The sequence below is a fragment of the Helianthus annuus genome, chromosome 10, assembly GCF_002127325.2.
Source record: "Helianthus annuus cultivar XRQ/B chromosome 10, HanXRQr2.0-SUNRISE, whole genome shotgun sequence".
Taxonomy (NCBI): domain Eukaryota; kingdom Viridiplantae; phylum Streptophyta; class Magnoliopsida; order Asterales; family Asteraceae; genus Helianthus; species Helianthus annuus.
Window position 1 is genome coordinate 119,596,058 of NC_035442.2, and position 72,089 is coordinate 119,668,146.

The 72,089-nt window shown below is 38.3% G+C and overlaps 1 protein-coding gene and 2 long non-coding RNA genes across 11 annotated transcripts; all 3 read right to left on the bottom strand.

Annotated features, from left to right (window-relative positions):
- Positions 1-7,550: 7,550 nt before the first annotated feature.
- On the bottom strand, positions 7,551-10,143 carry LOC110884836. The gene is made up of 2 exons (XR_004870208.1): positions 10,000-10,143; positions 7,551-9,233 (listed from the first exon to the last, which is right to left on the bottom strand). It is a non-coding gene; the product is annotated as an uncharacterized LOC110884836 (long non-coding RNA).
- A 3,109-nt stretch (positions 10,144-13,252) lies between these two features.
- Positions 13,253-15,743, bottom strand: LOC110884837. Of its 2 annotated transcripts, none has more exons than XR_004870207.1 (2): positions 15,630-15,743; positions 13,253-14,848 (listed from the first exon to the last, which is right to left on the bottom strand). It is a non-coding gene; the product is annotated as an uncharacterized LOC110884837 (long non-coding RNA). The 2 variants fall into 2 exon arrangements; XR_004870206.1 differs by having other exon boundaries at positions 13,253-14,860.
- Positions 15,744-34,568: 18,825 nt separating this feature from the next.
- On the bottom strand, positions 34,569-37,337 carry LOC110884839. Of its 8 annotated transcripts, none has more exons than XR_002561604.2 (5): positions 37,183-37,337; positions 36,958-37,101; positions 36,792-36,894; positions 36,213-36,580; positions 34,569-36,021 (listed from the first exon to the last, which is right to left on the bottom strand). XR_002561604.2 is itself a non-coding variant. In XM_022132544.2 (4 exons), exons 1-4 carry the CDS (start codon positions 37,247-37,249, stop codon positions 35,840-35,842), a joined length of 501 nt encoding a protein of 166 aa, XP_021988236.1. In that variant the 5' UTR covers positions 37,250-37,337; the 3' UTR covers positions 34,610-35,839. The 8 variants fall into 8 exon arrangements, 1 of the variants encoding a protein (XP_021988236.1); XR_002561601.2 differs by having other exon boundaries at positions 36,681-36,894; XR_004870210.1 differs by having other exon boundaries at positions 36,213-36,361; positions 36,436-36,894.
- Between the last annotated feature and the right edge of the window lie 34,752 nt (positions 37,338-72,089).

The window sequence follows — 72,089 nt, forward strand, 5'->3', positions numbered from 1 at the left end:
GACCTTTTTGGTCCCATTCCCAAAATCAAACCAGTTGAAACCATTAACCATATTTCAGATTCTGTACCTAAGACTTATGAAACTTCAAATGAGAAGCCAACATCGAAGGAGTCCATACAAACAGTCCCTGAGGCTCCCACTCCAAAGATGATACCTATGGACCCAAACGATCCATATTTCTTACCTCCAAGTCTTGGAATCCCAAATTTGGAGTATACCAGTTCTAACCCCATTCGTGATCCATAATATTCATTAACCATGGAATCCTTGGATTCCACTTTTGCAAAGGCTCCTAATATGGAAGATTTCGACTACCCACCAAAACCTTCAGTACCCGTACCGCACACAATGAACCAAGAAGAAAACTTTCAGAAATAAAATGAAGAAGAAACTCCTTTTGTTGTGTTTCATTTCTTTAGTAGTCCCTATAAGGACATATTTATCTTTTTAGTCCCTGCGTGGACGAGTTTATTTGTTTAAAACCCGTTTAGGGCATTATTGTAATTTTTAGGGCTTGTTATGAAGTTTCCTTTTTTGAAATTTACTTTGGCATTAAACATATACATATATAATATGTCCTAAATCAAAAATATCATTTCAATTTATCATTGCTCTGCCATTAAATCTCGAAAGAAAATCTTAAAGGTACAACCTAGCCTGTGTGTCATTAAGACATGGCCATGATGGTATAACCTTTTTAAGATAATAAATCATTGTTAACACCTAAGAACGTGTTAGCACTCCTGACAAGTGTGGTTCGAGAAAATCACACCAGTCATCCTTATATTGGATTCTTCTAATTCCTGATTCAGCCTAATGATCTAGAAATCATGACTTATATCATCCAATAAGATGATTATAAAATAAACATCCATTAGTGATGAAGTGCCTACGGGCCATATTTATTGTCCTTTGATACAAATGATAGTTGTAGTCTACGACTCTCTGTCAAGAAGGGTAATGAACTATGTTCAAACCTTAATGCCTCGATCCTATAAGATCATGGCTCATAAATTCAAAACTGTCCTTATGACAAGGCCTTTTTGTGCCATTTTAATATCCTAAATAATTTTTAACTGGATTATCTATAATGAAAAGTTTAAAATAAATCTGATTATCAAATTAACCAAATATGGTCTATTTATACCATGGTTATTGAAGTATCGAAAATGATGGTTCCATAATAGACTTCTAAACAAAATTATTGTTAACTATTTTCAGCATGCCTGAATCAGACGAAGTTAACAGTCATTCCGATATGAGGAATGATAATACAAGGATGAATGTAACGGCTGCAGATTTACAAACAATGATAGATAATGCTGTCACTCGAGCCATGGACAGACAGTTCAAAAAATCAAGTGGTACTCGCAGCAGGACCCAATCCGCACCTCATACAAAACCACCTCCCAAGACACATCCATCTCATAAGGACGATTCTCATCATTCGTCGAATTAGAGAAGTGTTCCATCCAAACGAATTGTGCTCAATCAAGAGCCACATGCCAAGACCTGTTCGTATAAATACTTTGTCTCTTGCAAGCCAAGGGACTTTACAGGAGAAAAAGGAGCCATTGATTGTATGACATGGCTCGATGAGATGGATACTGTAGTTGATATTAGTAGTTGTGTGGAACAGGACATTGTGAAGTTTGTTTCACAATCGTTTAAAGGTGAAGCATTGGCTTGGTGGAGGTCTCTAATCCAAGCCACTGGGAAGATCCCATTGTATAACTTGTCTTGGGAACAATTTGTGGCATTGATCAAGCAAAACTTGTTGGTACACAATGTCTATCGCCTATGTCATCAGTGTAGGTCGTGTCAGTAGCTTGTAATAGGGTTTAAAGTGTAAATGTTTAAGTTTATTTATGTTTTGTACCATTTCGCACGAAATGGAGATTGTAATGCCATTTCGTATGAAATGGACTTTGCCTTTTCGTGCGAAATGGATTTGTCATCTCGTGCGAAATGGATTCCCTATATATAGGGGTGTTGGGTTTTCCATTTCATAAGGTTCGGTGAAATCTCTCACGAAGTGCTGTCAAATTCTCTGCATGTATTAACGTCTAATAACAATGGAAAACCAGTTTAAAGTATATTTCTCTACTTCTACTCACATTCTAACACCGATTCAAGGTTACTAGATTGTTTCCTCCTCTCTAGTGACTTAGATTTGACTCAGACCGACTCATTTAGGTCGTATATTGATCCTACAAGTGGTATCAGAGCTTAGGATGAGTCAAATCGGCTGAATCAGTGCTTTGAATGGTTTAGAACTCTCTACTTCTACCTTTTCTTGGATTTTTTTAAACGATTCCACCGACAAAATGGACTGATCTTTGGATATAACGTGTAAAACACCATTTTAATCAATCCTTCAAAGTTCCAGACCTTAATTCGGACTAAAATCGATCAAAAAGTTTCAAAAACATCATTTTGTGTGAAAATGTATCATTTCGTGTGAAAATTGCGTCCACTCCGCACGTAATGAACCATTTCGTGTGAATTTTTACCAATTCGTTTGAAACTTTTGTCCAAGTCGCACGAATTGGACCATTTCGCTTGAAAATCCAAATTGTCTGTTCATTTCGCACGAATTGGAAGCTTTTTACTCATTTCGCATGAATTGACATTCCAATTCGTTTGAAATTGTCATTTCACTTGAAACATCATTTCGTTTGTGATCAGTTCGCTTGAAAACAGTCCATTTCGTTTGAGATCCATTCCGTTTGAAAATCCAAATTGTGTGGAAGTCATTTCGCTTGAAAATTAATTTTTCAAAAACTTAGAAAATTTTCAGAAACTGTTTTCATCATTTAAAATGGAGAACCAAGAATTTTATAACATGTTTTTCGGAGGAGGAATGACAACATCTCAAACTCCAGTAAGTATTGTACAGAACGTAAACATGGAGAACGAGCTTGGTACAATGCAAAAGCCACTAAAATTAATGAACATTGACGAATATTCAGGGTGGTCAGAGAGGTTTAAAACCTGGGTACAGGAAAATCATTTTGAGTGTTGGATGAAAATTGAGTCAAAGTATGTACCTCCAACGAATGGAGCGGGTATTGAGAAAACAATAGGTAGCTTATGTAACACCCCAACCCAGAAGGGTTGACGTGTCACTCTTACAAATATCAAATCCAAAAGCTAGTCCATAACATTAAATCGAAAGGATCCTAATTACAGTTTATGATATAACAAAAATTAAATAATATTGCTTGTCCTTCAACTTGGGTTTAACGTTCCTCACTGATTTCCCAGGTCTCCCAAATTTCCTGTTATCAAATACGAAAAACACAAAAAGAAAACTACGGTTGAGCCAAAAATTGCTCAGTAACGGAGAAAGCAATAGTATAAAAAAAACTCAGTGGAAATCAAAACATAATGGAGCGGAGACTGAACTGAAACAGGTACTGAAACAGGAGGACAGATACGGACACATTAAAGATACTGAATTGACACGATACTGAACTAACAAATACACTGGTACGAATACAAAATACAATATCGAGTACAAGACCGGTGCGAAAACTAATACGAAAACTTGTTCAAAAACTAATACGGGACTGTATGAAAACTGATTCAGAACAAATACGGCGTTGGTTCCGAAATGATACGAAAACTAAAGTCATACTAAACCCAATTGAAACACCTATGAAGACCGATACATCGTTGATCATGAAGAATAAAACAATTTTCTTTTATAAACAATTTTTGTTTTAGACCTCGTTTAAAAACTTTATGATTTTCAAACATGGTATCTGGCAAAACTAATTACCTTTAGTAAACGTTCAGATTTAAATCGAATGCTAGTTCTTTATGAGATTTCATGACCGGATGTTGTTTGACGAAATACTATTTCCATAATATCTGAAAGATTTATATCTAAGTACCAAATAATTTAGATAATTGGATTTCAAAACAAAACAAAATAACTAAATCCTTAAATATTTAATGTTATAACACGATGCGTAAAACGATACGGAAACAAAAACGGATACGCAAGTCAAAACAGAAGCAATACAAGGTGCTAAGACAGACTGAAGCAAAAAACAAGGTCATCTAATACAGAAATAAACCCAAAATCAAGAATAGATCCATAATCAGATACTAACATAATCGGAAACTGAACATGTTAGAAACGTAATCTAATACACGATCAGAACCATAGTCAGAGCATAATCAGATACACACGTAACTTATCAGAACGTAATCAGAAACGGAACATATTCACATACGGAATCATATATTGACTTACACGATAGATTTATATCAACAAAATAAACCGTGTAACATAGAAGCACCCAGAGCCACAAACAGACTGGTACACAGGTAGCTACACTATGTACCTATGAGATGGTGAGTGTGGCGTACACCCATTATTCCATCTCTCACACACAAACAAACTCAAACTCAAACTCAGAGCTAAGATCGATCTATACGCCTCTAGGGGCCAAGTGCTACACAAGCACATGCTAGAGACGCCGTGAACTTTTATTACGCACTGTCACGAAAAGTGCCATGCCGTTTACGCCCAACGGCAAGCCAGACGCTCGGGTGACAGAGTACAAAAGCTAAGGCCATGTAAATAACTTACAGACAATTGAAATAATACTAACAGGAACATGCGACCATGAGTACAAGTCTGAGGTATGGCATGCTACAACACACTAATTTTCATATAAACAATACCAGACTGATTCTGATTCTAATAACGCATCACATATCAAACGGATAACATGAATAAACAAAAATCCGTACTACGAAGTGACGAATACGATTAAATAAAAATAATACAATGATGAGAACACCAAAGAATCCGTACTCGTAGGAGGAACCGAAATATATACTATGATGAAAAAGGAACATGATCCGTACTACAAAGTAACGGATACAGATTTATACTAAGATGGTAGGACCAATGAATCTGTACCAAAGAGTAACGAAGACAAATAGATAAATAAAGTTATACTGCGATAAAAAAATCACGGATCCATACCACAAGGTAATGGATACAAACAATAATACTACGATGTCAAGGACTAGGATCCGTACCGTAAGTTATACTATGATGTTATACTATGATGAAAAAGAAAAAGGATCCGTACCTTAGTTTAGCATGTAAGCAAAAATCAAGAATCGAGTCGTCCGCAAATCATATGCAAGCCTAAAACCCGTATTTACGAGATTAATTAATATTATATAACTTATTTAAAATAAAAGATCTTTCGTTGAATTTCTCCAACGACCCCTGATTAAACTTACCTAACATACATGCTTTGTTAACATATGCTTTCGGGTTACACTTACCATAATTTTTTTAGTCAGAAAAAAAAAATAATAAATACAAATATACTTTTTTTTAATCTTTCTTAACGTTATTTGCATATAGAATTTTAGAACAATAAACATATAAATTTACATCTTTACTTACTAAAATATATCTTTTTAAAGTTTGAGATAATTTAGGATATAACTGACACAAACTTAACATTAACTTTTATTTGTTTTAGTAGATACTAAATTAGATGTAGGTCAAATGATTTGTTTGATATCCCTTCTTTCATCGATAATCATACACACATATATAAAATTACACATAACACACAAACAACTCACACATACATAGCCATGCACATACAATCTGATCACACACACATCGCAACATACACACACATCACACACGCACACTCATCCAAATACACACGCACTCACAACACATATAACATGCACACACACACAACTCAAACACATGTAGACACACATAAGCTTACTCGACGGCAGAAGTTAACTTATCGGAACCCTCATGGGTCACCGGTGAACGAACCTAAACCGAAACCCAACCCAAATCGTAAGCGTTAGCCGAACAATCAAACAAACAAAGGTTATCTATTCGTGTACCTTCCAGGTTGGAATCACGAGGTGGGTACGACGGCGGTGGCGGTGTGTGTGGTGGCTGAAAGCACGGCGACGTTTGAACCCGGTGTGCCCACGGTGGTACAAGGTGGCGGAGTCAGTGGTTTGCGGTGGACTCGGAACAGGGGCGGCGGCTGAACGCGGTGGTTGTGCGGCGGTCCTTATGGTGGCTGGTGATTCAAGGTTATTGTTATTTGATTTTGGTTATGGGTATAGAACAGATCATAAGTTTGATTGTGTACCACTCTCTCTATATATATAGTTCAATTCTATAGTTAGTTTAATAGGTTGTACTGTCTTGGATAGTGAAGCAAGAAACAAAGCATGGTCATTGACTATTTTACTCTTTGAAATGAAGTGTAGAAAAAAAAAAAGAAATGATGGAGGTATAGTCTGATCCCTTGATGTGCACGATAGAGAAATAAGATGGCGACAAAGCATGTGATTGTATTTTTTTTTTTTTTTGGCATTGTACAAACATATCTAGTGTCATAATAATAGTTATAGGTTGGAAAAGATTACGTAAATGAAATGTTATATAAGTGGTATATATACTCTTAAGATTTTCAACACCATATTTAAATTTAGGCAATGTATACACATACTTGTTACGTATGTACGCATTAATTTACCTTTATAAAGAAATCACAATTAGTTGTTCAACTCCTATTAAATTATCAATTCAAAATATCGCAACTTTAATGATAATTATTATTAATATTATTACTATTATTACTATTATTACTATTATGGTTTAGAAATTTCGAGTATTACAATTCTTCCCCTCTAAAAAAAATTCGGCCTCGAAATTGTAAGATGCGGATAACCACTATGGACATAATTTAGATCACATATAAGCATAAGTGAAACATTACACATTAGCGGAAAAAAAACACTTAGTTACAAAAAGGGCGCGTAAACTGGGACTTAAACAATTCGAAGGTCGTACATGATTATAACACGTTGAAGCTCGGTATACTAAGACGAAAACAAATTTGGATAATGAGAGCGGATCGTGTCTTCTAATTCCCATGTAGCTTCACGATCAGAATAGATCTTCCAGAGAGTTGCAATAAAAAATAAAAAAAAAGAATAACTTTCTTACTCATAATATGCTCATGACGTTTTAGATGCGGATTCTTTTTCGGAAGAAAAGTCTTCCAAAATCGGATGAAGGGAATAGTTCATATGTAACAAGTAATGGTTATATGCCCTTAGAAAGGATGTGTGAAAGACGTTATGCATGAACGATAGCTGAGAAGAGACAGTGGCAAACGATAAGAAATATCATAGACTACGTTAGGGATCTCAATGGTCTAACGAATACACGACAAGTTCCTCTTTGATTTCAAAATGACGTAAGAATAACTTGGTCACCAATATTTAACTCCAACTTCTGATGCTTTTGGTCTGTTTCGCTTCTAAATTGACTATGATGTTTTGTTAACCACTCTTGGGCGGTAGAAACTTTCCCATTGTGGATCATTGTTACGCCCACCTTTATACCTTCCTAAATGAGATATTACCATACTATAATTTAACAAAAATCGGGCATGACCCGTTCGTATTATGAACAATTCCCTGTAAGACTAACTTGTAATAACTTAAAAATACAACACAGTGGAAAATATGAACCCAAAATTTCGTTCTTTAATAGACAAAGTACTTACAGGAAAGTTTGAATACCAAATGTCATACACTCATTAAAAAGGATTTACCATGTTCCATTACATTAATACTTCGGACCTACATTTGTTAAACTATGTGACCGATCCTTCCCGTACAATCCTTTGCTCTTGACTCGATCTTCAATCTTTCTATCCTTCATAATGATGCTAAATCCACGCAACCTGCATTCACCACATACATGTACATCGGTTAGATTTAATGACATCATTCCTAAACTAAACACACATGACCAATAACCAGTCCGCGTTCCTTCTTCCCATACTGATCCTTACGAATGTGCTTTCCATTTACATTCGTGCACTTCAATTCCTTAACCTTGGTAAAGACATTAATAGAGTACCTGCAATCACCTTTTCATACTCAAGTCAACGGTTTAGTAACTTAACGCTTCCACTTATTTAAGTTGTACGAACACATACCCAAGTTCCGTTCGCTCATAAGCAATGAATCCTACTTCAAACGCAAGCACAAACACGTATCTATTCATAGACGTGAACTTCCACGCGTGATTACATACCCACGTACAAACGTACAACCCTTATAAATCACTTAAATCATCCCAACGTTTACTAAGGTATGCTGATTACAAGCTTCCATACAAATAGACCACGTACATACATTATAAACTGCACAATTCTACACTATTTTAACAGCTCGATATGCATAAAAACTGCACTATTTTAATAGCAATACACAGCACAATTCTGCACTATTTTGGCAGCTCAAAATGCATAAAAACTGCACTACTTTAACAACAATAAACAGCACAATTCTGCACTATTTTGGCAGCTCAAAATGCATAAAAACTGCACTATTTTAACAACAATAAACATGACAATTCTGCACTATTTTGGCAGCTCAAAATGCATAAAAACTGCACTATTTTAACAACAATTAACATGAAAATTCTGCACTATTTTGGCAGCTCAAAATGCATAAAAACTGCACTCTTTTAACAACAATTAACATGAAAATTCTGCACTATTTTGGCAGCTCAAAGTGCATAAAAACTGCACTAACATGAAAATTCTGCACAATTTTGGCAGCTCAAAGTGCATAAAAACTGCACTATTTTAACAACAATTAACATGAAAATTCTGCATTGTTTTGGCAGCTCAAAGTGCATAAAAACTGCACTATTTTAACAACAATTAACATGAAAATTCTGCATTGTTTTGGCAGCTCAAAGTGCATAAAAACTGCACTATTTTAACAACAATTAACATGAAAATTCTGCATTGTTTTCACATCTTTATATGCATAAAAACTACACTAATATACTCTTATTTTAACCCGTTCGGTCTTCTTAGCGAATACCATCACCTCCAGTAACCGAATCCTAAATAAACTTAGATTACCATACTTAAGTGACTCGCATATAGCCTTCCTAAAATGGTGTAGGAAGTGATTCAGAAATCACGTCCTTAACGCTCCTTACTTGTTACCAATGTCAATAAAGCATCTTGCATAATTGCTAACATTTATCATACAAATAACCTCTTTTACTACTAAGGAAGGAGTCGAGGAGTTTACTTACCTCGTGCGTCCGAATTTACACATAGCTGCCGTGTTTACCTTCGACCCGTAGCGCTTCCATATTTGTGCCTCTATTTAAATGACTCCTATCCATACATGTCATCATAATTGTAACACGGTTAGCTTACAAACATTCATTCATTCGGCTTTCAAATCATGCAATATTTGACTTTCGTTAGCTTATTAACGCATATAAGGGATATGTATCATCATACTTTATTACTACCGAACATAACACATCAACTAGCAAGTTCATAATGCAATAGTTTCTCGCATACAACTTTTACCTTTTGAAACTCCAATCCTATACATAATCCACTCTCATTTAAACTATGCCATTCACTTACATAACTATTGCATCCACATATAGTTTGCATTCCATAACACTTTTTACAAAAGATCAATTCCATAATTTCCACATACAACACAAGACTTCCTAATTCATTCAAAATTTATAAAATTAACCATTCAAGCATTTAATCGAACACTTGGTGTGCATATAACAACCTTAGCACTAAGTACAAGTGTTTTATGCATAACTTCTCTAGTAGTCTTCACAACTTTTATCAATCAAAATCACATAATTCATTCATAGTAAAACCCTAGGAGTTCATCAATTTTACTAGTACTCATACATTCATCATCATAATATTCAATCTATGGAACTACAAGATCACCAAACTACTAGATTAAGTGGGTTTTGCCTAATCCATGCTCATATTCAAAATTTAACATCTATTGATGTTTTGACAACCCTAGCAACCATTATTCATACCAAATTTCTGCATTACATACCCGAATTATAATAGACCCACAAAATCAAACATCACAAAATTGCAAATTTCGACTTACTTGATGTTCGGTATGCTTAGATGATCGCCATTCTTAGTTCATGCATTCAACTAGGCTTCAATTCCCCTTTCTATTTGATAGATTTTGGTGTTCTAGGGTTTGACCCCTTTCTTTCTCTTCTTCTGATCGAACACACGCCCAGGTGTGTGGTTTAAGGGTTATCATTATTATTATTTTTTTTTTTGTTTATATTCTATCTTTTCCTTTTGTCCATATCAACCCCTCATGTTTACCATTGTTCATAATTTACCCAATTCCTATTCTTATTTGTTTAAACCAAACATTTAACTTGGTTTGATAACCTAGTTACTGCATCTCCTTCTTTTAAACGTGATAACATATTAACAACTAGATAATTTGAATTTTGGGGCGTTACAAATCTACCCCCCTAAAGAAGGTTTCGTCCCGAAACCTCTTTCTTTTCTTCTACAACCCGTCTAGTCTTATTCTTCGTTCGTCCACTTATTCAAGTTACATTGGACGACTTACATAACTATTTTGTGAGGAATTGGTTAATCACACATCCCATAGTCCATAATTTGAAACTAGCATCATGACATATTATTTATACTTATCAAGATTTTAAATTTCCTTGCGAAAACCAATCCCTAGTCATCATTAATTTATTCATTTCCGCATACAATCTCGTTCACTCATACACATTAAGCATATCGTACCTATTCATATGGAGGTACTTTTTCAGTGATAGCGTAAAATTTTCATAAACTCATCCAATCTTTCCTTACAAATATTCTAGATGTGTCACTTATTTCATTCGTTCGCATACATAACTTCCCACACATTCATCATTAAAACATGATAGTTGTCTTGAATTTCCTAGCTTCATAATCAGCTTGGGGTGTTCCTAGTGTTTAATGAATGCTAGAACTGAATTAAGGACCTTAGCCTAATAAACAAACAATTTCAGCATAAGCAGATAAGGGGGACCCGTCGCCGACAGCACATGGTGCACTGCCGACGGGCTCGGGAAGGTCCCGTCGCTGAACATTACCCGTAGACAGACAGTTAGCGCGTCGGGTGGAGGGGTGTCGTCGCCGACGGCATAAAGGCCGTCGCCGACGGGCTCTCTGGTGTACAGACGCTGTTTGACCAAAATTTTTGTTCCCGGGTCCTTTTTCCAACCTGAAATGGTCTCGGGCAGTCCCGAAACCTTCCATAACATCCCATAACGTCCCAACCCAGGTTATAATAGTAATTTATCCATAACCCATTTCCGTTTTCATCTAAAAGCATAGCTCGAAATCCTTAATTCACTTACTTGCGTGGCGCTTAGAAACGAACACACTTTCACGAGAGCGTAGGTTTGAGAGATTCGAGCATCGTACATTTATATATTAAATAATTTGCTAACCTTACTACCTTGGTGCAGTACTTGAACATGCAGCAACGAGTCGGTCCTCTTCGTCACCATCCATACCATGTTTCGTATTGACCTTGTTCATCCGTGTGACGAGCTTTCGCTTATGAACATTATTTCATTGACCTTGATAGGTTTATCACACTATGATATCTGCCATACTCATTATAAGATTGGGGATTATCACATTTCATTCAAATTCATTTAAACATGATTTTTATTACTTCTCCTTGTTTACATATTACTACTTTCAAGATTCTTTTTAAAGCACTAATGTGTTAAACCTATTCATAATGGGTCAATACATGACCATTTCTTAATATATCATTCTCATTGTTTGACCCGTTCTTGACGGGTAAATACATAATCATTATTTCGTAATTCTATAACTCATTTGGTGTACTACACTACACATTTCATTTCTTCTCTAGCACTCCCTTGGTTTGAAACTAAATTATTTCTCAGCTTTTGCAGTTTGACTTTTCAAGGTCAACTGCCACTTATTTCGTATTATATACATGCGTATCGAAGTACACGTTTGTACTCCTTTTCAATTCAAACATGCTTACGATCTCATAGCTTCACTGTTTCAGTGTTTTCTTGCAAACACTTACCCTTCCCGTTTTAAAGGTTAGTCATAATACTTATTTCGCTTAAAATACCAACATTTTAGTTCCATTCGCTTATATACTTTCATTTCTTCTACGCATTCGATTACCCAATTAAATGGGTAATGGCATATACTCTCGTAATGAGATTCTAGCATACCACTTACGACCCGGTAACATCGGGTTAATTGCTTTCAACATAAATCTTTCGTTCTATCCATATAACGGGTTGAACTTCATACATTTGTTATTGCATTCACGACCACCCGTTCTAAACGGATGGTACCTTATCCTTACTCGACTTGTTCAACTTGAACCGGTCGCCTTGCATAGCTTATCATAACCTTCTTTAGCATAACCAAATCCGCAAGGGATTTGCATCATTCACATCTTTCATTCCTTGAAGCCGTCTCGCGGATTCAAACTTTGCATTCATATCTTGTTGATCCGTACTCTTTTTTTTTACGGATTCAACATTCTTCATTCTCATCACTTATACTTTTTACTCTTACGTAGTATCCTCAGTTTCCCGAGAGTCTTATTACCCATTCCACCCGCACGCCCACCTGCTACCCAGTTCTACCAGACATACCTGCGATAATTACCATGGTCTCACGAACGTCATATGCTTCTTGCGTACTAGCCAGGTGCGCAATCCACGTACTAATTTCGTGCCTTCGTGTAATCATCGCCTTATGTCCTAGAAATGGGTTTCAGTTTCGTGCATATTTCTAAAACTTCCCCAAGACCACATCGTTGTCTTTCGTTTAATAATTACCCTCCCAAGGAGATCTCTTCCTTTTTCTTTTAACATCGGCACCCATACTATTAGTAGCGTGTACCTGGGGTTAATTTGCCTATTTGCATCTTTGCCCGCCTTAGCATTCATCCTATTCTGCATTCACGGACCCTCCCCTTCAATCACTTATGCCTACCTTGCACATACAAAACCGTTAGTTTCTTCATTCACATGCATAAATACATACTTACATTCGCTTCTGCCCTTAGATCTTGATCGAGTCCTAGATTGTACGGGTTCCTTGTCACACGAGCACACAGGTTTGAGTTCAAGTACTACCTTCTCATACTTGATTTCTCTCAAACCAGGGCTCTGATACCAACTTGTTACGCCCACCTTTATACCTTCCTAAATGAGATATTACCATACTATAATTTAACAAAAATCGGGCATGACCCGTTCGTATTATGAACAATTCCCTGTAAGACTAACTTGTAATAACTTAAAAATACAACACAGCGGAAAATATGAACCCAAAATTTCGTTCTTTAATAGACATAGTACTTACAGGAAAGTTTGAATACCAAATGTCATACACTCATTAAAAAGGATTTACCACGTTCCATTACATTAATACTTCGGACAGTGACCGATCCTTCCCGTACAATCCTTTGCTCTTGACTCGATCTTCAATCTTTCTATCCTTCATAATGATGCTAAATCCACGCAACCTGCATTCACCACATACATGTGCATCGGTTAGATTTAATGACATCATTCCTAAACTAAACACACATGATCAATAACCAGTCCGCGTTCCTTCTTCCCATACTGATCCTTACGAATGTGCTTTCCATTTACATTCGTGCACTTCAATTCCTTAACCTTGGTAAAGACATTAATAGAGTACCTGCAATCACCTTTTCATACTCAAGTCAACGGTTTAGTAACTTAACACTTCCACTTATTTAAGTTGTACGAACACATACCCAAGTTCCGTTCGCTCATAAGCAATGAATCCTACTTCAAACGCAGGCACAAACACACATGTATTCATAGACGTGAACTTCCACACGTGATTACATACCCACGTACACACGTACAACCCTTATAAATCACTTAAATCATCCCAAGGTTTACTAAGGTATGCTGATTACAAGCTTCCATACAAATAGACCACGTACATACATTATAAACTGCACAATTCTACACTATTTTAACAGCTCGATATGCATAAAAACTGCACTATTTTAATAGCAATACACAGCACAATTCTGCACTATTTTGGCAGCTCAAAATGCATAAAAACTGCACTATTTTAACAACAATAAACAGCACAATTCTGCACTATTTTGGCAGCTCAAAATGCATAAAAACTGCACTATTTTAACAACAATAAACATGACAATTCTACACTATTTTGGCAGCTCAAAATGCATAAAAACTGCACTATTTTAATAACAATTAACATGAAAATTCTGCACTATTTTGGTAGCTCAAAATGCATAAAAATTGCACTATTTTAACAACAATTAACATGAAAATTCTGCACTATTTTGGCAGCTCAAAGTGCATAAAAACTGCACTATTTTAACAACAATTAACATGAAAATTTTGCACTATTTTGGCAGCTCAAAGTGCATAAAAACTGCACTATTTTAACAACAATTAACATGAAAATTCTGCATTGTTTTGGCAGCTCAAAGTGCATAAAAACTGCACTATTTTAACAACAATTAACATGAAAATTCTGCATTGTTTTCACATCTTTATATGCATAAAAACTACCCTAATATACTCTTATTTTAACCCGTTCGGTCTTCTTAGCGAATACCATCACCTCCAATAACCGAATCAAAAATAAACTTAGATTACTATACTTAAGTGACTCGCATATAGCCTTCCTAAAATGGTGTAGGAAGTGATTCAGAAATCACGTCCTTAATGTTCCTTACTTGTTACCAATGTCAATAAAGCATCTTGCATAATTGCTAACATTTATCATACAAATAACCTCTTTTACTACTAAGGAAGGAGTCGAGGAGTTTACTTACCTCGTGCGTCCGAATTTACACATAGCTTCCGTGTTTACCTTCAACCCGTAGCGCTTCCATATTTGTGCCTCTATTGACATGACTCATATCCATACATGTCATCATAATTGTAACACGGTTAGCTTACAAACATTCGTTCATTCGGCTTTCAAATCATGTAATATTTGACTTTCGTTAGCTTATTAAAGCATATAAGGGATATGTATCGTCATACTTTATTACTACCGAACATAACACATCAACTAGCAAGTTCATAATGCAATAGTTTCTCGCATACAACTTTTACCTTTTTAAACTTCAATCCTATACATAATCCACTCTCTTTTAAACTATGCCATTCACTTACATAACTATTCCATTCACATATAGTTTGCATTCCATAACACTTTTTACAAAAGATCAATTCCATAATTTCCACATACAACACAAGACTTCCTAATTCATTCAAAATTTATAAAATTAACCATTCAAGCATTTAATCGAACACTTGGTGTGCATATAACAACCTTAGCACTAAGTACAAGTGTTTTATGCATAACTTCTCTAGTAGTCTTCACAACTTTTATCAATCAAAATCACATAATTCATTCATAGTAAAACCCTAGGAGTTCATCAATTTTACTAGTACTCATATATTCATCATCATAATATTCAATCTATGGAACTACAAGATCACCAAATTACTAGATTAAGTGGGTTTTGCCTAATCCATGCTCATATTCAAAATTTAACATCTATTGATGTTTTGACAACCCTAGCAACCATTATTCATACCAGATTTCTGCATTACATACCCGAATTATACTAGACCCACAAAATCAAACATCACAAAATTGCAAATTTCGACTTACTTGATGTTGGGTATGCTTAGATGATCGCCATTCTTAGTCATTCAACTAGGCTTCAATTCCCCTTTCAATTTGATAGATTTTGGTGTTCTAGGGTTTGACCCCTTTCTTTCTCTTCTTCTGATCGAACACACGCCCAGGTGTGTGGTTTAAGGGTTATCATTATTATTATTTTTTTTTTGTTTATATTCTATCTTTTCCTTTTGTCCATATCAACCCCTCATGTTTACCATTGTTCATAATTTACCCAATTCCTATTCTTATTTGTTTAAACCAAGCATTTAACTTGGTTTGATAACCTAGTTATTGCATCTCCTTCTTTTAAACGTGATAACATATTAACAACTAGATAATTTGAATTTTGGGGTGTTATAATCAGAATGGTATGTTTTGACAGACTGTCGATCTGAGGATGAAATGCGGTGCTGAGTTTCCATATGGTGCCTAAAACAGCTAACCTTTCCAAGAAATGAGAAGTGAACCATGGAACTTGATGCGAAACAATTGGGACTAGGGTACGATACGACATGGTGCAACATGAATCAAATCAGTACAAAGAATGACACAAATAGAAAAATCCACAAACTCTGAGTAATCATCGAATGCTCATCGAAAAACCCATAGTTTCTTAACATTAGACAGGTGAAGAGGGCATGGCCTTACGATAATAGGATACGCACATCATAAGTATGTAGACACCTAACATCGAAGAACGAGCTTTGAATTTTCAGAGAATGTTAAGAACCATGGAATTTTAGGAGTTAAAAAAACAACATTCACATAGACATCAACCTGCATAACAGGAATCCTAAAGCGCACATATGTACTTGTAACTCGATTACGTTCATGCTCGTAATTGTCGATTACCTTATGAAAGTGCCCTTAAAGTACTCTCATTCTGCACCTTAATGACTAACCCAGATTTATAGTGAAAGGAAAAGTGATAGGAGAAAATGAATCGTATTTAATTGCAGTAATCAGAAAAGATAACTAGACGATAACAAAAGCATGTGTCAATTTTGGTAGGAACTATAACATATGTAGTAAAACATGTCTTGAAGCGCGCAAGGTAGTACGGTCCTTGTGGCGCGTCGTCGAGTTCGCTCGATGTCGTACTCACCTCCGTCATATCATCCACCATGTCCTAGGTCATTTATGAATTCGGTAACGAAATCATAATGGAAAATAGAATAATTATTCGGCTTAGACGAAACGTAGAATATGTGAGTGGTAGTTCACAACAAAAAGCTCTGGCGGATTGATTAATAGTCAGAAACTGATGAGTACGGAGATTGATCAGAAGTCGAGATCCTAACCCAACGTCTACCCATTACCTCACAGGTTTAGTTTTTAAGATTTAAGTTTTCTACAGGAAAGAGCCTTGCTCTGATACCATAACTGTAACACCCCAACCCAGAAGGGTTGACGTGTCACTCTTACAGATATCAAATCCATAAGCTAGTCCATAACATTAAATCGAAAGGATCCTAATTACAGTTTATGATATAACAAAAATTAAATAATATTGCTTGTCCTTCAACTTGGGTTTAACGCTCCTCACTGATTTCCCAGGTCTCCCAAATTTCCTGTTATCAAATATGAAAAACACAAAAAGAAAACTATGGTTGAGCCAAAAATTGCTCAGTAACGGAGAAAGCAATAGTATAAAAAAAACTCAGCGGAAATCAAAACATAATGGAGCAGAGACTGAACCGAAACAGGTACTGAAACAGGAGGACAGATACGGACACATTAAAGATACTGAATTGACACGATACTGAACTAACAAACACACTGGTACAAATACAAAATACAATATCGGGTATAAGACCGGTGCGAAAACTAATACGAAAACTTGTTCAAAAACTGATACGGGACTGATATGAAAACTGATTCAGAACAAATACGGCGTTGGTTCAGAAGTCATATGAAAACTAAAGTCATACTGAACCCAGTTGAAACACCTATGAAGACCGATACATCGTTGATCATGAAGAATAAAACAATTTTCTTTTATAAACAATTTTTGTTTTAGACCTCGTTTAAAAACTTTATGATTTTCAAACAAGGTATCTGGCAAAACTAATTACCTTTAGTAAACGTTCAAATTTAAATCGAATGCTAGTGATTTATGAGATTTCATGACCGGACGTTGTTTGACGAAATACTATTTCCATAATATCTGAAAGATTTGTATCTAAGTACCAAATAATTTAGATAATTGGATTTCAAAACAAAACAAAATAACTAAATCCTTAAATATTTAATGTTGTAACACGATGTGTAAAACGATACGGAAACAAAAACGGATATGCAAGCGAAAACAGAAGCAATACAAGGTGCTAAGACAGACACCGGAACACATACTGAACAAATACTGATACGGATACTGAAGCGAAAAACAAGGTCATCTAATACAGAAATAGACCCAAATCAAGAATAGATCCATAATTAGATACTAACATAATCGGATACTGAACATGTTAGAAACGTAATCTAATACACGATCAGAACCATAGTCAGAGCATAATCAGATACACATGTAACTTATCAGAACGTAATCAGAAACGGAACATATTCACATAAGGAATCATATATTGACTTACACGATAGATTTATATCAACAAAATAAACCGTGTAACATAGAAGCACCCAGAGCCACAAACATACTGGTACACAGGTAGCTACACTATGTACCTATGAGATGGTGAGTGTAGCGTACACCCATTATTCCATCTCTCACACACAAACAAACTCAAACTCAGAGCTAAGATTGATCTATACGCCACTAGGGGCCAAGTGCTTCACAAGCACATGCTAGAGACGCCGTGAACTTTTATTACGCACTGTCACGATAAGTGCCATGCCGTTTACGCCCAACGGCAAGCCAGACGCTCGGGTGACAGAGTACAAAAGCTAAGGCCATGTAAATAACTTACAGACAACTAAAAATAACACTAACAGGAACATGCGACCATGAGTACAAGTCTGAGGTATGGCATGCTACAACACACTAATTATCATATAAACAATACCAGACTGATTCTGATTCTAATAACGCATCACATATCAAACGGATAACATGAATAAACAAAAATCCGTACTATGAAGTGACGAATATGATTAAATAAAAATAATACAATGATGAGAACACCAAAGAATCCGTACCCGTAGGAGGAACCGAAATATATACTATGATGAAAAAGGAACATGATCCGTACTACAAAGTAACGGATACAGATTTATACTAAGATGGTAGGACCAATGAATCTGTACCAAAGAGTAACGAAGACAAATAGATAAATAAAGTTATACTGCGATAAAAAAAATCACGGATCCATACCACAAGGTAATGGATACAAACAATAATACTACGATGTCAAGGACTAGGATCCGTACCATAAGTTATACTATGATGAAAAAGAAAAAGGATCCGTACCTTAGTTTAGCATGTAAGCAAAAATCAAGAATTGAGTCGTCCGCAAATCATATGCAAACCTAAAACCCGTATTTACGAGATTAATTAATATTATATAACTTATAAAATAAAAGATCTTTCGTTGAATTTCTCCAACGACCCCTGATTAAACTTACCTAACATACATACTTTGTTAACATATGCTTTCGGGTTACACTTACCATAATTTATTTAGTCACAAAAAAAATACAAATATACTTTTTTTTAATCTTTCTTAACGTTATTTGCATATAGAATTTTAGAACAATAAACATATAAATTTACATCTTTACTTACTAAAATATATCTTTTTAAAGTTTGAGATAATTTAGGATAGAGTTAATTACTATTTTCGTCCCCGTGGTTTGTCAAAAATCACTATTTCAGTCCACTAGTTTAAAAATTGCGATTTCAGTCCTTGTGGTTTCACTTTCGTAACCATTTCAGTCCACCTCCGTTAACCCCATCCATTTATTCTGTTAAGTACACGTGAATTGACCATAATGCCCTTATTAATAAAAAACAAAAAGATATCTAAATGAGTTAATTACTGTTTTCGTCCCTATGGTTTGTCAAAAATCACTATTTCAGTCCCTGTGATTTCACTTTCGTAACCATTTCAGTCCAGTCTCCAAACACTGTCTATTTTACCGTTAAGTTTTTAATAAAATACCTAAATTACCCTTGTGTTAATTAAATAAAAAACCATGGAAATTTAAAAGATTGTATTCTAGGACCCGTTGTTAAAACACAACCCCACGCTACCCCACCCCACTCCATCCTTGCTCTCATTTCCGGCAAAAGTTTCCAGTCATCATCTCCGGCATCACAACCCCACCCTCTTATGTCCAGCGACCCATTACCCCACCCCAATTAATATCTTCCTAGCAGCGTCAGTTAACATAATAACTTTGAAAAATAATGCTTACCTGGACATTTTCTCATTCTAAAATCCAAAATTAAAATTTTGGAAACATATATGTAAAAATAGCGCCAGACTTCTACTTCTACCGAAGCCATGGTGGGTCGAACCCTACAATCCAATTTAAGTCCATATGTCATACAACAATAAAATCATATAAATCCAATAATAAAATCATATAAGTCCATATTTAATTAACACAAGGGTAATTTAGGTATTTTATTAAAAACTTAACAGTAAAATATACGGTGTTAGGAGACTGGACTGAAATGGTTACGAAAGTGAAATCACAGGGACTGAAATCGCAAATTTTAAACTAATGGACTGAAATAGTGATTTTTGACAAACCCCAGGGACGAAAACAGTAATTAACTCATTTAGATATCCTTTTGTTTTTATTAATAAGGGCATTATGGTCAACATGTACTTAACAGAATAAATGGACGGGGTTAACGAAGGTGGACTGAAATGGTTACGAAAATGAAACCACAGGGACCGAAATCGCAATTTTTAAACTAATGGACTGAAATAGTGATTTTTCACAAACCACAGGGACGAAAATAGTAATTAACTCTTTAGGATATAACTGACACAAACTTAACATTAACTTTTATTTGTTTTAGTAGATACTAAATTAGATGTAGGTCAAAATGATCAAAATGATTTGTTTGATATCCCTTTTTTTCATCGATAATCATACACACATATATAAAATTACACATAACACACAAACAACTCACACATACATAGCCACGCACATACAATCTGATCACACACACACACACATCGCAACATACACACACGCACACTCATCCAAATACACACGCATTCACAACACATATATCATGCACACACAACTCAAACACACGTAGACACACATAAGCTTACTCGACGGCAGAAGTTAACTTATCGGAACCCTCATGGGTCACCGGTGAACGAACCTAAACCGAAACCCAACCCAAATCGTAAGCGTTAACCGAAAAATCAAACAAACAAAGGTTATCTATTCGTGTACCTTCCAGGTTGGAATCACGAGGTGGGTACGACGGCGGTGGCGGTGTGTGTGGTGGCTGAAAGCACGGTGGCGTTTGAACCCGGTGTGCCCATGGTGGTACAAGGTGGCGGAGTCAGTGGTTTGCGGTGGACTCGGAACAGGGGCGGCGGCTGAACGCGGTGGTTGTGCGGCGGTCCTTATGGTGGCTGGTGATTCAAGGTTATTGTTATTTGATTTTGGTTATGGGTATAGAACAGATCATAAGTTTGATTGTCACTACAAAAAAATGCCATCTAGTGGCGTGCAAAAAGGGCCACAGAAAAACAGGAAAGTGCCACTAAAGAATCTTGTAAGAATGGGCGGCACACAAAAAAAGTGCCACAAGAAGCGCTGACGCTAAAGCCTTTTAGTGGCACTTTTTCAATATGTCGCACAAAGTTTTTAGGCTTTTAGTGGCACTTTTTTATCTGCCAGTACAAACTTTTGAGCTTTTAGTGGCACATATTTTTTGCCACAAAAATCACATCAAATTAAATGTCATTGACGTTTATCATATTAATTTTAATTAATTACAATTATCATTTATTTACATTAAAAAATAAAAACAAAATTGTAAAATGTAGAAATCATAAAATAATCACTTCAATTAAAAGTTCAATCAATCTTCCAAAGATTCCAAATGTCTAATAAATGTCCATCTAAGTCTAATGATCAAGCATATAACCCAAATAAACTAACAAGTGTACGGATAAAAACTCAAAACTTCATTGTGTTCATGAATCTCTTTCACAATCTTCTTCGTGCGAGTTAAAAAATCATCGTGTTAACGTTTTCTTAGTAGTCATACTTCTACTTCATAGTTCCCAGCACTTACTACTTATTGTTGCCACATTAGCCAACTAATTATACTCAACCTGAAATTTCACAATTCATGTTAAATTGATTAGATCTGATAACGATAGCTATCAAAGATGTAAGAGTAGTTAATAAAAGGCAAACTTACTTCTTTTGACATCACTTTAAGCTCTCCAGCCAAAAGAATATGTGGTTTTTTCAATACCCCTGGTTGTCAGAATTGCCATCACCTAACAACAAGAGAGTTCATGATGAGAATGTTTACGCTTCAGTTTATAATGAGTCGAAATGAGTTATCTTCTGTCTTAGACAGGTCAATTGATGAACTAAAACATTGCTAAAAATATGGTGAATGGGTCAATAGGGTCAAAAGATGCCTAAAGTATATTCTTTAAACATGCAATCTCTATTTTTTGTACTGATGTAGTTTTTTAATCAATTAAAAGCCGCTAACTAGAAGTTACACCTCTAGATGGAGTAATAGAACACACGCATACCTGTAAACATGGTAGGCTCTTAATATCTTGTTTGGTAAAAAAGCCACCTAGAGAAAATGCATAAGTGAATTAAAGTTAATACAACACACCTTCAAATTTGTAGCACATAAGATGAGTAACTTTGGTTGCAATCAGCGGTTTCGAAACTTGTGCCCCCATCAATTCAACCAAATATAATTCAGTTATTATATAGAGAAAGTAGGATCTGATAGGAATTATGATTAATGAAGCAAATTCCATGCAGTCACTATCTATGTAGCAAACAAGTGGTGTAGGGAACAATGTTAAACAAACCTCTTTAATTTCTCGCCACATGTCTTAGCTATGAAGCCCTGTAAGTCTCCTGATGTCACAAAGGATGGGCACTCTGAAACTTGAACATGATTTGTTTCTTCTGCTGTAATCGCAAAGGTTACTGGGGTTTGACTATCCTCAGTCCTGTATTCACTTACATAGTGAGACGTATACCACAAATGAAATAATAAATAATATTCAAGAAAATATTACATGTGATGAAGTCTTACACCAAGAATTCCATCTTTCACCCTAATTAAAAGTAATGTAATAGTATAAGTCAGACTATCAACATTTCACAATTTCCAAAAAAAAAAAGATATTTAGATACACTATGGGGTTGAAATATATACATTCTTACTTCATTTTTGTATTGAAATGATGACCAGATAATCCAGAGAATCCACCAACATCTGAAACAATTAAGTAAGAAAGTCAACATTTATAAGAGACTGACGAAAATATTAGCAGAAGAAATATAAGTTAGATTTTATATTGGATTAGATAGTTAATATATATATTTTAATATGTATTGTATCTATAAGTTGTGACGGTTATGAAGTTCGGTTCATGACCCTCATATATATATCATGTATCATGATACAATTCAATTTACCAATTCAATACGAACATTATTTATCTTTACTCTGTATTCTCTCAACAACCAAAACCCTAGAGAAACTTCAATCAATTCCAACAAGTGGTATCAGAGCCATCATCGATCCACATCCCTCATTCACACAAAGTAATCTGATTTATATCCAGTCTCAAGAACACAGAAGATTCAAAACATGGCATCAAATGGTGGAATACAAACACAGATTCCAAAACTATATGGATCGAATTATTTTCACTAGCACATACAAATGAAAGTCTTACTAGAATCACAAGATCTATGGACCATAGTCGAAGAAGGATATAATCAACCGGCGTATGGGGCACCCGAAAGCGATCAAAACACATATAAAGAGAATATTAAGAAAGACAAGAAAGCACTGCATATCATTTTTCAGGCGGCAAGCGATATGGTGTTTGAAAGAATTGCAGTTTGTCAAACATCCAAAGAGGCATGGAACGTTCTGCATAAAACATACAGAGGTGAACAACGAGTAAAAATGGTAAAACTTCAAACCCTAAGATGTGAATTTGATGCCTTACGCATGAAAGAAAATGAATCTATAGAAGACTTCGTAAATCGAACAACGGTCATAGTAAATCAATTACGACAAAACGAAGAAAACATTAGTGAACAGCGAATAGTTGAAAAACTATTGAGGACCTTGACACGAAAATACGAATCAGTCGTTGTCGCTGTCGAAGAATCAAAAGACTTAAATAATATGACTGTTGAAGAATTACTTGGTATTCTTCAATCACACGAACTACGTTTAAAACAATATGATGAAGCGCCGATGGAACAAGCATTTCAAGTACAGAATTCTGAAAGATCTCGACAATTAAGATATGAAAATAATGGAAGAGGACGAGGCAGAGGGAGAGGAAGAACGAGTGGTCAAATTAGATGTTATAATTGTCAGAAACTTGGGCACACTGCATGTTTCTGCAATCAGAGAAGAGATGAAAACGAAAGAATGAATAATGCATTAATGCATGAAGAAGAAGGAGTGAATGACAAAAATGACGATACAATGTTCATGATATTCAATGTAGAGGAGATACCAAAGAACGACTGTTGGTATCTAGACAGTGGATGCAGCAATCACATGACAGGAGATAAAAGTCTCTTTATCACTCTAAATGAGTCCGAGAGAAGAGAAGTAAGAACTGGTGACGATAAAAAACTCGAGGTACTAGGAAGTGGAGATGTTGCCATATCAATAAAGGGAACTGAAAAAAGGGTTCCGAATGTGTTCTATGTGGAAGGACTTAAGCATAATTTGCTAAGTGTAGGACAATTAGTTCAGAAGGGATATGAGGTGAAATTTAGCAACCGAGAGTGTAGAATTAAAGACAAGACAGGGGAGACTATAGGAATAGTTAACATGACAGGAAACAAGATGTTTCCTCTGAATCTAAGTCAAGATTTGATACCTCGTGCATACAGTATGATAACACAGGATCTATCAGCACTATGGCATCAAAGATACGGACATATAAACTTTGATACATTGCATGACATGGGAATGAAAGAAGTAGTTAAAGGTTTACCGAAGATATCAAAGCAACAAAGTAAAGTATGTGAAAGTTGTATGCTAGGAAAACACGCGAGGAAATCATTCTCAAAAAATCCAACATGGCATGCAAGTAAACCGCTCCAACTTGTACATTCAGACATATGCGGCCCTATGCAAACTTCATCAATAAGAGGTTGTAAGTATTTTATAACCTTCATCGATGATTTTTCGAGAAAAATTTGGGTATATTTTTTAAAACTCAAGTCAGAAGCACTCTATCATTTCAAAACATTCAAAAGTCTAGTTGAAAATCAAATGGATCAAAAGATAAAATGCATAAGAACAGATAGGGGAGGAGAATACTGTGGCAGCGAATTTCAAGAGTTCCTGAGAGAAAAGGGAATCCAACATCAACTCACAACAAGCTACACCCCTCAACAGAATGGGGTAGCCGAGCGGAAAAATAGAACAATCATGGAACTAGGGCTAAGCATGATGAAAATGATGAATGTATCTAACAATCTATGGGCAGAAGCAGTAGCATGGGCAACTTACATTCTGAATCGAACAGTAACAAAAAGGATTCCAAACATAACCCCTGAAGAATCTTGGAGTGGAAGGAAGCCAAATATAAGTCATCTTAGAGTATTCGGATGCATTGCATATGCCCATGTTCCAAAACAGAGACGTACGAAGCTAGATGACAAGACAGAGAAAACAATCCTTGTTGGGTACAGTGAACAAAGTAAAGCTTATAAACTCTATAATCCAACAACAGGCAAGGTGATCATTAGCAGAGACGTTATATTTGATGAAGGTCAAAGATGGAACGAAGTGAATTCTGACAGACAGAGAACATACGTTCAAGTAAATGATATAGATTCGAATGATCATGAGGAAGGAGGACACAACATAACAGCAGTACCTGAAGTTAACAACCCATTAATCAACACAAATGGTGAATCAACAGAGAATGAACCAGAAGATGAAGAATATTCATATACATCCGAAAATGAAGAATTGAGGACTAGGAGTGTTACAGATATATACCAGCAAACACAGCAACTTACAGATGCATAAGTGAGGGATCTGTATGAAAGGAATCAAACAATACCTGAAAATTCAGTGGCCAACTTTGTTCTCTATGCCGATGCAGACCCCACTACGTATGATGAATCATGCAAGGATGAGAAGTGGAAAGACGCAATGGACAAAGAAATGGAATCCATTAAAAAAAATAAAACATGGACATTAGTGGAACCTCCAAAGAATCAAAAGCCCATCGGAGTGAAATGGATCTTTAAAACAATGTACGACGAACATGGAAATGTGAGCAAATACAAAGCAAGATTAGTAGCGAAAGGGTATAATCAAAAGTATGGAATTGATTATCAAGAAGTATTCGCTCCTGTAGTTAGATTTGATACAGTAAGACTCGTTCTTGCCTTAGCAGTTCATTTTGAGTGGCACTTGCATCAAATGGATGTCAAGACTGCCTTTCTAAATGGAAAGCTAACTGAAAATGTATACATAGAACAACCAATAGGATACGTCAAGAAGGGAGAAGAGCACAAAGTTTGTCAACTTAAAAAGGCCTTGTACGGATTAAAACAAGCCCCGAGGGCATGGTACAGTAGAATAGATGGATACTTTCTGTCACAAGGGTATAATAAATGTGTTTATGAACACACGTTATATTTCAAACATTCGACAAGTACAAGAATCATAATATGCCTGTATGTGGACGACCTCATTATTGCAAGCGACTCATTAGATCAAATTCGTCAACTGAAAGAATCTATGGAAAAGGAGTTTGAAATGACCGACCTTGGAATATTACACTATTTTTTGGGAATGGAAGTAAATTATAATGAAGGGAATATATCCTTATCACAACAGAAGTATGCAAGGACCCTGTTAAAGAAATTCAACATGGAAAATTGCAAACAAATATCAACACCTATGGAATATGGGATTCGTCTAACAAAGGAGGATCCAGAAGAAGAAGATGTCGATCAAAACATGTATAGAATCTTGATGGGATGCTTAATGTATCTAACAAACACAAGACCGGATATAGCATTTGCTGTTAGTAAGTTAAGTCGCTTCATGGAAAGACCCAAAAGAAGTCACTGGGAAGCAGGAAAACGGGTATTAAGATACATAAAAGGAACACTAAATCATGGTATAATATACTCGAAAGGAAGAAAGGGAAAACTCACAGGATATAGTGATAGTGACTATGCTGGTGACACGGATGATAGCAAGAGTACATCAGGTTATATATTTCATCTAGGTTCAGGTGCAATTGCATGGCAATCCAGAAAACAAAAGGTGGTAGCCCTATCATCAACAGAGGCAGAATATATTGCCTTATCAATGGCCGGATGTCAAGCTATTTGGCTGAAGGGAATCCTAAAGGAACTTCAAATACATATGGACTGTCCACCTGCGATCCATTGTGACAACAGATCAACTATCTGTCTAGCAAAGGATCCTGTCTATCATGGAAAGAGCAAACACATAAGGGTAAAGTATCATTTCATTTGTGACCTACTGAAAAATGATGAGATTGAAGTTCGTTTTTTCACAACTAAGGAACAAGCTGCAGATATTCTTACAAAAGCCTTGCAGCCCAAGGATTTCCTGCGAATAAAGACTCTTATCAATATAGAAGAAATCTAACTTAAGGGAGGGTATTAGCAGAAGAAATATAAGTTAGATTTTATATTGGATTAGATAGTTAATATATATATTTTAATATGTATTGTATCTATAAGTTGTGACGGTTATGAAGTTCGGTTCATGACCCTTATATATATATCATGTATCATGATACAATTCAATTTACCAATTCAATACGAACATTATTTATCTTTACTCTGTATTCTCTCAACAACCAAAACCCTAGAGAAACTTCAATCAATTCCAACAGAAAATATTCAAATCAAATGATAGCATTAAAAGTAAAACTTTACTTACCTCCCATGTGAACAGTAAGGTGGCATCTGCAGTCATAGTTGTCAACACTCAAACCACTAGGGGTGTTCATGGTCCGGTTTGGTTGGTTTTTGCGTCAAACCATGAAGCAAACCGTTAGTCATGATTTTTGGTGATTAAAAGCCGAGACCGAACCGTTGAATTCTTAAACCGAACTGAAACCAAACCGTTAACGGTTTGGTTTCGGTTTGGTTTCACTGTTTGAACTATTTGAGCCTTAATTGCTAAAAATAAAAAAAAAATAAAACAAAAAATGAAAAAATAAACTGTCCAAATTAGAGGATATAATAATACTTATTCATAATTCTTAAACCAAGTTGTTTTAAATACCCTAGCTATATCCACAAATTCTACATAGCTCAAAAGGCAGTCCAAATAGGCAATATACATCAAAACACAAGTTTTGGACTGTTAATTGCTGTTAGTTTGTTACATCAAAAAGAGATGCCCATATACATCAAAACAAAAGGTGTTGGCTGCTGTTGTGGATGTTGTCCAAAAGGTTGTTATCCAAAAAACTTGCTACCAAGTTGAATACTTATTTAGCTAAGAATATGCCATTCATGTTGTATAATAACAAAAGAGTAAAGTCAAAATAAATAGCTATACTAACATGAATACTTCCTATTGCTACCATAATAGATTGCAAAAGAGAGAGTTGGCTTGAGAAATGGAGGGCTTGAACGTCAACTCCAACTAAACCCAATTATCCCCGAGTAAAAAACTTACTTACATATAGTAAATGAAGTTTCTAATATTATTATAGTAATTAAGCACACCAAACATAAACTCTTGAAAAAGGAACTTGTTATTCATGTTCAAATTAACATGCACAAAAAAAAAAAAAATAACACATGTTTAAACAAAAGAAAAAAAAGCACCAGGTTTCAAGAAATGTTAAACATCATTACAATATTTTAGATTCATGTTGTTCGGTTCGCTTCTATTTTTTTCCACTTAATGATATTATAAGGCCACTTAACTATTAAATAATGATAACTTGTGTACAATCATTGTTAAAAAAATATTTATTGAAACAAAATACAATTAAATGAACATACAAACTACCTTGAGATGTGAACTTGTGTTTTTGGTTCTGGAAGAAGAAGACTCTGTATAGAAATCAGAAGTTAAAAACAGCCCAACTTTCAATTCAGTTTGTTGATCATACCTCCAACAAGAAGAAGACTAGATAAAAATCAGAACACTTGTCACATAACTAGATAACCATTTGCCCTAAAAGTTCTTTCAATTAAAATATCTATGAATGACAAAGCCCTAATTTAAGACACCTGATTTGAAGAGTTGCTTGATCAACCAACACCAATAACCAATTTGAAAAATTCACCGAGAATTTCAAAGCCCTAATTTAAGACACCTGTTTGGTAGCCTCTGAATGGTCATTAAGAGGCTACCTCTTAATGGTACTATTAAGAATTTTACCAATGAGAAGGTAGAAGAATGTGACATGTGATGATTTACCATTCAGAGGTTACCTCTTAACCATTCAGACTTGAGGTTACCTCTTATTCATTCAGATGTTTCAAACCATTAAGAGGTAGCATCTGAATGGTCATTAAGAGGCTACCAAACAGCCCCTCAGTCTTATTCTAGGAAGCGGGAATTGAAATTACCTCTTATTCATTCAGATGTTTTAAACCATTAAGAGGTAGCATCTGAATGGTCATTAAGAGGCTACCAAACAGCCACTCAGTCTTATTCTAGGAAGCGGGAATTGAAATTCTCGTTGAATTTTTAGGGGAGGTAAATGAAATAGCTTGAGTGAAAAAACAATAACTTTTAATAAATTAAAAAGATATTTATTTATAGAGTAAACTGTCATTTTGGTCCCTGTGGTTTGGTCAATTTTGCCACTTTAGTTCAAAACTCAAACTTTTTGCATCTGGGTCCCTGTGGTTTCAGTTTTATTGCCATTTTGGTCCAAAAATGAAATCAGGTCATATTTGTCTTATAAAATCCTGTTATTTTGTCATTTTCCGCAGGGGCAAAATGATCATTTCTTTTTTATAAATAAATACCATATTTTATAAGACAAATATGACATGATTTGCCCTTGAGGAAAATTACAAAATTACAGAATTTTACAAGACAAATATGACCTGATTTCATTTTTGGACCAAAATGGCAATAAAACTGAAACCACAGGGACCCAGATGCAAAAGGTTTGAGTTTTGGACTAAAGTGGTAAAAGTAACCAAACCTCAAGGACCAAAATGGCAGTTTACTCTTTATTTATATGTTACTAATTTACTATTAATTAATGTAAAAAATAAACAAATTAATATGAAAAATATGTAAATATAGCATTAAAAAATATACAACCTAATGTGAAACCCGCACGAAATTTTTAGTGACACACAAAAAGTGCCACTAAAAAACTAAAAACCAAATTTAGGGCATAAAAGTTAAATGCCACTAAAAGTTTGTGCTAAGAAAATATAGCACATTTAAAGTGCCACTAAAACCTATATTAATAGCAGAAAAGCTAAATGCCATTAAAGGCGTGTGCCACTAAATGGCATTTTTTTTGTAGTGTGAACCCTCCGGTCCACAAAGACCAAGACAAAGATACATGAGGCCGCATAGGGAAATTAATGCAGATGTGGCGGGCTTTGTGAACATTAGACGGGTGCCCTCCTACAAAAATTTTGATCGGGGACAACAAGTGATGTGCGTTAGTGTGTATATGTTTTAGGTGTATATTTTAAGCCCCTTTTACACTTTTTAGCCAAGTTTTAAATTTATATAACACGATGGGCAAGTGCACCCATCGTGGACGTAGTATAGTGTTGGTAAGATACCGAGGTCGTCCAAGGACACAAGAGATTTTAGTACCGGTTTATCCTCAACGTCTAATCAAATCAAAATGTTAGAAAAAGATTTTTAAACTAAGAAAATAAAGCTAACTAAAATGCTGAAAATAAAAATAAAAGTAAAAACAGATAGACAAGATGAATCACTTGGATCCGACTCGTGTGTTAGTGTAACCTTTGATTATTTTCGCACTTTTGCACTTATTTAAGAGATTATCTTAGTTATTGTAGTAGGCCCCTCTTTTGAAGGCGACCTTACCATCAACCCAGTAGTTTGAGTCAGCAAGGATACAATCCTAAAGGGTCGGATTATTGAAAGATAATTAATTAAGTTATTAATGCATAATGTGGTAGGCCCCTCTTTTGAAGGCGATGTTACCCTCGGCTAAGTAGTCTGAGTCAGCAGGGATACAGTCCTAAGTAACCGGGTTAAAGTTTTAATAGTAGTTTAACTTATGAGGGGATCAAAGAGTTTGGACCCCCGCCATCCAATACCTTTGGGTATTGAAGGATGTCCTACTAAATTTGATCCAGGTCCTTTGCAGAATCTATACACTGAACAATGGCAAGACTCTTACCAAACCGTTCCCTTAACCCCCGACCAGGTAGCCAACATACCTCCATATAGACCGTGGAGATATGAATGGTGAAAATCTTTTATTTTATATAGACAGTAAAATAATGCCAAGACACCACGGACAAACGATAAGGAAGAATCACCTTCAACATAAGAAACTAGTAATTAAAGTCATTAATACAAAACCAATTAAAAAGTGCAAAAGATTAAAAATAAAAAGTATTACGCTAAACACTTGTCTTCACCAATTGATGTAAGAGACTTAGGCAAACATGGCCTTTGATTGTCAAGAACTCTTACGATCAATCTTGGATCCTGAGACGACTCACACACTCTATGATGGACAATGGATGATGGTGGTGGATGATGGTGTTGTGATGGTGGTGGGTGGTGGGTGAAGTGTGAGAGAGGTGGTGTGCCAAGGGATGAGTTGAAATGGCTCCAAGCACTCCTATTTATAGGCTGAACAGAAGCCTGGGCACGGCCCCGTGTCCGTCTGACACTCTCTTTCTTCATTAATTGTAATTCGCAATTACAATAAATGCGCCTGCAGCATTCTGACCACACCCCCGTGTCCGCTGGGCACGGCCCCGTGGTGGGCAGTAGAAGCTTCTATAGGTTTGTCTTTTCTGCTGCTTCTTGGGCACGGCCCCGTGCTCGCTGAGCACGGGGCGTGTTCAGTCTTCTGATTTCTTTGTTTTGCTTGGGAAGATGCTGTCGGGAGGGTCGGCATATCACTTTTGTTCCTTTTTATTGGAATTATGTTAGATTTTGCTGTCTTTTTGCTTCTTTTGTTGTTTTGAGTTCATTTAATCCTGAAAATGCAAAAGGAAGACAAAAGAACACTTTTTCCAACATTAGTACTAAAAAAGGGTTAGTTTTAAGCCATTATTGATGTAATTTATATGTTGCATTTTGTGCACATCAAATACCCCCACACTTGAATCTTTGCTTGTCCTCAAGCAAAACTCTTTATAATGTGGCTTTATTCACTCCCAAATGGAAGGGTAGAAGAGAAGGTTTTTGGGCTTGTCATAGAGTGTCGGGATTTTCCAAGATCGTCTAGGTTTTATTTTTATTTATTTACAATCCTATTCGTCATGATTTATTAAAAACATTTCATAAGATAAATTATTTATTAAGGCATAACATACCTCTTTAAAATTCCATTTATATACAAGTTCACATACCTCACGGGGGAAATCACTCACACTCGGCCGAAGGTGTATTTTTAGTGAATCACTCGAGAGCGGCGTGGAACTTATTCCTACCATAAGCTTGCCAAGCAATCAATCCTCCTCCTTTTTAACTTTATACCTTTGTAAATATCAAGAGGACTTTTTTGGGTGAAGGGTTAGGCTTGGGCTAAAGGTGGGTGGTTGGGTTAGTGGTTAGTAGAAAAGGGCGAAAGGCGTAAAAAGCGTCGGTTTTCGTAAAACATTTTGTTTTTGTGACTTTTTTTATTTTCAATGAAGTATTTATTCAAACAAGCCTTTGTTTGTTTATTTCCAACTTCATCATCAAATATATATACATATATATATATATATATACTAGTCATTTACCCGCGCGATGCGGCGGGAATGGCGATTTACAATGGGATACTTGTTTACCGTTAGTTTACCAGTCGCCTTGTATTATATTGTATAGTACTTAAGTTAGTTTTCTTATTTGTGATATGTTGGCACTGGTTTTTCTGTTAGTTTATCGATTCTTTGGTGATATACTTTTGTTAATTTTTTTAGCTATTGCTTGAGCGTGATCTGTCTACAAGAAGAGTACAAAATAAGGAAGTAGACGTAATTAAAAACAAGAAGAGTACAAAACAAGCAAGTAGCGGGAGAAAACAATAAAAACAAAATACGGGGAGTCTCTTGTATCTCTTCTTGTTTTACCAACACATCCGTTCGCTCATGACTTTCTTGTATCTTCTCCTCTACTGTACCAGATTTCGACAGATAAAAAAACAATGTTGCACATGTGTTTTAAGAAAAAAAAGTAATTTCTGGAAGCAATTAAGGCACAAAATCTACTAACTTACCTTTGTTTTGATACGAATGTGGTTCATTAATCACGCAACACTTCTTTGTAGACAACATTTGATGTGTAAACTTCGCGATGTTTAAAATCTTTGGCGAGATGTACCAACACCTTCGTATTTTGTCTTGAAATCACTCTTGATAACGCCACATAAAGTTGTCCATGTGAAAATACAAAATACAGAATCCGGTAGATAAATACCAACGTGCGGAATTGTTTGACCTTGAGCTTTATTAATCATCATGGAAAAGATAAGTCGAATTGGAAATTGTTTTCTTTTCAGCTTGAATGGGAACATGTCATCTTCATACCCGCGCAATGCTGCGGGAGTGATAATTTAATTTCCAATACTCATTTCTGTTAGTTTTCTTATTCATAGCATCGGTGTGGTCTAAATAGATTTGGTAATAATTAAATTTCAAAAATTAAAAACTAAAGGAGAAATAAACATCAAATGTCACATTCAGTTTCATGTAAAGATTTGTGTCAAGTTTGACACACTAATCATTGAACATGATTATTTTATTGAAATACTAAACAGTTTGGTATTAATTTTTAAAAATTTTACACTAAGGAAATATAAACATCAAATTTGTTTTACAAGCTTCTAGTTATGCAAAAAAAATAGCTTTCAAGATTAGAAAGGTTATGTACGTGTAAATCGACAAACATAAATGTCATATTCAGGTTCATATAATTTTCGTCAAGTTTGACACACTAATCCTTGAACATGATTAGTTATCATCCCTAATCTAAATGATTATTGATTAGACAAAGCTGAAAGTTCTCATGAAATATCCCTGAAAGTGTATTTTGAAGGTGTACAACCTTCTAAAGCACACGTCATTCATGTATGTATGGATAAATGTCATGATATTGATTTAAATCTTGTGTAATTGAAGTAGCAAACCTAAGATCTTGATGGTCACCTGCTATGGTTAAACCTTACCATCAATTTGCTAGAATATAAACTAATATAATAAATTAATGTTACCCATTAGAATAGCAAGCAACTTATGAAACTAACTGGTCAATTGCTATAGTCCGATCTAGGATCTAAATGACCAAAAGATAATTTAATCATCTCATAGCAACCAAAAATATCAATGCATCATTACTGTACCACATGATACATGCAATACCATTACTGAAAATGCACCATCACTGCACCAGAGGAAGTCACATATCAGCATCCCCGATCTCAGCATAACTATCAAAACCACTTGTAATATCATACAACCATTTAAATATAACAGTGCATATTACACAAAATATGCATACCACTTGCCATTCAGAAAAGACACCAGTTGTTCAAACTTGCACAACTTAATAGCATGTAGCAAAAACTAACCTTGAATGTAAGATGCATTAAAGGGTAGGTTTTAAAGAGTATAGTACATCAAAGTGAAATTTTCAAGGTTCCCTACATACAACAATAACTTATGCCAAAAAAATGGCAGAAAAAAAAAACCAATGCTGGTGTTTTTTATTTCTAGTTCAGGTTCATCATACTACAATCAATCTTGAGTACAAAGTTACAAGGAGATCCTTAATCTGTACACAGTTTCCTACACTATAGACTAACTTGCATCCATTACCAGATGACCCACAACCTCCTTAACCGCCAAACACAAGAGCCGACACAGACTCAGAGCTGCAACGCTAAATCCGGCTGCTGAGGTGAACCAATCTTCAGTCCAAAGTATCCGGGTGAGACAGATGGTCCTGAACCCCAACATTTAGGTCCAGTGGAACCGGAACTGTAAACTGTCTGTGGTTCATTGATGGTACTTGCTGGCATGACGGATTTTCAGGATTACTCGTATCACCTTTTGTACCTTGTGCATCATCAATTGTACCACGTTTTGAAAGATAACTCCTTGGGTCATCATTAAAACTGTTTTTACCTATGTGGGGTACGGTTTTGTTACTTTTTACCTCAGAATTCTTATGTGAACCAGCAAGCAGCGAATTCTTAACCGTACCCCAGCTTCAAATAAAACATTCATGTAAAACAAACAGATACATATATGCAAAAACTATTAAATGTCTAAAATACCCTTAATGTAAAAAACAAATAGATACACATATGCACAATACCTATCAATCTAAGCTACATACACATAAGTACAGTACTTTCATACTGCAATTTGTGCCTATAATATTCAGTATTCAGCTGAAGAGAAATCGTTTAAAAGTTGATCCACACTCCCCTCTTATATCTAACGAGGGAGACGTGGGGCCATCCTAAGCCCAATCCAAAGCTATATCATCTTAATTAAAAAAAAGTTTTGAGAGTGTCATTTACCTAAGGCCATGTGTAGTCATAAAGCCCTTTTGGGGGCGTTATGCGACATGTGGCGCGCCACGTGTGCGGGTGGGCGTTATGGGGCGTTATGCATTTAAGCCCGTAGTGATAAAGCCCCTACCCATCAATACCTAATTATTAATTTTCGTTTTTATTAAATAATTATAAAAACATTAACCTTTTTTTGATTGGTCCAACCTTAATCACCTTCCTCCCTCACGCCGCGAAGATAATAGCGCCTCCCCCAAATTTCTGAAACATGGCGCCTAAGGGGGTGGTGTGCCCGGCGCGATAATGGCGCTATAAGGGGCTATACCGCCCCACTACGTTCAACCTGTGAGACCCCTTGTTTGGCTTCCAACCAACAGCAAATGCACCCTGAAGCAACTCTACTTCAACTAAAGCCAACTTTGGATCCACTCTTTGTGTACAGGCTCTAACTTTGGAATTCACAACAATCCATTGTCTATCCCATCTAAACCCTGTTTTATCAACATCAAACATACAAAGTTCCTTTAAGCCAGACCCATGTCACCAAAATCTACATCTCACTAATTTCAATCCAAACATTTCAATTTAAACTGACAAGTTGAAAGTTGCATATAATCTTGAACTACATGAAATTCAGAAATTGGATGTATAAAGTAATTTAAGGGGAGACTGGATGAATTACCAGTGGAAAAGAGGGGTGCTTCTGAGACAGAGATGCCCCTGCAGGATTTTATTGGATATATGAAGATTGATTTCACTTTGGCTGCTGCTGATTCTGCCATCACTTTGTTGACAAGACAATGGTTTTTGTTTGTCAAAGTGTTCAATGTCCTGTTGAACAATGTTTAAAAAGAGGATCATGATTTTTATTTTCTATTTTTAAGCAGCAAGCATTTCATACTAACCAATTCAAACTTCTCAATAAATTCACTTAATCCTCTTTTTAAACATTGTTCAACAAGACATTGAACCAATTCAACCAATAAATTCAACCACTAATTTCGTTTTAATCTCAAAATCTACTAAAGCATCAAAACTCCAGATCTGCACCTGTACATTCACTATCACACATTATTAAACAAAATCGTAACATTACAGACACAAATCTGACACAAAACTCAGTGAACATGCAGACAGAGAAAAAGTTAACCTGAGGAAAACGAAATCAAGTTCTGCATTGATTTGTATTTCCCAAATCATCATTTTACGGATCTGAAAAATACAAAAAAACCCTAGATCTACAAAAATACCAAATACATACCGGGGTGATATGAGGTCTACGAACATACAGGATACCGGATCTGCTTGTTCTTCACTCCCGAAAACGAAAAGAGTGTCACTGAATCCGGATTTGGTGATATGAGCTGTGCAAAAACGAAATCAGTTCAACAAAAACGAAAAGAGAGAAAAGGGTAAGAACACAATACCAGCCTACATGGCTCGGACTATTTGGTTCCATGGAAGTATCAAACCGCCGACGAGGTCGCAGTGAGCCAGTGGCTCGGCTCCGCCTAGAGAAACCCTAGATTTTCTTTGAGAGAGAAGCATGGAGATGGATGAAATGGCAAACCCTAAAATCGATTGTACAGTACCCCGTGGTTCAGCGTTGTTGATGAATTTGAGAGAGAGAGAGAGAGAGAAAAGGAGGTTACCTCTCGATCTGGTGAAATCCTCACAGATCTGGTGAGATCTGAGAGAGAGGCCTGATGAAGTCGTCATAGAGAGAGAGCAGAGGATGAGAGGAATTGAGCGGCGGACCAAATGAGAGATGAGAGAAACCCTAGTTTAGTTTGTGTGTCCGCGTGTAGTTTAGGGAAAAGGGTATAAGTGGAAACTGAAGTTTTCTGGTGCTTAAAAGGCGTGTACATTATGTTTTAGGGGTGTTTTAAGGAAATTTCAATGACTTTAAGAAGTCCTTTGGATATGTATATTATATATAGTATAGTATAGATATAGATACCCCGTGGTTCAGCGTTGTTGATGAATTTGAGAGAGAGAGAAAAGGAGGTTACCTCTTGATCTGGTGAAATCCTCACAGATCTGGTGAGATCTGAAAGAGAGGCCTGATGAAGTCGTCATAGAGAGAGAGCAGAGGATGAGAGGAATTGAGCGGCGGACCAAATGAGAGATGAGAGAAACCCTAGTTTAGTTTGTGTGTCCGCGTGTAGTTTAGGGAAAAGGGTATAAGTGGAAACTGAAGTTTTCTGGTGCTTAAAAGGCTTGTACATTATGTTTTAGGGGTGTTTTAAGGAAATTTCAATGACTTTAAGAAGTCCTTTGGATATGTATATTATATATAGTATAGATATATATATATATATATATATATATATATAGTGGATGGTTCAAATAAGAAGAAATTTTTTGTAAGAAGAAAAAAGAAGAAATTTCAACCACTAGGAATGCTTCATTAGACTTCATTTAATATCTGTACTTAATGTAACTATAAGGGTATACTAGTAAACTTACATACATCATTAATTGGTAGTTTCATCTTTAATAACTAGCTATATTAAATTTGTAACTTAATTTTAAGATATATATTTTTCACAAAAAAATAAAAATAAAAATTCATTTATAGTGTAGGATAAATACGAGGCGTGTAGGATAAATTACGAGTTGTGTAGGATAAATTTCAATATGTGTAGGATAAATTCCGAAATGTGTAGGATAACTTTTGATGTGTGTAGGCAAAAATATTTAGTGTGAAGGATTATAGTTTTAATGACTAATTAATTAGTCAAACATAATAATAAATGAGATGAGAAAGAAACTATTTAATGTTTTACAATTATACCCGTTTATTTCTTTTTCTTCTCAATAAAATTTTCTTCTCAAATGAACCTTCCCATATATATATATATATATATATATATATATATATATATATATATATATATATATATATATATATATATATATATATATATATATATATATATATATATATATATATATATATATATATATATATATATATATATATATATATATATATATATATATATATATATATATATAGGGAGGGGCTCATGCGAGAACTCCATTTATTGCGAGAACCACGAGAACCAATGTGGACACAACCTAAAATAACTAAAAAAACCTAAAAAAACACAACCCCCCCAAGCTAAATGCTAAAAACTAAAACCCCCAAAAAACCTAAAAAAAACCTAACCCCCCCACCCCCCCAAAAAAAAAAAAAACCTATACCCCCCTCCCCCACCCCCCATAAACCTAAACATCCCCACCACCCCAATGCTAAAAACTAAACCCCCAAAAAACCTAAAAAAATCTAAAAAAATCTAAAAAAATCAAAAAAAAAATCTAATTTTTTTTTTTAATATTTTTTATGCTCAAATCGCTACTTTTAGTGGCCAAATAACAAAAAAAAAAAAAATTTATTGTAACATGTGTTACACCAAAACTTGTTTATTTTTTTTAAAAATATCTACTCGGCGCTTTTTTGATTTTTTTTGCCCAAAACCCTTAAAAACATGTATATAACATGTGTAAATTTTTTCAAAAGAAAAAAACATCGGGAGCTTTGAGTTTCCCGGGTTTTCTAAGTTAAAGTGGGTTTTCTATAGATACTTACATTATATATATATATATATATATATATATATTTTCAAGGAAGTCACACGAAAACCGAGCTTTGTTACTAAAATAAAGGGTTAAAAATAAAAAAGGGGTTTTGGTGGGTTAAAAAAAAAGTTTTGGGTTAAGAAATGAAAAGGTTTAGGCTCAAAGGGGTTAACTAGAGGGAATTTTTGGGTAGGTGAAAAAAAATTGAAAATAATGGTGTTGAAAGAAAAAGGGTTAGTCCTGATGCCTCCATCATTTACTTACTTAGGTTTAAGTTGGTAAGGACCGGGAATGAATTGTCGTGGCAAGTTCTAGAGTCGTAAGAACCAAGCGGCTATTCACACAAGAAACGAAAAATGAGCATTTAGTGTAAAGATGTGTATTTGTATGCTCAATAAAGGCTTAAAACTCACTTTTGTGGGAATGGGTTTTTATGTGATAAAGTATATATAATCAAACTTTAACTAAGTTTGTGATACCGTTTCATAATTTTCTTATGTTGGTTCTTTTTATCACGACGCTATCGGTTGTAAACTTATAAAAATATAACCTTGTTAGAATTTGAATTCCCAACTTAAACTTAGACAGGTAAAAAAATTGAAAATTTTGCAAAAAAAAAAAAAAAAAAAAAAAAAAATTGGGGTGATCAGCGGTTCCAATAGAGTTTTGTGTAAGGCTTGTTATTAGGACTTGCAAAATTCAAGGTTTTAGCTCCCCCCCACACTTAAATTACACATTGTCCTCAATGTGTCCCAAAAGTAAGTTTTTAGGTTGATTGAATGTGTAAAATGGTGTTAAAAGCAAAATTTTATGTTACTGGTGGTCTGGACACGGCCCCGTGGTGACCGGGCACGGCCCTGTGTTCAGGTGCCAGTAACAAGAATTAAAGAAAAGAAACAGAAGCCTGGACACGGGGGCGTGTTCAGTGAACACGGCCTGTGTCTAGTTACCTGAACTGGACAATTTTTTGCAGGATGTTCAGCACGGGGCCGTGTTGGCTGGACATGGCCCGTGCTGAGCTTACTGTAATAAAGAAATTGTTGTCGGATGGCCCTGTTTTCGTTCATGGGGCTATGTTTCTCGTTTCCCTTGTCATCCTTGACCATCCCGAGTGTGTTTTATTTATTACAACACCATCCAAACCTTAAAACCATCATTTCATTAAAATTCATACAGAGAACTACACAACGTTCCTAAAAAAGTAAAAAGAAATAAAAGCGAAAGATCTTAACTAGATAGGTCAGGTGGTACATAAAGTTATCATAAAGAGTTCTACTTCTTTGTTGAGAAAATTTCGGGAATAGTTTCCCGATGTAGTAGGACTCTTGGCCGAGGGTTTTCTTCCTAGATGTTGTCAAAGCCATTCTTCTATCTCCCTTGGGAGGAAGAAGGCGGCTTCATTTTCCTCAACATCTCGCGGAGGAAGGGGAACACCCACCGGGACTCCTTGCACTATCTCTCGCGGAGGCTCCTGTAGGATCGAATTCTGACCCAAATGAGTCGTTCAGAGGAGTTTTACTCTGTTTCAGGTGCAGAAAACAAGAAACAAAGCTAGAAACAGCTGATTCTTCACTTTAACTGCCGATTGTATTGATTAACACTCAATTACATGCAGTCTTCACACCGGCAACACTTCGGTATGGAATTGTACAACTGATGTCTGATTTCGCTTATGTGCACATATATATAGGGCTCCTGATTTCGCTCCAATGACCACATGTCCACATGAGCGAAATCACCAATGGCCACATAAGTGAAATCATCATTCTAATTACATACATTCTCCAATTTTCTCGTAAAACGTGCCCTAATATATACATTTCAATGTAAGACTCGATACAAGACGAAGTCGACAGATGTAGTGCACCAACAAACTCCCCCTCATATGTTGACGAGTCGACTATTGAGTCATGACAATGTTGTGTCTTCACTTCTTCAGTCTTGATCAGTCTCTGGGCTTCTCTCTCTCTCTATCTTCATCTCTTTCTCTTTTATCACCAACAAACTTCTTCTCTTAGATGTTGACATCTTTAAATTCATCATCACCAACATGCACTCCCCCTCAAATATTGACTCATCCTGCATAAAACTCTACCACAAACATAAGTTTTATAATAAACATTTAAGCGTAAAGACATCATTCGTAACTATCACAAACAAGTATATCAATTTGTTTCTGATGAACCACTTGCAACTATATCGTTTTTCTTATCAAAACAACACACTCTCCCAAACCATCTGTTCATCATGTTTAGCCCTTGGAATTTTGAAAATCAACTTTTCAATATCAGTTGTCGAAAATCTTTTTGACTTTTTCAAAAGTTTATGCTAAAACACACCGAAAATCTTTTTGGAATTTTGTGAAGTAACTAAAATGAAATACAGTAAAGAAATATTTACAGACAATATTTTTGTGAGTTTGCGTAAGAGGATCATATCAGTTTTTTGAGACATATCACTAACACCGTTAATCTTCATTTCATTTTAAGTTCTAAACAATTCACCTAGATTGTCAGTATACTGATCCACTTAAATTTTCACACAAAGTTCAATTGTTCCGAGATACGATGTTAATGTTTTAAACTCTTGAACTTATCCGTGTGTCCCACTACTTGAATATACTCTCGTATCCAGATCCCAATATTCAGTCTTACAGGTGAGTATACCACAGATGATATCTGTTCAGGGGTTAGGTGCGAGGGCCGTGATAGCTCAGGTCGATACTTCCGTATACGCAAAGAGATGACGGCTTCGACTTTTCGGTGTGTCCCCATTAGAGGATCTTTTGATTACAACAGCATCGACTATCAATTTTATTGTTTCATCAGCTTGCTGAGGGCGATGCTATGTTTCAAGCATTTGCGGAAAGCATTATCCGGGGACTAGGTCAGTACTTCCATACAGCAGAAGTCCCGGGATAATACCCCAGATATCACTGAGTATAAAGACCTAGTATCTCAGAATAAGGGACCTTTCAAACAAGATTTCAGAGGTTACCTATATATCCAAGCAGTTTTGTTAACCCACAGAATAAGCAAGTTTGATTTTTAGGTTTATATCTCGTCAAAATTTACTAAATGTGCAAAAACCTACTGGCATATCATCAGTGAGATTGTTTATCACATATTAACTTTACATATCTTTAGCATGTTGTGACAGTCCACTGATGTACTATCATTTCCTCTTTTCTTACAACAAAACTCATTTTTGAATTTTATCATGTTTTTGACTTTTTCAAATTTTCTAATGTTTTTGGATTTTCTGAAATTTTCTACTCCCCCTAAAATGCAAACACATTAACGAAAATATGAAAACAAGCCGTACAGAAACATGACAACCGATATCAAATTGCATTAATTCGCCATTCACTTGGCATAAACAATCAGAACTCCTCCTATCAACAAACTATTTTCCCATTTAGATTTCAAAACACTTAAGTTTGTTTTAATCAAAATGGTTTTTCCGGAAAATAAGTTTGATTGATTTTACCATTTGTAAGTATATCAATACTAGGTTCGGGGAAATGGTTCATCATCTTGTCTCTCAATCACTTGTAGGAAAATGCAAGTACAAATTAATGTCCTTGATTTACCATACACAAACATGCACAATCAAATCTTCTAATTACTTGTAAAACAAACACAAACAAACCTTTTTACCGTTTATATGATTGACATTACCGTAGCCAATTCCTCAAGAAAGATGCTGATTCATGATCCACGATTACAAACTTGGGATCTCCGGCAAGTCAGGTTTTTAGTTGAAGAAAATATCCACCCAAGCCTGACCAGCCTTGGGTGTTACCGAGTCACCATCACTCGGTTTCTTACCTCCTCTCTTCTTTTCATAAAATTCTTTAACCCCTTTGACTTTTCGGTCAATCATCTTACCAAAGATATGTTTTACCTTGGGGTTAAATACCTTCTCAGCATCAAAATCCTGTTTGACATTATAAAATTGGTTAGAAATTTCAATTTTACCAATTTTCTTCTTATAATTTTCAGCCCGAAGTGATGGAAAATCCTCATCATTCACAAACGTAACTGATTTTTCATTTTTTAAAATATCCTCATTTTTGGAAACAACCTGTGGCTAATCTGACTTTGTGGAGTCAGATTCATCGCCAGAAGATAGCTCATTTGATTTTGACCTATCAGAATCATCGCTAGAGCTTTCAACAGCTTTCTTAACAACCCATTTCTGGTTGTCAGATTTAGCTCTCTTCTTGTAAAACTTGTTTGAACATTCACCAATTTCAAATGTAGAATTTTTAAACAATTTCGTTCTATCAATTGGTGGTTCAAACTCAACCACTTTCTCTTTGAGTTTACGAGATACTCCCTGTTTTGATTGTATTGCCTTAGAACAATCTCTGGCAATATGTCCAACAATGTTGCATTGGAAACAGGTTCTCGAATCCTTCTTCTGCTCAGCCATCTTCTTCATTTCATCTTGCTTCTTTGCAAGGAACTCATTGTTTGTCTGCCTCCAAAAATCTTTCTTTTCTTCTTTGTCTGTTGAAGTACCTGAAACAAATGTCATTCTGGATTTAAAATCACGAACATATTTTTCATTTTTCTGTTTTTCTGTTGGAGTAAAACCAAGACCTTTCTTTTTGAAATTACCGTTATGGTTAGATTTCTTTTGAAAACCTGAACCAGAACTGTAACCTTTTTTCCTGTTTAATCTTTGTTGTACTCTTGAGGCGTATTTTTTAGGTTTATCAGTAAGATTTAAATCTTTTATTTCAGAAATATTAATTTCTATGAGTTTGAAAACCTTTTTAATCATTTCAGTTTTGACACCTCTTATTGGAAATTCCTCATCAGAATATAATTTGTCAGAATCATTCAAAGTGTAAGCAACTTTAAACGATTCATCATCCAAATTAGATTTTGATGACAGGAATTCTCTATTATACACTATTTTTCTTGTTTTTCTGTTTGACCCGAAGTGATAGACTCAGACTTTGACTCTGAACTAGACTCTGACTTTGACTCCTCTGTCTCATCGTTATCTAACACATGATCCACTACTTTCTTCATCAATTGAGACTGTTGATCAGTGTCAGATGATGTATAAACGACATCAATGTTTTCTGGGAAATTGACAGATGACTGCAAATTTGTTGCCTTTTTGACTCTTTCATCATTTGGATTTCTAGCCAAATATCCATTTTCTAGAGGGGGTGGACACTTGTTGTAACTGACACCTTGTTTCTTACCAGATGTCGTCTCTATAGTGCCTTTCTTCTTTTTAGTCTTTTTCACTGGAGTCTTTTCTTCAATCTTTTCTTCTGAGACTTTCTTTTCTTCAGTTACATCATTGTCCTCAAATGCCTTTAAGCTTTCAGCTGTCGGATAAATCCTGTCAATAACATAAGACGAACATGAGTAACTCTTCAACAAACGATTTACTCTTTCAGTTTCAATCCTCTAAAGTTCAAGTTTTTGTTCGAGATCAGCACACTTCTCGATATAGTTGTTTACAACTTTTTGCTTGACCATGAAAGCTCCCTGAAGTGTTTTCATTGCTGTAGCCTGCTCTTCACTTGTGTCGTTGTACATATTCATTGCCTTGTTCAATACATCATATGATTCTTTCAATCTATTCATGTTGTGGATCAATGAACTGTTCTGTTTCTTTACAGCTTCACAGTTTTCACAAGTTATTGGACTCTTTTTCGCAATTGCTTCTTCATTTATCTCGAACTTTGGAGTTTCCTTCACTTTTCTTCTCACTACCGGTACTGTCTCATCATCACTACTCACCGGTGTCTTTACCTTTTTCTTTTTCTTCTTTGCATTCTCATCCTCACTATCACTTTCTGCCATCATCTTCAAATGTTTTGCCATCTGTTTAGCATAGTATTCAGTACCATCATCATCACTATCTTCTTCAACTCTGGCAACAAAAGCTGTGTAAGCTGTAGCTTGATCAGGAATATAGTTATCCCAAGTGAAATTCTCCCAGCTAAAACCCTCGGGTAGCTTTTCATCATCTTGATCGATCAAACAAGCTTTTCCATCAGCTGAGACATATTTATCCCAGTTGAATGGCTTCTTTTCATCCTGATTAACCACACATGCTCTCTTTCCAGAATCTTCAATTATACTTCTTCCATGTGCAGTTTGTGCTTGATGTTGATGCTGTTGAGATGGTTGTTGAGCAACTTGGTGGTATATGGCTTTTCGATAGTAATCATTGTTGTTGTTGAAAGGATTCTGAGCTCCACTTGCTTCGTGATTGGTACACTCCCTCTTGGAGTGACCTTTCTCCCTGCAACGAAAACAAGTGACTTTAGATTTGTCAAAACCTAAAGTAGAAACATTAGCCTCACGAAGATCATCTCTCCCTGTGATCTGCTTGAATTTCTCAGCTCTCCTTAACACGCTTGCCAAACACCATTTTATGTCCACCAGTTCCATCTCTTCAGCATCCATCTGGTCGTAATCTTCCTTTGTTAGCATTGGATTCCCGATACGACCTGCAACAAAACAACTATAAGATTCTAAAACCATTCCCAATAAAGACATGTGGTTTTTAGCAACTTCTTCAGAATAATCTTGATCATTTTCAAGATTTAATACAATATTGCACTGAAGTTTTCTCCCATTTTTTGTTGCTGAAATGTTTGGATCAAAAGACGGAAATGATGTGAAACTTGATTTGCTGTTTGATCCTGATGATGAACTTCCAGAAGAATTCTTGGCATTGTAAGCAGTTTCTATTTTTGGAGATAGATTTGTAGATTTCTCATTCACCCCTGCTTTGTAATACAACCCAATATCCTGTTCACCATCGAAATCTTTCATTCGAACAATCTTTCTTTGTTCCATTTCCTGAGCTTCCAATTTCTCAATGAATTTGCTCAAGGTTAATGTGCTAAAACCCTTTTTGTTCCTGAGCATCATCAGATATGTTGCCCAAGTTTCATGTGGTAACGCATCTGCAAGTTTTTCAATCAACTCTTCATTGTCTTTGTTAATGCTTAACCTCTTCATGTTCACTAACAAGTTGCAATATCTTTCAATGATTTGCTTTGTATTCTCGTTCTTCAATCCTCTAAACAAATCAAACTCCCTTTTCAAAAGTGACTTCTTATTCTTCACCATCTCCTGACTACCAACAAACATTGAACGCAATGCTTTCCAAATTGAATACGAACTCCCGTTGTGTTGCAGCATGACTATAATACCTTCCTTCACAGCTTGTTGTAGCAGACTTAACATCATCTTCTCATACTTATATTTCTTTTTGTCATCGGCACTCATATCTTTGATCACAACTTCCTCTTCATCATCATTTAATGGTCTCACATATTTAGTTTCAACACACTCCCAAGCGTCTAGGTAGTTAGCTTGTACCCAGTTCTCGAAACGACCTTCCGAGCCCTTATATTCTTCTATGTTCATGAGTTTGGGTGGTTTTTGCATTGTTCCTGTTTCGTTTTCGAGCATTGTGTTTTGTGCAACAGTGATCGGGGTAACCGGAGTAGCGAATGCGTTGTAAAATTCCTCGTCCATTTTTCAGATTTTTAACAAATTTCACAACTGTCCTTTTGAGCGAAATGACCACTTTCCACAGGAGCGAAATCAGTACTAAACCTTTGGAGCGAAATAACAATGTTCACAACAGCGAAATCACTGATAATATTCACAAGAGCGAAATCAGATGTTCCAATAAGCGAAATCAGACTGTTATAAGCGAAATCAGACTGTTATAAGCGAAATCAGAAATTGTCCGTATGAGCGAAATCTGATCGGAGGTTAATTTGGTCCATTTTTATTCCGAATTTCAGTGTCAAACTTTCAGGGATTAGTCTATGTCCAATTCTCTATAGTCTATAAAAATTTGAGCGGATTTTGACCGTTAAAACTCGTTCTGGTGAAGAAAGAAGGTGTAGAAGTACGAAAACTTGATGAATTCCAGCTAATCTCTGCAGAACTCCTCCTCCTGAAACCATCATTTCATTACAACACCATCCAAACCTTAAAACCATCATTTCAATAAAATTCATAGAGAGAACTACACAACGTTCCTAAAAAAAGTAAAAAGAAATAAAAGCGAAAGATCTTAACTAGATAGGTCAGGTGGTACATAAAGTTATCATAAAGAGTTCTACTTCTTTGTTGAGAAAATTTCGGGAATAGTTTCCCGATGTAGTAGGACTTTTGGCCGAGGGTTTTCTTCCTAGATGTTGTCAAAGCCATTCTTCTATCTCCCTTGGGAGGAAGAAGGCGGCTTCATTTTCCTCAACATCTCGCGGAGGATGGGAACACCCACCGGGACTCCTTGCACTATCTCTCGCGGAGGCTCCTGTAGGATCGAATTCTGACCCAAATGAGTCGTTCAGAGGAGTTTTACTCTGTTTCAGGTGCGGAAAACAAGAAACAAAGCTAGAAACAGCTGATTCTTCACTTTAACTCCCGATTGTATTGATTAACACTCAATTACATGTAGTCTTCACACCGGCAGCACTTCGGTATAGAATTGTACAACTGATGTCTGATTTCGCTTATGTGCACATATATTTAGGGCTCCTGATTTCGCTCCAATGACCACATGTCCACATGAGCGAAATCACCAATGGCCACATAAGCGAAACCCCTACCTATACCTTATGAGCGAAATCATCATTCTAATTACATACATTCTCCAATTTTCTCGTAAAACGTGCCCTAATCTATACATTTCAATGTAAGACTCGATACAAGACGAAGTCGACAGATGTAGTGCACCAACAGCTCTGGGTGTATGGCGTACCATTCGGCAGGTATGATGACTTCGGGAACCACGTTCCATGCCCTTTGGGTTATTATAGGCACCAAAGGAGGAGAGGCGAGAAGGTTTAACCTCTGGTGCAAGAGGTTTACTTCTCGAAGACACCCTTCCAGTCCCACAGTTAGATGGTTGATACGGTCGACCAATGCTTCTTCCACCCCCGTTATTTCATCAATAGCCTCTCTTAAGGCGTAAACATAGTTTACAAGAGAGTCTTCCGCCGTTGACGATCTCCTCCCCTGTCGGTTATTTCTTGATGAAGACGTTCCGCTTGTCCTGCTCGCCATCTCTGGGGAAATAGACCGAAAAGAGCTCAATTTTTACAAAACAGTACCTCGGACATGCCCCATGCTCGCTGAGCACGGCCCCGTGTCCAGCTGTCTGCAGGTTTTTAGATTAAGGAATCTTGGGGTTTTAAATTATTTTCATGGCTTTTTAGTCAAATTTTAGGCACAGATAATTTAAAACAAAGTTGCACAACTTATTTTAAGTAAGATTCCTTGGATAATAACCTTACAAACTTCACACTAAAGGTTGGAATCATGGAGTTTCCAAGCTTTAATGGAGGAAGTGGTTGAAAATTGAAAGAGAAGGCAATGAACAAAAGTGGAAAAGACAAGATGGCTCTTGGGAACCTTCTTTTAGAACTTACCTAGGATAGTATGAGTGAAGATCCCAGGAATCTCTGTCTTTTGAAGTGGTCAAAATGGGTAGGAATCTGGCTGCATTTAAAGAAAACGACAGTGCGTTGGACACAGCCCCGTGTGCAATTGAAATCCTGAAATCGTGTGTTAGTGTAACCTTTGATAATTTTCGCACTTTTGCACTTATTTAAGAGATTATCTTAGTTATTGTAGTAGGCCCCTATTTTGAAGGTGACGTTACCCTCAACCCAGTAGTTTGAGTCAGCAAGGATACAATCCTAAAGCGTCGGATTATTGAAAGATAATTAATTAAGTTATTAATGCATAATGTGGTAGGCCCCTCTTTTGAAGGCGACGTTACCCTCGGCTAAGTAGTCTGAGTCAGCAGGGATACAGTCCTAAGTAGCCGGGTTAAAGTTTTAATAGTAGTTTAACTTATGAGGGGATCAAAGAGTTTGGACCCCCGCCATCCAATACCTTTGGGTATTGAAGGAGGACCTACTAAATTTGATCCAGGTCCTTTGTTGGATCTATACACTGAATAATGGCAAGACTCTTACCAAACCGTTCCCTTAACCCCCGACCAGGTAGCCAACATACCTCCATATAGACCGTGGAGATATGAGTGGTGAAAATCTTTTATTTTATATAGACAGTAAAATAATGCCAAGACACCACGGGCAAACGATAAGGAAAAATCACCTCAACATAAGAAACTAGTAATTAAAGTCATTAATACAAAACCAATTAAAAAGTGCAAAAGATTAAAAATAAAAAGTATTACGCTAAACACTTGTCTTCACCAAGTGATGTAAGAGACTTAGGCAAACATGGCCTTTGATTGTCAAGAACTCTTACAATCAATCTTGGATCCCGAGACGACTCACACACTCTATGATGGACAATGGATGATGGTGGTGGATGATGGTGTTGTGATGGTGGTGGGTGGTGGGTGAAGTGTGAGAGAGGTGGTGTGCCAAGGGATGAGTTGAAATGGCTCCAAGCACTCCTATTTATAGGCTGAACAGAAGCCTGGGCACGGCCCCGTGTCCGTCTGACACTCTCTTTCTTCATTAATTGTAATTCGCAATTACAATAAATGCGCCTGCAGCATTCTGACCACGCCCCCGTGTCCGCTGTGCACGGCCCCGTGGTGGGCAGTAGAAGCTTCTATAGGTTTGTCTTTTCTGCTGCTTCTTGGGCACGGCCCCGTGCTCGCTGAGCACGGGGCGTGTTCAGTCTTCTAATTTCTTTGTTTTGCTTGGGAAGATGCTGTCGGGAGGGTCGGCATATCACTTTTGTTCCTTTTCTTGTAATTATGTTAGATTTTGCTGTCTTTTTGCTTCTTTTGTTATTTTGAGCTCATTTAATCCTGAAAATGCAAAAGGAAGACAAAAGCACACTTTTTCCAACATTAGTACTAAAAAAGGGTTAGTTTTAAGCCATTATTGATGTAATTTATATGTTGCATTTTGTGCACATCAGCAAGAGATATATGACAATGTCTCTGCATGCGTAGGTGAAGGTCGAGAGTATAACCGAAGGAGGGAGGCCTGGGAGGAGGCACAGGGACCCCAAATGCAGGAGTTTTGGGCAGTTCAAGCAGCCCATCGGGAGAGAATGAATAAGTTTATGGAAGAGCAACAACTGTTCCAAGCAATGCAGAGGTCACACATGGAACAGTTGGCGAAGATGCAAGAGGATGAGGCTGCCCGAAGACGGGCATGGGAAGAAGCAGAGGCAACGCGTCAAAATGAAGCAAGAGAATTGGAACGACGCCGCTGGAGTGCCTTGTATGTCTCTCAACAAATGGCTATTAATAATGCCAAGGTGCTCCACGATCAGGAGCGACACCAAAGAGACTATCAAGCCGGTCTCCCATATGCCGAGCACTCGGGATGGACCAATTACCCCGACCTTCCCCACCCACAAGGCACATCCGACCCGACTCCTCACTGGCCCGAAGCGGTAGGCTCTAGCTTTATCCCGATTCCGTACCAACCACCGCCTCAAGGGGAGCAGAGTCCACTCGATAACTATAGGGAGATGTTTGAGGCCCTCACTGGTTATCAATACCAGCCAAACCCGCCAGTTGATCCCAACGAGCGATATTAGCGGTAGAGGTATGGTATGTTTTGTGTTGTTGTTGTATACTTTGGTTCTTTATTTCTTTGTCGTTTTTATTTAATTTCTGCCTAGTTAAATGAACGTTGTGGGTGTGTTCCCTATATAACCCTCACGAGACCTACTCGTCCTCCCAAGCTATTGGGGGGTTTAAAAGGGCTTGTTGCATACGCTAAATGCAACCGTGATTCCTACGAAAGTGAGTTAGGTTTGTTGTTGTTGTAAATTATTTTCCACATAAATCGAAGTGAAATAACGCATGGCTTGGTAATGTGTTCATAAAAAGGGTAGAACTAGGTAACTAACAAATTTTGATGGTTGTGAGAAGCATGCTTCTACACAAGGATTAGAATTTGTAGGTACAACATGTTCGCAGGACAACCGTTTTTATGAAGAGACGAAGGAGATATGAGTATCAAGCGACAAAAATCAGGTGCATGTGTTTCCTTTTACTTTGGTTCTTAGTTAGGAATAAGTGGATTGTATTTTGTATTGTATTTTCCGGGGTGAAATGTTGGGAAGGTTAGTCGTGTCACATCCCTTGTGCATTTTTAAAACTCTAGTTCCTACACATTGAGGACAATGTGTACCTCAAGTGTGGGGATGGGGGAGTAGTAAAAACTTTCGATTTTGACCCGTTCATTTAAACACTACACATTGAGGACAATGTTTACCTCAAGTGTGGAGATGGGGGAAAATTTCAAAAATTTTTCAAAAATTTCTTGTTTCAAAAGCGATCTTAAAAGCACAAGTAACCAAGTCAACGAGGGATGGCACAACCCATTTGGTCTTTTGTCATGGTCAAGTTCAAATTAATAGCATGACGGGTATTTAGCGGGTGGTTATTTGGGAGTAATTCGCTTAAGGAACTAGCATTTGATGCATATCACATATCATACCCTTATACGTGAGGTTTGAGCCACTTTTATATCATAGATTTGCATTTACATGTTTCTTTGTTTGAGTGGACCATTAGTGGCGTATTGTAGAACTTGCAACTTTTGATACATTCGAGACCATAGACCGAATACAAGCACGAGAATGATTAAGGCATTAGGTAAACCTTTTCCTTTTACACCATTTTTATATCCTTACCCAAAAAATTATCCCTTAGTAGCCAACTTTGAGCCTAAACCTTTTGTTTGACAACCCATTTAGCCCATAACCATAAGCCTTTTTCTTTTTAAACCCGTGTGATGAACATTTGATTATAGGAGTTTTAAGTTGTATAGTTATGATTTATTTGCGAAAAAAAAATCAGAAAATGTTGTGAAAAAGAATGAAAAAAACCATTGAGAAAAATCTAAAAATATGTGTTTCTAGTTATTGAATAAAAGGCGAAAATCATTGCCTTAGAGTTGATGTTTATAGTTTACTTGAGTTTAGAATAGTTGCGTTGTAATAAAGATCGAATTTTCATCACCTTAGCCACTTTAAAATATCCTATTCCCAACCCTTAGCCTAGCCCCGTTACAACCCTTCAAAGAACTTTTGACTTGTGCTTACTATTCGTGATCGGTGGTGGAGAATGATTGAGTTGCAAGCCTATGCGGGTACGTGTTCTAACTGGTTTTGAGCGATTAATTGATTGAAGTGCTAATACTTTATACACATTAGCCAAATTATAAGCCGAGTGGAGAGAACATTGTGAGGGATATGCATGACTTGTTAGTTTTACGGGCGGGTTAATCTTGGATAACCATTATTATATGTGATTATTCACTTTACCGGTAAATATGTGGAAATTGTAAAGAATGTGGACTTTTGTATGACAATAGACCTTAACCTTAGTCTCAGGAATGGGGAGTGTATTCGTTGTTCGACCCACGTGAAAGTGAAAAACAGATTTGCTTGAGGGCAAGCAAAAGACAAGTGTGGGGATGTGATACGTGGTTGAAAACCGGTGCTCGTTATTGTGTAACTTTATGTTTTTATATGGGTTTTAATCTTGAATGGCCTACTTTTAATTAGATTTGTGCTTGTGTAGGTTTAATGAAGTTTAAGGAGCTTTTCGGGAGCTTTACAGGACACCGGAGCGATAAACGGACCACCGGGAAGCCTTACGGATCAAATGGGAGCGAAGAAATGAAAAAATCAGGAATGAGCTTTGGAGATCCCGTCGCCGACGGGTCCCAGGCCGTCGGCGATGCCCCCTTAAAATGCTCGTATCCAGTGACTTAACGCGTCGGAGGAGGAATTGCTCAGGGGAACCCGTCGCCGACGGTCCCCCACCCGTCGCCGACGGGTTATGTTTTTCTGAAACGCGTTTTTTAGTGACTTGATAGATTAAACTCGATTTTGATTGGCTCTCTGGCATTGATTATCGTAAGTTACACTTGAATGGGAGATTTGAACTTCATCTTGGAGCCACAATTGACCATCTATCACCTACCATTCCATCCATCATTAAGATTACGACCCGAATCAAGAGAATTTCATCATCATATCAATCTTGATTCCAAACCCTAACTTTCAATCCATTCATCCATCCATCACCAACCCTTCATCATTCACCATTCATTCATCCATCAAGCTTCAAGATGTCTTCACTCACTTTCCAAACATCCGGTGATCAAGCTTCTTCAACCATGAGCGGCTAATTATCTCGGTTTCACCCCAGTGTAGGTAGTTGTTAATTTTATGGTTTCGAATTGTTCTTGTTTCAACTTAGTGACAATGACAATTTGTGTTTGATTTTTGAAACTTTTGATAATAGTGTTACATTTGTTACGAATTCGTAAATTTTCGAACGATGTTAAAAGTTATGACTTTGCGAAATGGTGATATGTAATTGTGCATTGTCATGGTTAGGATTTACTTGTGTTGATTACAAAGTGTATTTTTGTCCGTTCTTCGGGACGTTGATAGCTATTAGCACCTAAGTCACGGTACACTAAATCCGTTAATCAAATGCATTTGAGTTGAACCTAAAACTTGTAGAAATCCTAAGTTAGCAATTACCGAAACCGGGTGTGATTCCTCTTTCTCATTATTGTTCTAGTAATCAAATTTTCTCATAATCATTAATCTTTAGTTGTTAATCAATTCAACCTATTCACTTAGTTTAAACTCACATCTCTCAATTAAAGAAAAACACAAATAAATTCTAGTAAGCTTCATAATACGTGACATTCTTGATAATTCAATCGAATCCACACACAAACCACATACTCTTCGTGGTTCGACCCCTCACTACCACTAGCTATTTGTTAAGGGTAATTAGGGCATATAAATCTTATCTTTGACCGGAGCGCGACACTCCGATCAGACGAATGCACATGTGCATACATGTTTACCATTTCATTACACACGATTATTGTTTCGAACAATGCACACGTGCATACATGTATATTTTTTAATTACATGTAATCCGTTTTCCTTACATATACATCAACATATGTAATGTGATACCCCATACGTAATAGGGTACCACATGCGTAATATGATATAAACAAAATACAATATTTCAAAATATACACATGCATTACCGACATGTTTATTGTTTTTTATTAATGCACATGTGCATTACCAACATTAACACAGTTACAACAAGTAAATACAACACCCTCATCATAAGAATCACATAATGCGATCAACAATCATTATTGCACATATGCACCACCAACATATACTATACCAAACAACACATTACATCCTAAATTAACAAATATAACTGTGACACCCCAGGAAAACCAGTGAACGATACAACTTACCTAGCTTCCTCGGTGAGTGCGTACCAAATTTCGGGACGGAATTTCTTTTTAGTTGGGGATAATGTGACAACTCGAACTTTAGACCTACTTTGTGTAAATGCACGTGCTTATGTGAACTAGATTATGTGATTTAAGGAATGATGTGTTACGTGTGTTGTGTATATAATATGAATGTATGTTAATGGCCCGATCGCACAACACCCACTTGATCGCGCAAGTCCATTGGGCTTTACACTTGCACGCGGATGGATGGCGGACCAAGTAATGGATTCGGCCCATCCTACCTTAGCCGATTAACACATGGGAGTGTTGTAACCCTTTCACACTTTTGCCATAACATTCTCACACACAATAACCCTAGCTCTCCTCTCTCTCTCTCTCTCTCTCTCTCTCACGAACCGAAGGCAGCCAAACATCATCCTCATCGAAGTTCATAGGGTTCGGACCATTCTCTTGTTCGGATCAAGTCTCGTTCTTTCTCTATTCGGTTAGTATGATTAACTATTGTTTGATGATATTATGTTGTGTGTGATATGATAATCTCGAATGACAACCTAGGGTTCTTGATAGCATGATTTGGTATGATGATAATCGATAGTGTTTTAATATTGATCATGTGTTAATGTTCTAGCCAATCGGATATGTGATTGTAGCTATTGTTCGGCTATCATGCCTTGTTTGCGAATTAGATTGCATGATAATCTGGATGTTATGAATCAAATCAGAACAGGGATTTAAGATGTTATGTTTGATCAATGATGTTTCGGCTGTGATGTATCGGACTTGGATAAGTATCGAGTTGTTATATTTGCTTGCTATGCTTGATGATTAGACTTGATATGTAATTAGGGTTCATGAGGTTTAATGTAAAAATCCCTGTTTGATCGATATTAGAGTAACCGAATATTTGGAATTATGTTAATTGGAAATCATGATAAACTTGGAAACTGATAACAGTTGTAACTGATTAAGCATGATTTCTGGATGAAATAACCACACGCACATGGTCACTTAGTCGCACAAGGGGTCTCTTCGCACAAGAGGACCCGAACGCACAAGCAGCCCTCAGTCGCACAAGACTGTTGACTGATTTCCAATTTGGGCCGTTTGTGTATCGGATCGCACAAGTTGAAATGTCTGCTTATATGTTGGGCCACACATACAAACACGCACATGTTATATATTGCTAAGCTGTTGGGCCGGACAGCCCATGTCCCCACTCGCACAAGGGTTACCGGATCGAACATGATATAATGCTTGTTTAACCGATTGGGCCTCAAGCCCAATCCTAATCGCACAACCCGCATGAATCGCACAAGGTACTCATGTGTTATGTTTTGGGCCGAGTATGTAATGGGTTGTTATGTCATTTTATTGGGCCGGGTGTTGAGAATTGCACAACCCATTGAGGAGCGCACAAGCATGCAGATCGCACAATGGGTTGGGCCATTATCATTGGGCTTCTTGATATATTATTTGACTGTTAAGTGTTACCATGATCTATGCGTGTTTGTAACGTGTTAACTTATGTGATACGTACGTGCATTACTTGAGTCAAAACCTGACTTGTGTGGTAACCCTGTTAGGACGTGGTTGACCACCTTTAGTTCAAGAAACCCTCTTTGTGTATCTGCCGAGCAATCCAAGGTGAGTTCACACAGCCAAGGCATGGGATTCCCGGGTTGGGAATTGGGTTGGAATGTTTGATATGGAATGATTACTCGTACTTACGCAATCACTAGACTATAGACCATCGTCCTCAGGATAGTCAGGACACTTACGTAAAACCTACGTAAACTAGTATCTACCATTGTCTCCCGGGTCGGGAGGACACTTACGTAAATCCTGCGTAACCTAACACCCACTACTGTCTTCCGGGTCGGAAGGACACTTACGTAAATCCTACGTAAACCCCACGCGTACCACTGTCCTCGGGGAAGGGCACTCACGTAAATCCTGCGTGACCTTGTACGTATTCCTGTTCTCAGATTAAGAAGAACACATGGTTGCAAATAGTCTAGTAAGTACCATAATGGGAAGCCCCCATTATTAAGGATAAATGTGGGAATCCCCCACCAGTAGTATATACTTGCATGGGAAGCCCCCCACTAGATGAACTTACGCATTACTGTTATGAACTTACTTTCTGTGAACTCGCTCAACTAGTTGTTGATTATCTGCTGCATGCCTTGCAGGACCTTAAGTACATTATGGAGCTTGCACAAGGAGGAGCAGGTCGTTGTGGGCAAATGGATCATGATTACTTATGTCATTTCATACATTAATACTTATGATTGGGTTTTTACATTAATGCTTCCGCTATACTTAACTATGTTGGTTTTGATAAACACCTTTCGTATTGATGGATAACTTTTACTATATATTTAGATGTTCAATATGATTGGTGGCTTGATCCTGGTCAGTCACGCTCCCAAGCGGTGATACTCCGTATGTGGATTTTGGGGGTGTGACAGATTGGTATCAGAGCCATTGGTTATAGAGAACTTGGTTTTAATATGGGAAAACGTTTTTATTAAAACCAGACTATAACCAGAACAGTGCTCTCAACGATCCACAACGACGCTTCGCTCCACGTGCAAGACTCGACATCCTAGGTAATAAGGTTTATGTTTATTACCTGCATGCTAGAACTATATAGAACTTTGCTCGCATTACGCTTAGATACACATGACTTTATTACATGAGAATACCTACATGCTTACGCTTTTCTGTCATCGCCCTATTCGCGAACCACTCTCACTTACGTTACTTTTACTATGAAGATCATGTCTGGACGAATTAACATGACTCAAGCCCAGCTAGAGGCTCTCGTTCATGCTCAAGTTGCTGCGGCACTTGCAGCTGCTCAAGCAGGTAGTATATCCTGTAGTCATAACTTACACTAGGATCTTTAGATCCTACACTCCTAAACTAGCCCTTGTATTTAAACTTTGCCCTATTCGTACACAATAGGTCAACCAGCGCAGCAGCAAGTTTGCACCTTTAAGAACTTCATGGACTGTCGTCCAAGTACTTTCAGCGGCACAGAGGGGGCAGTGGGACTCCTCCACTGGTTTGAGAAGCTGGAGTCAGTGTTCGAGATGTGTGAATGCCCTGAGGCTCGCAGGGTGAAATACGCCACTGGCACGCTAGAAGGAATAACACTAACTTGGTGGAACGCCCAAGTTCAGATCTTAGGGTTGGCAGCTGCTAACGCCACACCCTGGAACGAATTCAAGGAACTTATCAAGCGTGAGTACTGCAAAAGGGATGATATCCACAAGTTGGAGAATGAGTTTTATCACTTGAAGATGACGGGGTCAGAGATAGAAGCTTACACGAAGCGATCGAACGAACTGGCTATTTTGTGTCCTACCATGGTAGACCCTCCCATCAAACGCATCGAGTTGTACCTCAAGGGTCTAGCCTCAGAAATTCAGAGCCATGTTACATCGGCTAACCTCGACAATATCCAAGACATCCAGCGTCTTGCTCATCGCCTCACGGATCAGGCGGTGGAACAAAACAAGTTGCCCAAACGCATCAGTGCTACCACTTCAGCCGCTACTCCCACTACACCCAGTGACAACAAAAGAAAGTGGGATGGGGATTCTAGCAAAGGTTCAGCAACAGTTCAATCTCAAGCTTAGCAGCAAAAGACTGACCACTACCAGAGTCCTAGTCAGCAATCCTCTAGTGGTCATAGACAGAGAAGGTATCAAGGGTTTCACCCCAAGTGTCACAACTGCAACAGACATCACAGCGGCCAGTGCAACAAGGGTCGTTGTCAAAGATGTCTCAAGATGGGTCACGAGGCCAAAGACTGTAGGAGCCCACGGCCTGCAAATCAGAACCAGCAACCGCAACAACCAGCTCCACAGAACCCACAGCAGCAGCAGCCACAGCGTGGAAACCGGGGATGTTTCCAGTGTGGGCTGAAGGACATTTCAAACGCGACTGTCCTCAACTGAACCAGAACCAGAATCGCAACAACAATAACCAGGGCAACGGGAACAACAACAACGGGGGAAACAACAACAACAATGGCGACGAGGCAAGGGGTCGAGCTTTCGTGTTAGGACGAGGAGATGCAATGAACGATCCCAATGTGGTTATGGGTAAGTTTCTCCTTAACGATATTTATGTTACTGTTTTATTTGATTCGGGTGCGGATACAAGTTATATTTCTGTGAAAGCCAGTAAATTGTTAAAACGTACATCAACACCCCTAAGCACCAAACATGTTGTAGAGTTAGCCAACGGTAAAAGTTTAGAGGCCACGCAAATAGTCAGGGGTTGTAGTATTGTCTTAGCCGGTCAAGCTTTCTCCATCGACCTTATTCCCATAGTCTTGGGAAGTTTTGATATCGTCATAGGGATGGATTGGTTATCCCAACATCAGGCAGAGATCTTATGCAGTGAAAAGATTATTCGCATTCCACGTTCTGGTCAAGAACCTCTCGAAGTTCAAGGAGACAAGAGTGGTGCAGTGGTAGGCATCATCTCTTTCTTGAAGGCTCAGAAGTGTCTGCGGAAGGGTCACACCGCAATCTTGGCACTCGTTTCGGATGCATCAGTGAAGGAAAAGAAATTGGAAGACATTCCAGTTGTACGCGACTACCCTCAGGTGTTTCCTGAAGAATTACCTGGATTACCGCCTCACCGTCAGGTCGAATTTCAAATCGAGCTCGCTCCAGGAGCAGCACCCATAGCTCGCGCACCGTATCGTCTAGCTCCATCAGAATTGGAGGAACTGTCAAAGCAGCTACAAGAGCTCTTGGAAAAGGGCTTCATTCGTCCAAGCTCTTCGCCTTGGGGAGCTCCAGTACTTTTCGTGAAAAAGAAGGATGGTACCTTCAGGATGTGCATCGACTACCGTGAACTCAACAAGGTGACGGTGAAGAACCGTTATCCTCTTCCACGCATAGATGATCTATTCGACCAGTTGCAAGGGTCGTGTTACTACTCCAAGATAGACTTGAGGTCTGGTTATCATCAGCTGAGAGTCCGGGAGGAGGACGTCTCCAAAACCGCATTCAGAACTCGCTACGGTCACTACGAGTTTCTTGTCATGCCGTTCGGGTTAACGAACGCACCCGCCGTATTTATGGACCTTATGAATAGGGTGTGCAAACCCTATCTTGACAAGTTCGTCATTGTCTTCATCGACGACATTCTGATCTACTCCAAGAGTCAGGGGAACACGAGCAGCACCTACGCCTTATTTTGGAACTCCTACGGAAGGAACGGCTGTACGCTAAGTTCTCGAAATGCGACTTCTGGCTTCGTGAAGTCCACTTTCTAGGCCACATAGTGAACAAGGATGGGATCCATGTTGATCCATCCAAGGTAGACTCGATCAGAAACTGGCCTGCACCACGTACACCAACGGAAATACGCCAATTTTTGGGTTTGGCGGGGTACTATAGACGGTTTATCAAGGATTTCTCGAAGATTGCTCAGCCGCTTACACTACTGACACAGAAGGGTGTCACCTACCGTTGGGGCAACACGCAAGAGACTGCTTTTCAGCACTTAAAGGATAGACTTTGCAGTGCACCTATCCTCTCATTGCCAGAGGGCACGGACGACTTTGTGGTCTACTGTGATGCATCCATCCAGGGTTTGGGATGTGTATTGATGCAGCGGGATAAGGTTATTGCTTACGCTTCACGCCAACTTAAGATTCACGAACGGAACTACACGACGCACGATTTAGAGCTGGGAGCTGTTGTTTTCGCACTCAAGATATGGCGACACTACCTGTACGGTACCAAGTGCACAATTTACACCGATCACAGGAGTCTCGAGCATATCTTCAGGCAGAAGGAATTGAACATGCGTCAATGACGATGGGTTGAACTACTGAACGATTACGAATGCGCCATCAAGTACCATCCAGGCAAAGCCAACGTTGTGGCTGATGCCCTCAGTCGGAAAGACACTTTACCTAAGCGCGTGCGAGCGCTACAGCTTACAATTCAGTCTAGCCTTCCTGCACAGATACGAGATGCTCAGGCAGAAGCATTGAAACCAGAAAACATCAGGGCTGAAGCCCTACGTGGCTCACGACAGCGATTAGAACAGAAGGCAGACGGCGCCTACTATGTAACGGGGCGTATTTGGGTCCCACTTTATGGCGGTCTACGCGAACTTGTAATGGATGAAGCTCACAAGTCTCGCTACTCGGTACATCCAGGGTCGGATAAGATGTACCACGACATCAGAACTACTTATTGGTGGCCTAGCATGAAGGCCCACATTGCCACCTATGTCGGCAAATGCTTGACCTGTGCGAGAGTCAAGGTCGAATACCAGAAACCAGCGGGTCTACTTCAACAACCCACGATACCGCAATGGAAATGGGAAGAAATTTCCATGGATTTCGTTACAGGCCTACCTAGATCCCAGCGTGGGAATGATACCATATGGGTGATCGTGGATCGACTCACCAAGTCTGCACACTTTCTGGCTATAAAAGAAACGGATAAGTTCTCCACTCTCGCAGACGTCTATCTTAAAGAAGTTGTTTCGAGGCACGGGGTGCCCACATCCATCATTTCGGATTGCGATGCACGATTCACGTCAGAACTATGGCAAGCGATGCACAAATCTTTCGGCTCACGATTAGACATGAGCACAGCATATCATCCTCAGACGGATGGGCAGTCTGAGCGAACGATCCAAACTCTTGAAGACATGCTTCGGGCATGCGTTATCGATTTCGGCAACGGCTGGGAAAAGCATCTCCCTTTGGTGGAGTTCTCATACAATAACAGTTATCACACCAGCATACAAGCCGCTCCATTCGAGGCATTGTACGGACGTAAATGCCGGTCACCTCTCTGTTGGGCAGAGGTGGGGGATAGTCAGATCACGGGTCCAGAGATTGTAGTGGACGCCACAGAAAAGATTGCGCAGATACGACAACGCATGGCGGCAGCACGCGACCGTCAGAAAGCCTACGCAGATAAGCGTAGAAAGCCATTGGAATTTCAGGTCGGGGACCGGGTCTTACTTAAAGTCTCACCCTGGAAGGGTGTGGTTCGTTTTGGCAAACGGGGCAAACTAAATCCGCGGTACGTCGGACCGTTCGAAATCATATAGAAAATAGGCAAGGTAGCCTACAAGCTAAACTTACCAACTGAACTCGGTGCAGTTCACAATGTCTTTCACGTGTCGAATCTGAAGAAGTGCCTGTCAGATGAGACCCTTATCGTTCCTTTTAAGAAACTTACTATCGATGAGCGGTTGCAGTTCGTCGAGGAACCAGTTGAAATCATGGACCGGAATGTTAAGGTCCTCAAGAACAAGAGAATCCCTCTTGTCCGAGTTCGTTGGAACTCCAAACGTGGCCCAGAGTACACCTGGGAACGCGAAGACAGGATGACAGAAAAGTACCCCCAGTTATTCGGAACCAATGCAACCACTACTGAGGCTGAAGCTACTACTGCGGAATTTCGGGACGAAATTCCAGATCAACGGGGGGAGGATGTGACACCCCAGGAAAACCAGTGAACGATACAACTTACCTAGCTTCCTCGGTGAGTGCGTACCAAATTTCGGGACGAAATTTCTTTTTAGTTGGGGATAATGTGACAACTCGAACTTTAGACCTACTTTGTGTAAATGTACGTGCTTATGTGAACTAGATTATGTGATTTAATGAATGATGTGTTACGTGTGTTGTGTATATAATATGAATGTATGTTAATGGCCCGATCGCACAACACCCACTTGATCGCGCAAGTCCATTGGGCTTTACACTTGCACGCGGATGGATGGCGGCCCAAGTAATGGATTCGGCCCATCCTACCTTAGCCGATTAACACATGGGAGTGTTGTAACCTTTTCACACTTTTGCCATAACATTCTCACACACAATAACCCTAGCTCTCCTCTCTCTCTCTCTCTCTCTCTCTCTCACGAACCGAAGGCAGCCAAACATCATCCTCATCGAAGTTCATAGGGTTCGGACCATTCTCTTGTTCGGATCAAGTCTCGTTCTTTCTCTATTCGGTTAGTATGATTAACTATTGTTTGATGATATTATGTTGTGTGTGATATGATAATCTCGAATGACAACCTAGGGTTCTTGATAGCATGATTTGGTATGATGATAATCGATAGTGTTTTAATATTGATCATGTGTTAATGTTCTAGCCAATCGGATATGTGATTGTAGCTATTGTTCGGCTATCATGCCTTGTTTGCGAATTAGATTGCATGATAATCTGGATGTTATGAATCAAATCAGAACAGGGATTTAAGATGTTATGTTTGATCAATGATGTTTCGGCTGTGATGTATCGGACTTGGATAAGTATCGAGTTGTTATATTTGCTTGCTATGTTTGATGATTAGACTTGATATGTAATTAGGGTTCATGAGGTTTAATGTAAAAATCCCTGTTTGATCGATATTAGAGTAACTGAATATTTGGAATTATGTTAATTGGAAATCATGATAAACTTGGAAACTGATAAAAGTTGTAACTGATTAAGCATGATTTCCGGATGAAATAACCACACGCACATGGTCACTTAGTCGCACAAGGGGTCTCTTCGCACAAGAGGACCCGAACGCACAAGCAGCCCTCAGTCGCACAAGACTGTTGACTGATTTCCAATTTGGGCCGTTTGTGTATCGGATCGCACAAGTTGAAATGTCTGCTTATATGTTGGGCCACACATACAAACACGCACATGTTATATATTGCTAAGCTGTTGGGCCGGACAGCCCATGTCCCCACTCGCACAAGGGTTACCGGATCGAACATGATATAATGCTTGTTTAACCGATTGGGCCTCAAGCCCAATCCTAATCGCACAACCCGCATGAATCGCACAAGGTACTCATGTGTTATGTTTTGGGCCGAGTATGTAATGGGTTGTTATGTCATTTTATTGGGCCGGGTGTTGAGAATCGCACAACCCATTGAGGAGCGCACAAGCATGTAGATCGCACAATGGGTTGGGCCATTATCATTGGGCTTCTTGATATATTATTTGACTGTTAAGTGTTACCATGATCTATGCGTGTTTGTAACGTGTTAACTTATGTGATACGTACGTGCATTACTTGAGTCAAAACCTGACTTGTGTGGTAACCCTGTTAGGACGTGGTTGACCACCTTTAGTTCAAGAAACCCTCTTTGTGTATCTGCCGAGCAATCCAAGGTGAGTTCACACAGCCAAGGCATGGGATTCCCGGGTTGGGAATTGGGTTGGAATGTTTGATATGGAATGATTACTCGTACTTACGCAATCACTAGACTATAGACCATCGTCCTCAGGATAGTCAGGACACTTACGTAAAACCTACGTAAACTAGTATCTACCATTGTCTCCCGGGTCGGGAGGACACTTACGTAAATCCTGCGTAACCTAACACCCACTACTGTCTTCCGGGTCGGAAGGACACTTACGTAAATCCTACGTAAACCCCACGCGTACCACTGTCCTTGGGGAAGGGCACTCACGTAAATCCTGCGTGACCTTGTACGTATTCCTGTTCTCGGATTAAGAAGAACACATGGTTGCAAATATTCTAGTAAGTACCATAATGGGAAGCCCCCATTATTAAGGATAAATGTGGGAATCCCCCACCAGTAGTATATACTTGCATGGGAAGCCCCCCACTAGATGAACTTACGCATTACTGTTATGAACTTACTTTCTGTGAACTCGCTCAACTAGTTGTTGATTATCTGATGCATGCCTTGCAGGACCTTAGGTACATTATGGAGCTTGCACAAGGAGGAGCAGGTCGTTGTGGGCAAATGGATCGTGATTACTTATGTCATTTCATACATTAATACTTATGATTGGGTTTTTACATTAGTGCTTCCGCTATACTTAACTATGTTGGTTTTGATAAACACCTTTCGTATTGATGGATAACTTTTACTATATATTTACATGTTCAATATGATTGGTGGCTTGATCCTGGTCAGTCACGCTCCCAAGCGGTGATACTCCGCAGGTGGATTTTGGGGGTGTGACAGATTGGTATCAGAGCCATTGGTTATAGAGAACTTGGTTTTAATATGGGAAAACGTTTTTATTAAAACCAGACTATAACCAGAACAGTGCTCTCAACGATCCACAACGACGCTTCGCTCCACGTGCAAGACTCGACATCCTAGGTAATAAGGTTTATGTTTATTACCTGCATGCTAGAACTATATAGAACTTTGCTCGCATTACGCTTAGATACACATGACTTTATTACATGAGAATACCTACGTGCTTACGCTTTTCTGTCATCGCCCTATTCGCGAACCACTCTCACTTACGTTACTTTTACTATGAAGTTCATGTCTGGACGAATTAACATGACTCAAGCCCAGCTAGAGGCTCTCGTTCAAGCTCAAGTTGCTGCGGCACTTGCAGCTGCTCAAGCAGGTAGTATATCCTGTAGTCATAACTTACACTAGGATCTTTAGATCCTACACTCCTAAACTAGCCCTTGTATTTAAACTTTGCCCTATTCGTACACAATAGGTCAACCAGCGCAGCAGCAAGTTTGCACCTTTAAGAACTTCATGGACTGTCGTCCAAGTACTTTCAGCGGCACAGAGGGGGCAGTGGGACTCCTCCACTGGTTTGAGAAGCTGGAGTCAGTGTTCGAGATGTGTGAATGCCCTGAGGCTCGCAGGGTGAAATACGCCACTGGCACGCTAGAAGGAATAACACTAACTTGGTGGAACGCCCAAGTTCAGATCTTAGGGTTGGCAGCTGCTAACGCCACACCCTGGAACGAATTCAAGGAACTTATCAAGCGTGAGTACTGCACAAGGGATGATATCCACAAGTTGGAGAATGAGTTTTATCACTTGAAGATGATGGGGTCAGAGATAGAAGCTTACACGAAGCGATCGAACGAACTGGCTATTTTGTGTCCTACCATGGTAGACCCTCCCATCAAACGCATCGAGTTGTACCTCAAGGGTCTAGCCTCAGAAATTCAGAGCCATGTTACATCGGCTAACCTCGACAATATCCAAGACATTCAGGGTCTTGCTCATCGCCTCACGGATCAGGCGGTGGAACAAAACAAGTTGCCCAAACGCATCAGTGCTACCACTTCAGCCGCTACTCCCACTACACCCAGAGACAACAAAAGAAAGTGGGATGGGGATTCTAGCAAAGGTTCAGCAACAGTTCAATCTCAAGCTCAGCAGCAAAAGACTGACCACTACCAGAGTCCTAGTCAGCAATCCTCTGGTGGTCATAGACAGAGAAGGTATCAAGGGTTTCACCCCAAGTGTCACAACTGCAACAGACATCACAGCGGCCAGTGCAACAAGGGTCGTTGTCAAAGATGTCTCAAGATGGGTCACGAGGCCAAAGACTGTAGGAGCCCACGGCCTGCAAATCAGAACCAGCAACCGCAACAACCAGCTCCACAGAACCCACAGCAGCAGCAGCCACAGCGTGGAAACCGGGGATGTTTCCAGTGTGGGGCTGAAGGACATTTCAAACGCGACTGTCCTCAACTGAACCAGAACCAGAATCGCAACAACAATAACCAGGGCAACGGGAACAACAACAACGGGGGAAACAACAACAACAATGGCAACGAGGCAAGGGGTCGAGCTTTCGTGTTAGGACGAAGAGATGCAATGAACGATCCCAATGTGGTTATGGGTAAGTTTCTCCTTAACGATATTTATGTTACTGTTTTATTTGATTCGGGTGCGGATACAAGTTATATGTCACACCCCCAAAATCCACCTGCGGAGTATCACCGCTTGGGAGCGTGACTGACCAGGATCAAGCCACCAATCATATCGAACATGTAACTAATGTCAAGTATAATAAATGTAAACAAATCATTCAATACGATTGATATTCCAACAAAACATAATTTAAGTTGCGAAAGCGTAACAATGAGAATCCAATGTATGTAAATAGTTCCAGTGTTGTAAGTTTATCAAAACATCCACGATCCATGCACCACAACGACCTGCTCCTCCCTGTGCAAGCTCCATATGTACCTAATGTCCTGCAAGGCATGCAGCAGAAAGTCAACAACTAGTTGAGCGAGTTCACAGTTAACAGTTCAGTAATAGTATAGCGTGAGTAGTAGTATGTTCGTTCGTTATGTCATGTATCGTATTAGTTTCCATCGCGGCCTCCCAGGCAGGTATGCGAAGATATTAGGGGATGGTCATCCCAAGTATTCTAGACTAGGTTTATCTGTATCGCGGCCTACCAGGCAGGTGTGCGAAGATTAGTAAATTACAGTTCGCGGCCTTCCAAAGGCAGGTGTGCGAAGTCAGTCATAATATCGCGGCCAACCCTTGGCAGGTGTGCGAAGATCAGTTCAATAAGTGTTACTAGTCTAGTCGTAGTTCAATCAGCTGAGTATGTACCATAGTTCATCAATTCACATCACTACGTTCCAGTATAAATAAGTACCAGTAAGTAATCAATCCCATTCCCACCCTGGGAACCCCATGCCTTGGCTGTGTGAACTCACCTTGGTTTGCTCGGTATGTTATTGCTTCTAGGGTTTATAAATCTCTAAGTCCGTAACACACGACCTAGGATGTGTTGCACATGATACGAGGTAAGTGTTTGCATCACATTAGAGTTTGCAGAGTCTTGTTATTCAAACAACCGTGTACTGTGTGTTTATTGTGTACATGATGATATCACATAGAATGTTCACGTATGCAAGATCATACAGTTGCATTCAACTTCATACAGGCATATATCGAATCATATAGTTACAAGCAAGCAGAATAAACAGTAGCATGAAATCACATACACAATCGTATAGTAAACTCTTACACACACATCACTTGTAAAGTCCGAACAATTAGTATGTAATTAGGATAGCAGTCATGTTTAATTCACCACGACTTGACATCTCAACACAACAAAAGATTTGACAGCGCTCCAGGGTAATAAATTCGGACTAAAGGGTTCACGAAACCCTGTCATATCTTTTCCCCCATTTATAGTTCAGACCCTTAGGGTTTTGTTTCCAAAACTTGCAACATAGATAAGGGGTTTAAAGTCGGATAGAGGGATGTAAGGTTGAAACTCGGACAAGAGAGGGTTTATAAACTCGGTCCAATATTCATTATTTAAACTCGGACCAAGGTGGGCACATTAAACTCGGACCTTGTGAACCCATTATACTCGGACAATAGTCAATCCATTAAACTCGGTCTAAATGATAAGTCATTAAACTCGGACCCATTGATATGTTAACAAGGTCGGGTAGAAGGTTGGGGGGGGGGGGGTTTCCTTGCATTAAACTCGGACAAGAGAAAGGAGATTAAATTCGGACCCAATGTCACCATATTAAACTCGGACCCATGATTGTGCTAAACAAACTCAGACAAGCAACATCATTTCAATGAAACTCGGACATCAAAGTTCATTAAGTAACTCGGACCATTCTTTAAACTCGGACATGATTTTCATTTAGGGAAACTCGGACATGATTTTCATATTAACTCAGACATGAACATGATATTAAACTCAGACATGTTGCATCATATTAAACTCGGATCTAACATCCTCAGACAAGCGAGTAATCATAACAATCAACAGTTAGTCGCACAAATCATTTGAGCAGTTACGTTTTCATGTTTCATCATTCTAAAAACCCTACTTCATACACAATGACGGCAGAACATAACGAATCCTCAATTGCTAATCATCAACAACAATTACCACAATGGTAACCTATCCAGCATGTATCTAATCATGTCATAATCTCAACTTTTCAAGATCAAATCACAGAATATCACATATAATCATACTAGGGTTTTCCATGAATATAAAATCAAGAAATTTATGAACAATAATCATTTGATAGAATCAGGAATCAACAAACAATAATCAATTACCTTGTGATGATCCTAGAGAAATGTGGAATCAAGTGTGATGATTATCTTGTGCCAATGATTTGGTGATGATGATTGCTAGAGAAAGTGGATGTACGTGTTTTGGTTTTTGTGAATGATTAGGGAATGATTAGTAAAAGAGTTTAGGGTTAAGTATTACTAGGATTCCACTAATTGTCCTCTACATCCTCAAGTATTATATTTTACAATAGTGCACTATTCCAATTAATTACACAGTTTCACCACCAAGTTTACACATTTGACAAGTTTATCATAATTAACACTTAGACATGCACAATCACACAATACACTTCATTATACCAAAACGTATACAATTCTATAGTAATCAATTGTGCAATTAAACCGCTAAACAATACTTGAACGTGCAATAACTGCGAAATAGAAATCTTGGAAATTCGAGTTGTCACATTATCCCCAACTTAAAAGAAATTTCGTCCCGAAATTTGGTACGCACTCACTGAGGAAGCTAGGTAAGTTATATCGTTCACTGGTTTTTCCTGGGGTGTCACATCATCCCCCCGTTGATTTGGAATTTCGTCCCGAAATTCAGTAGTAGTAGCTTCAGCCTCAGTAGTGGTTGCATTGGTTTCGAATAACTGGGGTACTTTTCTGTCATCTGGTCTTCGCGTTCCCAGGTGTACTCTGGGCCACGTCGGGAGTTCCAACGAACTCGAACAAGAGGGATTCTCTTGTGTTTGAGGACCTTAACATCCCGGTCCGTGATTTCAACTGGCTCCTCGACGAACTGCAACCGCTCGTCGATAGTGAGTTCCTTAAAAGGAACTGTGAGGGTCTCATCTGACAGGCACTTCTTCAGATTTGACACGTGAAATACATTGTGAACTGCACCGAGTTCAGCTGTTAGGTTTAGTCTGTAGGCTACTTGGCCTGTTCTTTCAGTGATTTCGAACGGTCCAACATACCGTGGATTGAATTTGCCTCGTTTACCAAATCGAATCACACCCTTCCAGGGTGAGACTTTTAATAAAACCCGGTCCCCGACCTGTAATTCCAAGGCTTGCTACGCTTGCCCGCGTAGGCTCTCTGACGGTCGCGTGCTGCCGCCATGCGTTGTCGTATCTGTGCAATCTTTTCTGTGGCGTCCACTACAATCTCTGGACCCGTAATCTGACTATCCCCCACCTCTACCCAACAGAGAGGTGACCGGCATTTACGTCCGTACAATGCCTCGAATGGAGCGGTTTGAATGCTGGTATGGTAACTGTTATAGCTCTGTCGTGAATCGTGCATCCCGATCGGAGGATATGGAGATGGGCACCCCGTGCCTAGAAACAACTTCTTTAAGATGGATGTCTGCGGGAGTGGAGAACTTATCCGTTTCTTTTACAGCCAGGAAATGTGCAGACTTGGTGAGTCGATCCACGATCACCCATATAGTATCATCCCCACGCTGGGATCTAGGTAAGCCCGTAAAAAAAATCCATGGAAATCTCTTCCTATTTCCACTATGGTATCCTGGGTTGCTGAAGTAAGTCTGAGGGTTTCTGGTACTCTGTCTGGACTCTCGCACAAGCCAATCATTTGTAATGTGGGCCTTCATGCTAGGCCACCAATATGTAGTTCTAATGTCGTGGTACATTTTATCCGACTCTGGATGTACCGAGTAGCGAGACTTGTGCGCTTCATCCATCACAAGTTCGCGTAGATCGCCATAGGGTAGGACCCAATACATCCTGTTACATAGTAGGCGTCGTCTTCCTTTTGTTCTAACCGTTGCCTCGAGCCGCGTAAGGCTTCAGCCTTGACGTTTTCTGGTTTCAATGCTTCTACCTGAGCATTTCGTATCCGTGCAGGAAGATCAGACTGAATATTAGGCTGTAGCGCTCGCACGCGCTTAGGTAGGGCGTCCTTTCGACTGAGGGCGTCGGCCACAACATTGGCCGTGCTTGGATGATAATTGATGGCGCATTCGTAGCCGTTCAGTAGTTCAACCCATTTTTGTTGACGCATGTTTAAATCCTTCTGCTTAAGGATATGCTCGAGACTCCTGTGATCGGTGTAAATCGTGCACCTGGCACCGTACAGGTAGTGTCGCCATATCTTAAGCCCGAAAACAATAGCTCCCAGCTCTAAATCGTGCGTCGCGTAGTTCTGTTCATGAATCTTTAGTTGTCGCGAGCGTAAGCAATAATCTTATCCCGTGTGTCAATACATAATCGAGACCCTGTATCGATGCATCACTATAAGCCACGAAGTCATCTGTGCCCTCCGGCAGTGAGAGAATAGGTGTGCTGCAAAGCCTATCCTTAAGGTACTGAAAAGCGGTCTCTTGGGAATCTCCCCAACGGTAGGTGACACCTTTCTGTGTCAGCATAGAGAGCGGTTGCGCGATCTTCGAAAAGTCTTTGATAAACCGCCTGTGGTATCCCGCCAAACCCAAGAGTTGGCGTATTTCTGTTGGCGTACGCGGTGCTGGTCTGTTCTTGATCGAAGCTATCTTGGATGGGTCGACATGGATCGCATCCCTGTTCACTACATGGCCTAAGGAGTGGACTTCACGTATCCAGAAGTCGTATTTTGAAAACTTTGCGTACAGTTGCTCCTTTCGTAGAAGTTCCAAGATAAGATGTAGGTGCTGCACGTGTTCCTTCTGACTCTTGGAATAGATCAGAATGTCGTCGATGAAAACAATGACGAATCTTGTCAAAATAGAGTTTGCACACCCTGTTCATAAGGTCCATAAATACGGCAGGTGCGTTCAATAGCATCAAACCATCCATCATATCAAACATAAAGTATAATAGGTAAAATAATTCATAAAACCCAACACGATTAATGTTCAAACCAAACTTTGTTTGAGTAGCGTAAACATAATAATGAAAACCCAAGATAAGTTATAAGTTCAATTATCGTTCATTGCATCTCCTCGTCCTAACACGAAAGCTTGACCTCTTGCCTCGTTGCCATTGTGGTTGTTGTTTCCCCTGTTGTTGTTGTTGTTGTTCCCGTTGCCCTGGTTATTGTTGTGGTTCTGATTCTGGTTCAACTGAGGACAATCGCGTTTGTAATGACCTTCTGCCCCACACTGGAAACATCCCCGATTTCCACGCTGTGGCTGCTGCTGCTGGTTCTGTGGGGTTGGCGGTGGGGGTTGCTGGTTCTGATTTGCTGGCCGAGAGCTTCTACAATCCTTAGCCTCATGACCCATCTTGAGGCATCTTTGACATTGTTCCCTACGACATCTTCCACTGTGGTGTTTGTTGCACTTATTACACAGTGGGTGAATTCCCCGATATCCACCCTGCCCCTGACTGCCGGATGATTGCTGACTCGAATTCTGGTAGTCATTTGTCTTGCGCTGCTGAGACTGAACAGTAACCGATCCCTTGCTGGAATCCCCCTCCCATTTCCTCTTGTTGTCACTGGGAGTAGCAGAAGTGGTGACAGCAGTAGTGGTAGCCTTGACACGTTTTGGCAGTTTGTTCTGATCCACTGCCTGATCTGTAATACGGTGAGCGAGGCGCTGAATAGCCTGAATGTTGTCAAGATTGGCCGATGTCACATGGCTCTGGATCTCTGGCGCCAAACCCTTGAGATACATCTCAATACGCTTGTATGGTGGGTCTACCATAGTTGGGCATAGCACGGCCAGCTCATTCGACCGTTTAGTATATGCTTCGATCTCCGATCCAACCATCTTCAAATTATACAGCTCGTCCTCCAACTTGTGAATATCTTCACGTGTGCAGTACTCCCTCTTGATAAGTTCCTTAAAATCATTCCAGGGTGTGGCGTTAGCAGCTGCCAACCCTAAGATCTGGACTTGGGCATTCCACCAAGTCAGTGCTATTCCTTCCAAG

What these genes read in the sequence shown, in the direction of transcription:
- LOC110884839 (XM_022132544.2), bottom strand. Translation starts at nt 37,249, where the DNA reads ATGACGACTTCATCAGGCCTCTCTCTCAGATCTCACCAGATCTGTGAG. An exon ending in GGATTTCACCAGATCGAGAG is followed by an intron (nt 36,895 to 37,182) that starts GTAACCTCCTTT and finishes GTTTTTGCACAG; the next exon opens with CTCATATCACCAAATCCGGA. An exon ending in AGCACCCCTCTTTTCCACTG is followed by an intron (nt 36,022 to 36,212) that starts GTAATTCATCCA and finishes TTGATAAAACAG; the next exon opens with GGTTTAGATGGGATAGACAA.